This window comes from Pinus tabuliformis, chromosome X (genome assembly GCF_031772625.1).
Source record: "Pinus tabuliformis cultivar Carrire ecotype Pingquan chromosome X, CPIR1, whole genome shotgun sequence".
Classification (NCBI taxonomy): domain Eukaryota; kingdom Viridiplantae; phylum Streptophyta; class Pinopsida; order Pinales; family Pinaceae; genus Pinus; species Pinus tabuliformis.
This window is the reverse complement of record NC_142308.1, coordinates 766,130,122-766,202,210: the sequence shown is the minus strand read 5'-3', so window position 1 is coordinate 766,202,210 and position 72,089 is coordinate 766,130,122.

The following is a 72,089-nucleotide window of genomic DNA, read 5'->3' as shown; positions in this document are numbered from 1 at the left end:
TGTCAAGGAATGCTAGAGTTCCAGGGCAACATGCCAAGATGTGCCAGGTTCCAAGGTGTGACAATGTGTTCCATAGAATGTTAGGGAGTGCCACAAAAACACAAGGGAGAACTAGTTCAAAACACATGGAAATGAAGAGATAAGATTGTGTGATAGGGAGTGTCAATGAGTTCCAAGTGTTCTAAGGAGGGAGTGACAAGGTTATATGCTAGGCAGTGCCAAGGCACGCTAGAGTGTCAGGGCGCGTCAGGGAGTGCTAGGGTGTGCTAGGGAGTGCAAAGCATGCCAAGAAATGTAGGGGATGCTAACATGTGCCACATAGGGCAAAGGAATTGTTAGACATGCCATGTGTTATGGCATGCCATTATGTAAACTATGTTGCTTAGTTGTTTTATGCCCATGGTTGGACATGAGCCTTGACTTGGTAACTTATTAAGTGGGGTGAGTTGAGATTAGACATGAGTAGTGCAATACGTGTTATAGGCAGTTCTTAGGTGAACAAGGCATAGTCTATTTGTAGTAAGTATAACTTAGTTAAGTTGTTGTAGTCGAGGCATGACTTGGTTGGGTTCCCAAGTCTAAAAAACAACAAGGGTAGTTGTGAGGGCATGATAGCTAAGGAGTACCATGGCATGCCAAGGAATGAAAAGGCGTGCTAACACATGGCACACAATGTCAATGGATGTTGAGGAGTGTTAGGGAGTGCTAGGGGAACACAAGGGAGAATTAGGTCAAAATGGTTGGAAATGAACGAATAAGAGTGTGTGCCAAGGAGTGTTAGTGAATTCCAGGTGTCCCAAAGATGAAGTGTTTTAGGAGAAGTTCAGAATAGGACTTGCAGGAGGTAAGCTTATGGTTGTGATAAGGCATGGACAAAGCAACTTTAGAGAAAGGGAGACTTTGGGTTGGGCACAATATTGTTTTTCTGATGAATTGGTTGGGTTCCAAAGTTGCAAAAATAGTAAGGCTATATATGGGGGCATGACAACTAGGGAGTGCCAAGGTGGTCTAGGGAATTTAAGGTTCCCAAGTCATGGAAAAATGTAATGCTAGCTGTGAGGGCATGACTGCCAAGGTGAGTTAGGGAATGCTAACATGTGTCAGATAGTATGAAGGCATGTCAAACAAGCTAAGATGTGCCAAGTGTTAAGGCATGCCAATATGTGTAAGGGCGTGACAATGCATGCCGAGGACAGTCAAGGCAACAAAAGGGAGGCATAAGTTAAACTACGAGGAAATGAACACATAATAGGGTTAATAAGTCATCAATTTACCTTTTCCATGAGGGGCATGCTAGGCACACCAACACTAGGTGCCAATAGGTGCCAAGTTTTAGTGCATTCTAAGTGCCAAATATTCCTTCGTTGCTTCTCATCTACTTTCCAATAATTGATCTCAAATAACTTTAATATTAAACCATGCAAAAGCATACCAACTCATCTCAATGCATGCCAAACATGCTAAGACTTGCCAAGTGCAAATGTGTGTCACGGAGTGTGATGCACGCTATGAAGTGACAGAGCATGTCAAAGAGTTCTAAGTTGTGTTAGAGAGTGCCAATGCATTTTGACAAGTGTTACGGAGTACTAGGACAACACAAGGGAGCACTAGGTCAAAATGCATGGAAGTGAATGAATATGAGGGTGTGTTAGGGAGTGTCAATGAGTGCTAGTTGTAATGCCAAGGAGGGATTGACAAGGTATGTTAAGCATGGGTAATGCATGCCATGGAATATCACGGCACGTCAAGAAGTGCTAGAGTATGCTAGCTAGTTCCGAGGTGTGCTAACATGTGCCAAATAGTGCCAAGGCATGCCAAGACATGTCAAGTGCTAAGATATGCTAGGATGTGTAGGGTGTCGGAGTATGCCAATATGAGTCAAGGAGTTTCAAGGCAACAAAAGTAATAACCAAGTTAAAATGCAAGGAAATGAACACATAAGAAGGTTAATAAGTTGGGACTTTATCTTTTTCAAAAGGGGAATGTTAGGAACGCTAATAATATGTTCCAATACATTCCGGGTGCCAATGTGTGCCAAGTGTTAATGTATGTCAATGCAATATTATGCCAAGGTGTTCCAGGGCATGCCAACACATGCTAGGGGAGTGCTATGTATGCTAGGGCATGCCGGCATGTGCTTGGCCATTCTACTCATGGCAAGATGTTCTAGGTACAAATATGTTCCAAGTACAAATATGTTCCAAGACATGTGAGGTGCCAAGGAATGCTAGTGTGTTCCTAAGTAGGTTAAGGTGTGCCATGAGTGTTGAGGAGTGTTAGGTCTCTCTCATTAACATAATTGACAAAGCTTGATTATGTATTAAATAATATAGTTCCTACACACACTAGTGGAACTTTATCTAAAGGGAATTTGCTAGATAATAAACCTAATAGAGATGAATTATGAGTTGACTAATAGGAAAGCTATATTCTTATGACTTGAGGGAAATGATACACACTATTACTTCTTAAAAAATTGACTGACGCTAACCACTATGGCCTTGGAAACATAATGAAAAGGACTCTGGAACGATGGTCTTAAATCATTATCCTTTGACAAAAAATATAGTAATAGGTACATAGCGTCATCAAAAACTCATTGGACTGATCAATGATGACGATTTTTTTTACCGTCACCAAAAGTAACCAAAAAGAACATTGGTGAGGGTCAATAAAAGATCATCACTAGAAGTGTCACCAAAAAGAGAATTAGTGATGTGCCTTTAACGACCCTCACCAAAAGTGTAACCAAAAAGAGAATTAGTGACGAGCCTTTAACGACCCTCACCAAAAGTGTCATTGAAAATGGATTTGGTGACAAACCTTAAAGGACCATCACTATATACACTTACAACAATGATTTTTTAAAGACCGTCACCATATGCGACATTGGTGACAGACCTTAAAGGTCCGTCACAGACATGAAGCGTCATCAAAAACTCATTGGAATGATCAATGATGACGAACATTTATTGTCTGTCACCAAAAGTAACCAAAAAGGTGTCGGTCAATAAAATGTCGTCACTGGAAGTGTCACCAAAGAGAGAATTAGTGATTGGACTTTAACGACCCTCACCAAAAGTGTCACCAAAGAGAGAATTAGTGACGGGCTTTTAATGACCCTCACCAAAAGTGTCATTGAAAATGGCTTTGGTGACAAACCTTAAAGGACCATCACTATATACACTTACAACAACGCTTTTTTAAAGACCGTCACCATAAGTGACATTGATGACGGACCTTAAAGGTCCGTCACAAGCATGACCCTCACCAATGACCTTTTTTCTTGTAGTGCCATAAATGCAATTGGACTGTTTGCAATGGCTGCATATCAGAAGGCTGATGTTTCCCCTTCCCCAAATGCTTGTGAATCATCTTCAAGTTACCAGAGAAATATGAAAATGACATTTGCTTCTCAAGTTTTCTCTCTGAACCTGGACTTCTACCATTTTTTACTCCATTTCTTTCCCCGGATTTCTCCTGATCTCTGAACCTTATTTTCTCATTATACCTTTGTGAAATCTTAAGATAAAGAGGCTTGATCTTCTGTACATATTTTTGAACAATCTCCTTGGTTCCCTTCTTTTCCCTATCCATATTCTTACACTGTTCTTGTCCATCATCAGAATCCTCTGATTTCTTCTGAAGCCCATGATTATTGTCAACTCTCTTAGAACCATTGGAATTATCTCTAGTGAAAAGAGACACCAGCGGTGCTTCCACAACCTTTAATTCAGAGTAACGAATCTATTCTGCTTTGGCACAGGAGAGTCCATAGCAACACCATGTTCAGCAGAAGAAGACTGCAAATCCGTGCCAAGTTTAGCAGACCTTTTGAATCCCAACAAAGATATCTTCAACTTGGTAGCAGTTTTGAGCAACTTTGGAAACTGGATCTTCTGGTTGGTATTTCGAGATACTCACAGAGATTCTCCATTGGATTTGGATTAAGGCCCTGAAAAGTATTAACTAAAATCCCTAAACTTATCGAGTATATAAGAACTTCAAGACTCTGCAAGCCTGAATCATGTGAAATGTGACATGGTTTATATAAAAGGGGCAGTAAAGCGGAACGCAGAGGGATGTATACATTTAGTGCTTGGTGCTTTATTTTAGATGCTCCCAACCACCATGTGAGCACCTGATGGTCCAGATTTGGATTGTGTTCCACATTTTGCAAACACATTTCCACGCAAAGGGTGTTTTGGCGTTGTAAAATAGGATGGTTTTTCAAATCTATCTCAAGAACCAGAATGAAATTCCACATTAAATCTCATCATCTCGCTGCGACAAACATGGATCTAACAAATTTATCAAAGGGATGAAGAAAATGGGGTGATGATATTAATTTTGGATCAGGTTGGGCCTAGGAATCCATGAAATTGAGCTTTTCCTCAATCCGTTTCCGAGGACGATGAATGCACATGTCAAGGGAGCAGTTCCACTGGTAGTAAAGGCAAAGAAATGTCTAGTTCCACTGCAGAACGTGTCAAGGCTTCTACTAATCCATCATCGGTTGAGAAAGTTGTGTGTAGAAAGCTTGATTCTCCATTGAACAAAGCAATGGCTTCAAAGCTTGTATTCAGAAAGCAAAATTCAGGAGATCGTTGTTGAAAAAATAAACTGGATGAATGAACCTGCCTGTTTGTCACCTGGGTGGTGAGCTGTAGAGCTCGGGAGTGCATTTTCTGGTGTTCTGGTGAGATGCAGGGGAGTGCCGAGTCGAATTGGTCAAGGAGCAGCCCGCGATTTGCAGAAAATTCGAATTGGAACTTGCACTAACTCTCCGCGGAAAGAATGCGATGGAAATCGAGCAATCTTGTCAGACCACGAATTTAATGCAGAAAGGTGGCAGAGGGTGGCGGAGCTCATGGAGGGTGGTGGAGGGCGGAGGAATTGCCGACGGCCAGAGCTGGACGTTTTTCTGGGTTGCGACGGAAGCCGGGCAATTCCTCCGCCTTATTAGACTACTCCATTTATAATCAATCATTATAATTAATAAATTATTGATATTTAAATTCTTCAAATATCTTTCAAACTTAAACATTTAAAAAAGAAATACACATATGCACAATTAATTACATAAAAACATCAAGCCAGGGGATATCACATTCTCCTTGGCTTGAACTTGACGTTGTCCTGGTGTCTCATCACAATCTTTCTGATGTACTTACAAGCTTGCTAAAATAAAGAAGGATATTCTTCTGTAAAAGCATCCTCCATCTCCCAAGTTGCCTCTTCTAGACTGAAATGTTTCCACTTAATTTTCAACTCGGTTATATCTCTATTCTGGAGTGTGACTACTCTCCTATCTAGAATACATAATGGTTCTGCTAGGAACTCTCCCTCTAGTTCCACCTATAGAACATTCCAATTAATTCTATGAGTTGGATAATGAACATACTTTTTAATAAGGACACATAAAAACATCGTGGAATTTTGGTCCAATTCTGGCTAGAACTTCAAAAGGTCCAGAGTATCTAAGTGATAACTTAGCGCAATTTCCAAGTCCAAGTGTTCTTTTCTTTGGTTTCACTTTTAAATACACATGTTCTCCCACATTAAACTCCTTTGGAAGTATTTTCAAATATACATAATTATTTTGTCGGTCTTGTGTTATTTTTAAGTTTTGCCTAACCTATTTAACTACTTTTTATATTTCCTTTAACATATTTGGTCCTAATACTAATCAATCTTCAAGATGGTCCCAACTTAGAGGTAAATTGCTTTTTTTGCCATATAGTACTTAAAAGGGACTCCTCTTTAAAAATGTTTGGTACCCATTGTTAAAAGAAAACTGAACTAAGTGAAGGTAGTCCTCCCACTTAGTTGGGTTATCCATAACATACATTCTTAACATGTTTTCTAAAATCTGATTAGTTCTTTCTGTTTTCCAAACAGTTTGAGGGTGATAATTTGTATTGAAATTCAACTTTACTCCATTTCCTTCAAATAATCCCTTCCAAAATTTTGAAGTGAATTTGGCATCACAGTCTAAAATTACATTTTTGGGCACACTGTGCAGCCTAAATATTTCCTTCATAAAAATTTCTACTATGTTGATAGATTTAAAAATAGACTTAACAGGTATAAAGCGTGCAATTTTACTAAGCTTAGCTACCACTACCATTATCGAATCATTATGTTTCTTAGTCCTTGGAAATTCAATAATGAAATCCATGGATATGGTTTCCCATTTCTATTCTAGAATTGGAAAAGGTTGCAACAATCCCATTGGATGTTGATGAGAAGCCTTCACTTATTGTCATTCTAAACACCAAGCCACATATTCTTCTATCTTATATTTCATATTAGGCCAATAATAATCCTTCCTTAGTATCGTTATCAGTCTTTGATACCTAGGGTGACCAATTTTTGGTTTCTTATGTAACTCATGTAACAAAATGTCTTCAATTATGGATCATTAGGAAAGTAAATGATGCTTTAAAATTTTACATAGCAACAAATATGCATTATTTACTAAAAAAGCAATATCATTTTCATCTAATTCTTCAGTTTTCTAAAATTTATTTTTGATCTGCAAGTATCCTTCATCAAATTATGTTGTTGTTTTCATCCTTTTAATCAAATATGTTTGGCAATTCATTGTTGAAAGTGTGCAAACTTGATGTAATTTTCTACTTAAGGCATCAATAATTTTATTTTCCTTGCCTTTAATATGTACAATTTCAAAATCGTACTCACTAAGAAATGTTAACCATCTAGCTTGCCTAACATTTAGGTTTGGCTGGTCAAAACCATATTTAAGGCTAACATTGTATGTTTTTGTTTGAAATTTCATCCCAATCAGGGAATGTCTCCACATTTTTAAAGCATGTATTATGGCTACCAATTCCAAATTATGCATAGCATAATTCTTTTCATGGTCCTTTAACTTTTTGGACTCATAATTGATCACTTGACCCTCTTCCATTAAAACACCCCCCAATCCTTCTTTACAAGCATCTGTGCACACAACAAACTCTTTATTGGGGTCATCTAGTTTTAGGATGGGAGTAATGGTTAATAATTTCTTTAGCGTCTCAAAACTATCTTCACACTTTTTACTCCATTCAAATTTTGTCGCCTTCTTTTGCAAAGAGGTAATAGGATAGGCCCATTTAGAAAATCCCTTTATAAACCTTATATAGTAACATGTAATCCCCATAAATGACCTGAAATCATCTACATATTTAGGCACTATTCACTCAATAATATCTTAACCTTTTATGGATTCACAACAATCCCTTCTTTAGACACTACATGCCCCAAATATTGAATTTGTTCTTGACAAAATAAAAACTTGCTAAACTTAGCATAAAACTAATTCTTTCTAAGAGTTTAAGGAACAATATGAAAATGTTGATCATACTCTTCCTTACTCTTAGAGTAAACTAGAATATCATCTATAAATACTATGACAAATTTGTTAAGAAAAGGGTTCAACACAATATTCATCAAGCACATGAAAGTTGTTGGTGCAATAGTGAGTACAAATGACACCAATACAAATTCGTAGTGTCCATATCTTATTCTAAATAGTTCTAGGAATAATATCAACAATGAAATGTATATCTCTCCTTGGAGGAAGTATTGGTATCTCCTCCAAAAATACTTCCTTATATTGTTGTAAAACATGGTAGTCTTCTAAGGATGGTTTTTGTTTGTTTTCAGCTAAGTCCTCAACCTAAACAACAAGCATTTGATAGCCTTTGCAAGAACATTTATTCCTTTTTAAGGAAGAAATATTCCTCATTGAAATAACTATTTGCACCCCCTTAACCATGTAGTCCTCTCCATAATCATTAATGCAGGTGAAAGATTTCTCTATGCAGTTCAAAATCACTTTGTGATATTTTAACTAATATCAGTTGAGTGTTCATTCCATTCAAAATCAATAATGTGAGCCTAACCCTGAGGGTGTCAAGAGAATTGAACTTGTGACCTCCCAATGGAAAAATTCTTTTGCAACGGGACCTCGACCAATTGAGCTAACCCTCAAGGCTTGTTCCAATAGCTAGTTGTACTAACCAAGGCATGTTTTGTTTTTCCTTCCTATGTTCACACTTTTAAAATATAGTAGGGGAAATGTAACTTAAGGTAGATCCAGGGTTTATTAATACAAAAACATTTTGATCAAAAAATTTACCTTGGCTTCTACCATTGTAGACTGGTGGTCTGCATCTCTTCCATCTAATGCTGCACTTCTTCTCGAAATATTGCAGGTGATGTCATTAATTGTTGAAGCTTCTTGCAAATTATTCACCATACCCCTTTTTTTGCTGGAATTTTGTGGAAAGTATCTCCACATGTGATTTTCACTGCAACCCCAACATTTAATTGGTGGTTTGGTTACTTTTGCAACATTTTTATCTCTTGTTCCAATTCCTTGTCCACTTTTCTGTCCAAAATTCCTTGGCTACTTCACACTTCTACTATAATTCCCTCCTTGGTTAATGTTGGAAACTTGGAAGTATTTGGAAAACTTGGTTTCTTTAACCCCTTTTTCTTAGCATTGAACTTCTCATGCTCTTTGGCCATCCAACTTTTTGAGTTGTCACCTTTCTTCTAATTTTGAGCAAAACAAAGTTTTTCCTTTCTTATGATTTCGTCCAATTTTTTTGGGTTATTGAACTCAACTGTTTCTCTGTATGAGAAAGGTAAACAACTAACAAATATTGTATTTTAGTCTTTTCCTCCATGTACAACATGTACCTCAACAAGATAATAAATTCATTAACAAACTCATCCATAGTAGACTCTCCCAATCTTAACTCATGAAATTCTCTAGCTTTTTCAATTGGTAAGTTGTTAATTGCACCTTCAAATTACATGGATAATTATAGACCTCAAAATATTTAGACATATTGAGAAGTCGTGCTTCTGCTCCTACAAATTCACCATCAAAATTAGGAGGCCTAATCTTTTAAAATCCCCTTGCAATTGAGACATAGTCCTCTTCTTCCTAGGTGTGGAAGTATTACTCTCAAGCTTCTATTCTTCTTCCTTATCAAACTGTTGAGATTCACTTCCACTAGAAGTTATGGAATCTGTGGTGTATGTTGTCTCACTCCTAGTTCTCTTTTTATGATTTTCTGTTGATTTCTTATTAACTTTGTCTTTTTTTAATTTCCTCAAAAGATAACTATTAATATCTTCCTGTTCTTCGTTAGTTTTGGACATCATTTATTGGTTTTCCTTTATATTATCTAAGTCCGCCTTCAAGATTCGTATTACTTGCAATAACTCAAATTCTTGTTTTTCTACATCACTGGTTCCTCCACTCATCATTCCTAATTCAGTGTCAGGGTCTTCACCACCTCTAGGTGATCCTATGGAAGTTTGCCCACTAAATTCCTCAACCATACTTCAAGATTTTTACAAGAATCCTTTAAAATTTTGAACATGTCAAAATAAATAACAATGTTAGTTTTTGAGGACCCATACAAGGTCCAACGTTGTAACCTATAGCTCTGATATCACTCGTAATTTACCTTATTTCAACCTAAATAATTTGTTTTTTAGAAAATTCAACGTACGATATATATATGTATAACCTTATCTTTATAATCATTTTCTTTAATGAAATCTCTTCTATTAATATTCATTTTTATGAATCATAGAAACCTTCCTGTTACTATGTTGCTACTTTCTTTAAATTCCCTTCCTTTAGAATACAAACTCCCTTATAAAATCAAATTCTCCCATATCTCTTTTCCAATGAGCATTCTATATAAGGGAATATTAACGTTTTTATATATACATAATCTTCCTCCTCAATAGTTTTTCTCGTGTTTAATTTCTTACCTTTACACTCATGTATCCATTGTCTATTATATCCTTAGACAATGTATAACATTTTTTTTTCAAAAGTAATTCAATCCATTAACAAAATGTATAATTTCTTATCCTTCAATATATTCGATTTATATCAGGTGGTTGAGGAAAAAAATCAACGATCACTTGGGGCAACATAAAAAGAGAGCATTTGCAGGATCAAAAATTTCTCTGCATATTAATGAAAACCACTACTGCCAAACTCCTAGACCATTTGCAAACTCTATAGGAATTCCTCCCTAAAAAACATTGGGTTCTACATAGGTAAGTGGCTCAAATGAATCCACAATAAGTTGAGATTTATGAACTACAAATTCATGTTGTTCATCATGATCTTCTTATGGTTCTGGAAGCATAGCCATTACTAGATACCTCTTAGACTTGAAATCAAGAAGGGATTTATATTCAAGTAACCAAAAAAGAACATCATGCAATTGTAAATGTTGAATAAGATTGTTTAAATCTAAGCGGCATGCACTTATCATTGATAGAAAATCTTCCATGTCATCTTTGGAAATCTTGGGAATGGCATGAAGGCCCTTCCAAATGAAGAGGAATGGAGCCCAACCAAAAAGGCAATCCTCACATGTGTTTCCTCCACTTTCGTTGCACCAAAACCTGGACTCGCCTAAGGGATCACTGTGGCAACCTCCACTCACAACATCTCAATGCAAGGCACCCTCAACTTATTCCGTAGGCAAGTGCCGATATACTTTCACTATTCTGGGAAGAGGATTTTATCGGAGAGAGGAGGCCTCAACCCATATGGGATCACAATGTGATGGAAATTTCAGTTTTTTGTATTTGGTTTCCATAGAAAAATAGTTTGGAGTGTCAGATTGGGCTCCAAATGGAATGTACAGAAGTGATCTTTGGTATTTATCTATGGCTTCATGTCTGGAAGCGTGAATGGGATAGTTTTTACAGTATAAATCAAACTCTAATCTGTACCAAAATGGTAGTCTCATGCTTTTAAAGATGTCATCTCCCTTCTCAAATGAATTAGTCATGGGGTGTAGCAACACAATTTTGGCATCATTATTGGCCTAGGAGGAGGACCCCACACACAGAACTTAGGAACTATAGGCAATTAGATTTATTTCTGGCAGCTAGTGGAATGTGGAGGCCACCACATGCATAATTTGAACTTGGCCAAGGAATGCGTTGGAGGGAGTTTGAACTAGTGGAAGGGAGGGCCCACAAGAGGCTAAGGGGGTCCAAAGTCATAAAAGAGGATGGAGCTCTCATTTTGTAGGATTCTGATTATCTGGCAAACAAACTTACTTTTGTACGCTCTGTTGCTTAGCGAGTCTTCTGGTTGTTTAGCCACGAGTCTTCCGCAAGGAAGATTCAACCTCTACTTCAAGGGACTATCTGTGCCCTCCCTAGGGAGGCTGATCCACAAAGATTGCAGGAGTTTCAACATCAATGCAGAGTTCATCTAGCCACACGGAGGAAGGGATTGCGTAATTTCTAGGTGGCCAGAAATACACAGAAGAGGATTGAGCTAGTCAGGAGGTCCCTAACTTACTGGGAGTTTCGGGAGAAAGGAAGGTAGAGGGCTGAGAGTATTTTCTTAGAGTTTTGCAGCCAGCGAGTCAGTACACACAGCAATATGCATTTTTGGGCAAAGGGACTGCGCAATGACCTTTGGCAGCAAATTTGTAGGGCTTAAGTGAGCAACCATCTTGTCCAAGGGCCATCAGGGGAGCAAGGGATTAGCTACTACAGGTGAAAGCAATAACTGAGGGGTGTTTCCAGGTGGATTTATAGGTTGTTTCCTGCAAATCAAATTTGGCAGTAGTAGCCAAAGAGGGGCTCCCAAGAGGCCGAAAATCCAAATTCAAAATCAGAGAAATTCCCTTCTGGGTTTTTCTGGGTTTTTTCCACAGAGTCTAAGGCTAAAAGGACATAATTTTCTGGGTGGTTTTTGGGCACATTCCAGCAAGTCGAAATCAGCATAACAACAGTTTTCTGAGACAACGCAATGCATAATGGTGCAACAACTGAGCGACCATCTTTCTAGCTATTCCATCACCTGGGTTTGGTCCAGATTTTCCTTGAGACAAGCCCAAGTGCACCACTTCATTCATATATTGTACTCATGCTCTCATATTTCATAATATATGGCTCAACAGGTCTAGTTTTACAATGTTTGATGGGTGTTTGATACATGTTTTTAATTTTATGTTGTTGCATTGTTTGTTTATTTGAAATATCACTTAAATTCCTGATTAGGAACATTACAATGGTATCAGAGCCTAATTCTTGGCTGAAATGTGGGGGTTTATTTCCTATGAGAGGAGAAGATTGAGAGAACATCACTTACCGGAGGCAGAGGTACAGGAGCAGAGAAAGAGAGTTGGAAATTACACCAGACACGGAGGAAAGAGGGAAAACAGTGGTCAGAGAGGAGGAAATGATAGAGCCCAAGAGTAGGGAGGAGATGGCTTTCGATAGCCTCTTAAGGGCTCTGAGTAACTTGGCCAAGGGGTAGAAAGACATGCTGGAGGAGATCAAATAACAGAGGCGAGACAAAGCCACACTTAGAGGGTTTTTGTGTGGAGAGAATTCTAGGGATTTTCAACCCTTCGATCATCCCTCACCAGCAGCGCAACGCCCTTCAATGAGTGTTACCACTAGGGCCATACTACCCTCCTTCATGCCAATAACACAAATCGAACTAGCAAGGGAGGAAGACACTCCTGAGATGGGGAATTACTTCATAGAGTAGCAGGCGATGGACGAAGATTTCAAAGAAGCCCTCTCCTTCAGAGATTACTGCAAGCTCAAGTAGAGTGAGAGGAACAAGGGGTACAGAGAACAGGGGGCTCAAAATTATGAGCTGCAGAGAACTATAGGGAGGATGTACTTCCCTACATTTGATGGCACTGCCAAGTGCACAACCATGGATTGGGTTGAAAAGATGGACACATACTTTAAACTCAACCGGATGATGGAACAAGAGGCCACTAAGATGGCAACACTGCACTTGGAGGGGAAGGCCCATGACTGTTGGTTTCATGGCCTAACCACTTTGGGGCATGCCTAGTTAGCTTCATATGAGGAGTTCACCAGGAAGGTGGTGGAGGGATTTGATCATAGGGATTTGGAGGCATCCTTCAAGGAGCTGACACAACCGTGCTAGATAGGCAACCTAGAGTAGTATTTTTATGATTTTTTGCGTGTGTCAGTGATGGTCCCGATCTGTCTGAGGCTAGGAGGGTATAAACCTTCATTGAGGGTTTGCTTGAGCCTCACCACGACAGAGTTTGAGGGATTCTCCGTCTTAGTGCCAAGTGATCATACCATCTAGTGTACCAGATATGTGCCCTCCTTGATAGTAGTTATGGTAAAATACTCGATGACAACCACTTCTTTGTGGTTGATGTGCCAAACACCAACGTGGTCATTGGTGTCTAGTTGTTGTATTCCCTTGGAAGAGTTACGACAAATTGGAGGAATCTAAGATGGAGTTCAAGGGGCTAGACAGAAAACTGGTGATTTTGAGAGGCATGTAGTCTTATCCACCTCAAACAATTTCGGCCCACAAGATGGACGTAGATCTTCGACATGGGGACATTGCATGGGCAGTCAAGTTGAGGATCTCAAAGGCTGTGGGACATGCACAGTCACCACCAATAGACATACAGGCTCTTCTCGACAGGTACGCAGTGGTGTTCGGGGACATTCCACGAGGGCAACCACTAGATAGAGGGTTTGAGCACACCATTGAGCTAGACCCGGCTATACAGGCAGTCATCACTACTCCATACGGCATCCCAAAGCCTATAAGGACAAGATAGAGAAGGTTATTAAGGAGCTACTTGCTTTGGGTCACATCAGGCCTAGTTCTAGTCCTTTTTCTCCTTTCGTAGTGCTGGTGAAGAAGAAAGATGGGACCCTCAGAATGTGCATAGACTATAGAGCCTTTAACAGGAAGACCCTCAAGAACCAATACCCCATTCCCCGCATTGATGAGTTGACGGTTAAGCTTAAAGGAGCCAAGTACTTCTCTAAGATCGATCTGCATTCGGGGTACCACCAGATCAGAGTTCAGAATCAGGACATCCTAAAGACAGGATTCCGGTGCCACTATAGGCACTTTGAGTTTCTGGTCATGCCATTTCAGCTGACCAATGCTCCCGCCACATTTCCGTCTTGTATGAACCACATCTTTCGAGGGCAGCCAAGAAGGTTCGTGCTAGTGTTTTTTGATGACATCCTAATCTATATATGGACATGGGAGGAGAACCTCCAACACTTGGAGGAGGTACTGCACATTCTGGAGGAGCAGCAGTTTTATGCCAAGCTCTCCAAACGCGATTTCAGATTGACATAGATGCTTTATCTTGGGCATATAATTGCAGCAGATGCAGTGAAGGTTCATGAGGAGAAGATCCGGTCCATCCGGGATTGGCCAGTACCCTGAGACAAGACTACGTTGAGATACTTCTTGGGCATTTGCACTTACTACAGGAAGTTTGTCAAGGGGTTCTCACAGCTGGCAACACCCTTGACCGACTTGACCAAGAAAGGGGGCCTTGCATGGACTAAGGGAGCACAGGCCACTTTCGATTACCTCAAGGAGGTGATGAGCAGTTGCCCTGTTTTGGAACTCCCAGATTTTTCCCAACCATTCACGGTGGAGTGTGATGCATCAAGGATAGGAGTTGGAGCCGTATTGTCACAGGAGGGGCACCCCATAACTTTCGAGAGTCGAAAGCTCCTACCGCATGAGCTATCATATTATATATATGACAAGGAGATGTTGGCCATCATGCATGCATTGGCCAAGTTCCGCTAGTACTTGGTGGGAAACCGATTCTGAGTGAAGACTAATCACAACAGTATTCGACATTTCATGGGGCAGCAAGGCCTCAATGACAAGCAACAGAGATGGGCAGCAAGGTGTAGGCCTATGACTTCGATATTGAGTACGTGCGGAGAAAGCACAATGTGGTGGCCGATCCTCTATCCTGGAGACCGGCTGGGTTATATCTTATGAGCATCTTCCAGGATTGGAAGGCTCAACTGTTGGTTAAGTACTCCAAGGACATGAAGGCTTGCGAGGTGCTAGAGGGGACACATGCAAATGAGTGTTACCGTGTGATGGATGAGGTCATCTATTACAAGGGGCGCATTTACTTAGTGCCCAACACGCAGTTGAGGGAGAGGGTACTCCAGGCAGCTCACGATTCACCACTGTCCAGACACCAAGGGTTCCAGAAGACTTACATGGCTGTTCGGGAGAGGTTCATGTGGAGAGGCCTCAAGGAGGACATGCTGCAGCACGTAAGGGAATGTGAGGCCTACCAGTGGAACAAGGGGGAGCTGACTTACCCTACAGGGCTATTGCAGCCACTTCCCATTCCAGAGGGGAAATGGGAAAGTATCTCGATGGATTTCATCACAAGGCTCCCCACAGTACAGGGGAAGGATTGCATATATGTGTTGGTCGATAGGCTGACCAAATGTTCCCACTTCTTCACCATCCCCACTAGATTCACGGTTGCCCAGGCTGTCGAGTTGTTCTTCCGGGAGGTTTTCAGACTACATGGACTCCCCAAGAACATTGTTAGCGACAGAGATAGTAGATTCATGGGTGGATTTTGGCAGGCGCTTTTCCAGTTGGTTGGGACGAAGCTTACTCCTAGCACTAGTTACCACCCTCAAACGGATGGCTAGACAGAGAGGGTCAAAAAGTGGTTGGAGGGGTTTCTGAGGAACTATGTGATAGGTCAACAAAGGACGTGGATTCAATGGTTTCACTTGGGCGAGTTCTGCTACAACACCACATACCACATGTCTATCGGTATGACTCCTTTCCATGCTTTCTATGGTTATGATGCTCTAACTTTTGTTTATGTTATTTTCAGAGACAGCCAGGCCCCAAAGGCCAAATACTAGGTCCAAGAGAGCCAAGATATCCTCAAAGCTCTCAAGGATAATCTAGTGACTTCCCAGAATCAACAAAAACTATATGCAGATCGACACAGGTTAGAGAGGCACTTTGAGGAGGGGGACCTAGAGTACCTTCGGTTGCAACCTTACAGATAGTCTACGCTAAAACACAAGAGGGGCGAGAAGCTACAACCATGCTTCTATGGGCCCTACCAGGTGACTAGGTAGGTTGGGGAGGTGGCCTATGAGCTAGCGTTGCCTCCAGGGAGCAGGATGCATAACATATTTCATGTCTCATGCGTGAAGAAGGTGTTGGGACAACAGGTGATTGCAACAACCGATCTACGCCCATTGGATGATGAGGGCCATTTGGTGTTGGAACCAGAGGCCATACTGGAAAGCAGGGAGAGAAGACTGAGGAGCAGAACTATCAGGGAGTTCATGGTGCACTGGAAGTACTTGTCGGATGAATATGCCACCTGGGAGGGTGAGCACATACTAGATCACCCGGCTTTGAGGTTGCTTCAGGGCAAGCAACATTTGGGAGGGGAGGACTATCACGTTCCTTCTCAAATTAATTAGTCACGGGGTGCAGCAACACAATTTTGGCATCATTTCTGGCTTAGAAGGGCCCCACAGGCAGAACTTAGGAACTATAGGCAATTCGATTTATTTCTGGCAGCTAGTGGAATATGGGGGTCACCACATGCATAATTCGAACTTGGCCAAGGAATGCGTTGGAGGGAATTCGAACTAGTGGAAGGAAGGGCTCACAAGAGGCTAAGGGGGTCCAAAGTGAGAAAAAAGGATGGTGCTCTGATTTTACAGGATTCTGGTTATTTGACAAATAAACTTACTCTCGTACGCTCTGCTGCTTAGCGAGCTAACAATTATTTAGCCACGAGTCTTCTGCAGGGAAGATTCAACCTCTACTTCTGGGGACTATCCTTGTCCGCCCTAGGGAGGTTGTTCCATAGAGGTTGTAGGAGTTTCAACATCGATTCACAATTCATCCAGCCACACAGAGGAAGGGACTGCATACTTTCTGGGCAGCGAGAAATATGGAGAAGAGGATTGAGCTAGCCAAGAGGTCCCTAACTTACTGGGATTTTCGAGAGCAAGGAAGGTAGAGGGAAGAGGGTATTTTCTCATACTTTTGCAGCCAGCCAGTGAGTACACACAACAATACGCATTTATGGGTAGAGAGACTGCGTAATGGCCTCTGGCAGCAAGTTCGCAGGGCTTAGGTGAGCAACCATCTTGGCCAAGGGGGGAGCAAGGGATCAACTACTACAAGTGAAATCAACAATTAAGGGGTGTTTCTAGGTGGATTTGAAGGTTGTTTCCTGCAAATCGAATTTGGCAGCAGTAGCCGGAGAGGGGCTTCCAAGAGGCCGAAAATCTAAAGTCAAAATCAGAGAAATTCCCTTCTGGGTTTTTCTAGGTTTTATCCAAGGAGCCTAAGGTTGAAAGCATAAAATTTTCTGGGCAGTTTTTGGTCACATTCCAGTAGGTTGAAATCAGCAGAACAATAGTTTTCTGGGACAACGCAGTGCATAGTGGTGTAGCAACTGAACAACCATCTTTCCAGCTATTCCATCACCTGGGTTTGGTCTAGCTTGTCCTTGAGACAAGCCCAGGTGTACCACTTCATTCATATATTGTACTCATGCTCTCATATTTCATAATATATGTCTCAGCAGTTCCAGTTTTATAGTGTTTCATGGGTGTTCGATACATGTTTTTAATTTTATGCTGTTGCACTGTTTGTTTATTTGAAATATCACTTAAATTCTTGTTTAGGAACATTACAAAAGATGAACTAAAAGTTGGGAATGACTCACTAGGTTTTCAATATATCGAGAAGAGGACAACTGCTTTAGGAAGATAGATATTGCCAATGACAATGAGAACAGATGCCTCCGAGTTTTTAAATGATAACAGTTTCGAGCTCTGGAAACCCTACAGAGCTGCCTTGTTTCCCTAAAGAGCTCTAGAAGTTTAGTTATTTCGCACTAAACACAACCTTTTAAGTTGCCCTATAGAATTGAGACTCTCTCGTACTCTATCACATGACCCAAACTTTGGATCAAACTGCATACAACAAACACGTCCATATCGTTCTTGGATCGAACTCCGTTGTCGATTTCCGAGGCCAAAAACTGTACTCCTCTACACAGGGTTCATTGTAATTGCCTATTCCGACGATAGTTTGGCTCTGATGGTAGTTTAGAAAAAATTTGAACAATGTTTACCTGTAACCGTGATGCGGAGAAGAGAGATACTTGAGGCTAGTGGAAAGAGATATCTCACCAGCTTGGTCCATATGCTAAACTACATAATGAACAAATCTGGTCTTGAGGATCCTCGACCAGAATCACTTCCTATCCATGAAAATTCGATGGCGGCATTCAATATTGGGTCTGTCACGATCAAGGTTGAATATTTGATGGTAGCATTTGATATTAGGTCTGCAGCGATCAATCGACTGAAGATTCGATGGTGGTTGGAATTCGATATTGGGGCCGCTAGTCCTAAAACTATAATTCACAACTCTCTTAGATGTCATTTTCTGCATTATGAAAAGTTTGTTGTTGGGATGTCATTTTCTCGCACTATGAAAAGTTTGTGGTTGGGAGGGGTATTGTAAAGCAAAATTAAAGTTTAAATTTTAAAAAAGTGTTAGATTTTTCCAATGCTAAAAAAGTTAGATACAATATTTTATTTACACTTACATATTTTAATTGTATATGAGAAACTAATAGGATTTTACATGTTCTTGGTTGTGATATTAGGTGATATTTATTATAATAATAAATTTAAAAATAATTTAATTTTAAGGTTATGTTTTTATGCAATTATTTTGTTATTAAAGTTTATGGAGGCAAAATGTGAGATGTTGGAAGGAAACAGGTACTTTTAACTTGGTTGAATTGAAAACATTTAGGTGTTCTTGCATATTAGGTGGGTAAAAATAAAATAGAGTATATAGTAAATGGATTTAATAGTTAAAAACAAGTGTTGGTTTATTAAAATTCATATGTCAAATTTGGAAGGAGTAGAATACACATCTTTTTTTAGGTTAAATATATTCAAATTGTTGCGTGAATGGGGTTGTAAGACCTTATGTTTTCATCTTGTGAAAATGGAATTCTCTCCTAGTCATTCACATATTTTAGGTTGTTATAAGAAAAGTAGGTGTTTTTCCTTAAGACGTGGACATTTCATTTTAAGTAGTGTGATAATGTGGTTTCAATGAGGCATTAAAATAGGGAATGAGCATGCAAATTCGGGATGCTAGTGCTAGGTTATGCTTCAGGTATGAGTGCATGTCTAAGAAGACTCTAATAAAGGTTGAAGAGTTTGAATAGTTAGAGATGTCGGAGGGTTGTAGTCTCAATTATAGGTTTAGACTGTAGAAATTTCTGTTTTCCCACCCCGGTTTTCAGTTTCACCTTATTTCTCCCATATAGTTAAATGCCCATTCCCATATCCATACATTTAACACTGAAAAAATAAATTTTTGGTGAAAACACAAATTCTGGAAATTTTACAGAATGCTGGAAAATGTAGAAATAAAATTCAGCAGTTACAAAAACCATTAAAACACATTTAAACACAGAGATTTTTGGTCAAGGTGACCCTGGAAAAACCCCCTACAACTCTTGGGGAAAACCAGTTCGAGAGCTCTTCTTTATTTCTGGAAAATGCCTTTTTACAGTGAGAAATATTCAACAAAAAATTAGCAAGCAAATTTACAACTTATCTCTTTTCCCGTGCCTCACAGCAATCTGGGAATTACAGCAAATAGGACAGCAATAAATGTTGTACGGCCTCCTCAAATTTCGTGCCCACTTTCAGCATTAAATGTTGTTGTACGGCCAGCATTAAATGCATTGTACAGCCTGCAATAAATGCGATGTATGGCCTACAATAAATGCATTGTACGACCCTCGTTTTGTGTGCATAAAAACTAGCAAACTGCTCCTCGATTTTTGTGCAAACCACTCCTCGAAAATTGTGCCAAAATCTGCCTTTCACTGTGTGCTGAATCAGTTGTACAAATCTGCTCAACTACTACCTTGGAATGTGTGCCAAGCTGCTATCTCCTTCTCCTCCCTGCTCAGAAATCTCTCTTGCTCTCTTGCTCTCCTTCTCCCAATTTGCTCATGAAAGAATGAATGACATTTTCCTCCTTTTCCTCCCTTAATCCAACCCTAAGTAACTTTTGGGTGATCCCTAAATCCAATGGCTGAAATAGATTGAGATCTATGGCTGAGATTAAATGCTCATTTAAATCTCACTTTCTATTGTTTAATTCACTCCACTTTAATAAAGACCCAGTTAGTCATTTATTTCCAAAGTCACTTTTCCTTTCTAATTTTTCATTGACTTTATAAAAGTCACTTTAAAATTAGACTTTAGTAACTTTATCACTTAAAGTCACTTTTAAATTAGATTTGACTTTATAAAAATTATAAAGTCACTTTAGGAGAAAAATTAAATTCTTTTGGACACTTTTCCCTAGGCCAAAGATCAAAGCCTTAGGGAACCACCTGTCCTCCGGTACCAAATTTCAACACTCCCTCTTACCGAGGAAGGTGTTCCTCACCACACCCATCTTGTCTCTGAAGTAGTCATGCTTGCCCCGTGGTAAGGCTTTGGTAAGAATATCTGCAACCTGCTCATTAGTGGGAATATACTCAAGCTTCACAGCACCCTTCTGAACACAGTCTCTGATGAAATGATATTTGATCCCGATATGCTTTGACCTGTCATGAAATACTGGATTCTCTGTGAGTTTAATGCAACTTTGATTATCACAGTAAATCACTGAAGGTCTCAACGGCTGACCAAATAAGACAAACAACATCTTGCGAAGCCAGATGGCCTCACAACTAGCTAGACTGGTTGCCATATACTCTGCTTCCGCTGAACTCAATGCTACTGACTGCTGCTTCTGGCTGAACCATGACACTACTGTCGAACCCAACCCAAAACAACACCCTGAAGTGCTCTTCCTATCAGAATCACAACCTGCCCAATCAGAATCAGTGTAACCTGCCAATCTCACTCCATCCCCCTGCCTGTAGTCCAGACCATAATCCACTGTCCCCTGCAAGTACCGCAAACTGTGTTTTGCAGCCACCCAGTGAACCTTCCTAGGCTCACACATAAACTGACTCATCGTGTTGACTGCAAAACAAATATCTGGTCTAGTGTTGACTAAATACATCAAGGAACCAATCAGCTGCCTATACAATGTGGGATCCACCAACTCAAAATCCGAAGCATGAAGCTTCTTCCAGTTTGTGATTATCGGTGTCGACATGGGTCTACAATCATCCATGTGGAATCTGCCAAGGATGTCCACAATATACTTCCCCTGCCCCAGGAAGAAATGCCCCTCCTCCTACCACACCTCCAAACCCAAAAAGTAATGCATCAAGCCGATGTCCTTCATCTCAAACTCCGCAGCAAGATCTCTCTTGCAGTGCTCTATGAGTCTCTCTGCACCTGTAATGACCAAGTCATCCACATACAACACCAGAATGAGAGGCTCCTCACCTATCACAATAAAATAAAGGTTCGGATCTGCCTCATTCTTTGTGAAACCCATCCCCTGCAAATATGTATCTATCCTGGAGTACCAAGCTCTGGGAGCTTGCTTCAGGCCATAAAGGGCCTTCTTCAGTCTGCACACATGGGACTCCTTCCCATGCACCTCAAAGCCTATGGCTGCTCAATGTACACCTCCTCCTGTATGAAGCCATTGAGAAATGCAGTCTTCACATCCATCTGGTGGATCTTCCAACCCATCTTTGCTGCTATCGATATAATGGAGCGGGTCGAAGTATATCGAGCCACAGGAGCGAAGGTCTCCTCATAATCAACTCCCTCTACCTAGGAGAACCCTCTAGCCAAAAACCTCACTTTCAATTTCTCAATGCTGCCATCTGCAACATGCTTTACCTTGTAAAGCCATCTGGAAGTAACCACAGATTTGCCCTCAGGCCTCGGCACCACCTCCCAAACATCATTCTTCATGATAGAAGAATACACCTCCTGCATGGCTTCTCTCCAAACCTACTGGCTAGCTACCTCCTCATAGCTAGAAGGCTCAGAGTCAAGGATGCTGGTAACCATTTCCATATAGCTACAAAACCTCTCAGGTGGCCTACTCTCTCTGACCGACCTCTTCGGCTCAGCAACAGATGTGGCATCTCTCAACGCGTCCTGAAGCCACTTGGGCTTCCTCTTCCCTGAGTGCACTTCTCCCATAGGAGAACAAAACTCCTCCTCCCCATCATCATCAGGAGCCTGAACTCCTGACTGTCTGTCTGCTGTCCTCCTGCCTACACCTGAACCTGTAGAAGCTGAGGTACCGTGTGAACTGTCCACCAGTGGACTCCCTAGTGAACTGCTCTGCATGTTGCCCGGAGCACCACCCCTCTAGCTCGGTGAGCCACTACTCACTGATGGACCTGACATCCTCATAGATGTACCTCCAGATCCTCTTGATCCCTACGACTGACTCAACTGCTGCTGAGGGTCTGGCTGATCCAGATACTCTAACTCCGTGATCTCCTAAACGCCCTGTCCTCCTCGAACTTCACATCCCGCCTAACAACAACTCTCCTCTGTGCAGGAATATAAATCCGAAGGCCTTTGAGGTCTCACTGTAGCCCACAAAGATACCCTTCTCTACGGTGGGCTCTAGTTTGGTCCTCTTCTCCTTGGGTATGTAGGAGTATGTAATGCATCCAAAGATACGAAGATGACCAATATCAGGCTTCTTCCCAGAGAAAGCCTCCTCCGGAGTCATGTGCCCCAAGGCACGATGCAGACTCCTGTTCTGCAAGTAAACAGCTGTGTTGCAGGCCTCTGCCCACAAGAACAATGGCAACCCCTGATCATGTAACATGGCTTTGGCAGCCCCTACGATGGTTCTGTTCTTCCTCTCTGCAACCTTGTTCTGTTGGGGGTTGTAAGGAATAGTGAACTCCCTCCTAATGCCTGCCTCCGCACAATAGTCAACAAACCCTCCAAGGGTGTACTCTCCCCCATTGTCCGACCTCAAGGACTTGATCTTCCGACCTGTCTGTGTCTCCACAAGAGCTCTAAACTCCTGAAACCGCTTGAAGACCTCACTCTTGGTCTTCAAGAAATAAATCCAGGTCCTCCTGGAGTGATCATCAATGAATAAAACATAGTACTCATATCCATTCAAGGAAACATGAGACATCCGACTGCTCACATCAGAATGAATCAAATCAAGTATCCTAGTCGCTCTGCTATCACTGCTGGGAAAAGGGGATTTGGCAAACTTGCCCATCGCACATCCTCTGCAAGTATCAAAGTGATCAGTACTGAAATCTGGCACACCTGTAGTGATCTCCCGTAAGGTCCTCAAGGCTCCATGATACATGTGTCCCATCCTGCAGTGCCAAATCTCACATAGCTCAGAACTGCTAGTTCTGCTGTCGGTACTACTGCTCAATGCCACAAGGGACTGGAATGCAAACTTGTACACCTTTGCATGGCGTACACCTATCACTCTAGCTGAATCAGCTGGAGTGCCCCTGGGATACATCAACACCTGTCCTCCCCTGAACAGTATCTCATATCCTCTGTCCTCCAAGGCTGAGACGGATATGAGGTTCTTCCTCATCCCTGGAACATAAAGAACATCTGACACCTTCAAGGGAGGTTTGGACTCCCTCTGAAATGTCAGTGTCCCCACACCAACTGCTCTAACAACTCTATCATCACCGAGTACTACCTCTATATCAGTGCCACTCTCTGAAAGCTCTGAGAAGTACTCTCGGACTCCTGTCATGTGACGTGAAACCCCACTGTCCACATACCAGATACCCGAAGATGCTCAACCAATCGAGGGAAAAGCATGCTCCCTTTGAACCTGTGTGGTAGGTGATCCTGCACTAGAGGAGTCATATGCAGTGAACCCAAACTCCCGATCAAAACGAACTGCAAAGTCCTCAACCTCTGCTGAAGCTGCCACGCTCTAGTTCTTCCCCTTCTTCTTCTTCTTCTCCGGACACACAACTGCATAGTGTCCCATCTTTTGACAATTCCAACACTTCACCTTGGAATAGTCCTTCTGTGTGTTACCCTATTTACCTTTACCTTTGCCTTTGCCCCCACCATTGCTTATGGAAGACTACTTCTTCCCTTTGCCTTTCTTGCCTCCTGCTGACAGTGCTACATCCTCATCCTGCTCAACTGGCTTGGCTGCCCCAAGCTGATCTTTCCTGATCTCTGTCTGAATGCAATCATCCCAAAACCTCTCCCATGTGGGAAGGGTCTCACGTGCACAAACCCCATCAACAAAATTCATCCATGAACGGGGGAGGCCATTCACTGCAGTCCGCACCAACTCAGTGGGTTGAATGGCCTCTCTAATTGCTACCAACTCATCTCTCACATTAGTAATCTTTGTGAGATATCCAGCTGCACTATCATTACCCATCTTAATGTTCTTCAGATTCTCCTTCAGGACAATTTTCTGGTTCTCATTGGTACTCTGGTAGAGATTAGACAATGCTGTCCACATCTCATGGGCATTTCTCTTTCCTCTCACATGAGGAATGCAATGGTCTTTGACACCATCTAGAATCAGCCTCTTACCCTTGTTGTTCTTTTTATTATACTCAGCCAACTGAGTAGCATCAGTAGGCACAACAACAGGGTTCTGTGTGGTATGCACCATGATATCCCAGACTTATGCCTCCTCAAAGATACTCTACATTCTCTCCTTCCAAACGCTGTAATTTGTATGCCCATCCAGCCTATCCTCCACCCTCAATCCCAATGACATCCTGCTGTCCTAAAACTGAAAAAAAAAGCACTGCTGTAGTAAAGATAAAACTGTTGTTTGTGAAAAACTAGCTTGCTGGAATTTTCCGAGTGAAAAATCAACAGAGGTAATTTTTCCTCCTTGTTGTCCCAAACTGCACTTTAGCACTCAAGCTCTGATACCATGTAGAAATTTCTATTTTCCCACCCCGGTTTTCAGTTTCACCTTATTTCTCCCATATAGTTAAATGCCCATTCCCATATCCATACATTTAACATTTAAAAAATAAATTTTTGCTCAAAACACAAATGTGGAAATTTTACAGAATGCTGGAAAATGTAGAAATAAAATTCAGCAGTTACAAATAGTCATTAAAACACATTTAAACACAGAAATTTTTGGTCAAGGTGACCCTGGGAAAAACCCCTACAACTCTTGGGGAAAACCAGTTCGAGAGCTCTTCTTTATTTCTGGAAAATGCCTTTTTACAGTGAGAAATATTCAGCAAAAAATCAGCAAGCAAATTTACAATTTATCTCTTTTCCCGTGCCTCACAGCAATCTGGAAATTACAGCAAACAGGACAGCGATAAATGCTGTACGGCCTCCTCGACTTTTGTGCCCACTTTCAACATTAAATTTTGTTGTACGACCAACATTAAATGCACTGTACGGACTGCAATAAATGCATTGTACGACCTACAATAAATGCATTGTATGGCCCTCGTTTTGCGTGCAGGAAAACCAACAAACTGGTCCTCGATTTTTGTGCAAACCACTCTTCAAAAATCGTGCCAAAATCTGCCTTTCACTGTGCTGAATCAGCTGTACAAATCTGCTCAACTGCTACCTTGGAATGTGTGCCAAGCTGCTGTCTCCTTCTCCTCCCTGCTCAGAAATCTCTCTTGCTCTCTTTCTCTCCTTCTCCCAATCTGCTCATGAAAGAATGAATGAACTTTTCCTCCTTTTCCTCCATTAATCCAACCCTAATTGACTTTTGGGTGATCCCTAAATCCAATGGCTGAAATAGATTGAGATCTATGGCTGAGATTAAATGCCCATTTAAATCTCACTTTCTATTTTTTAATTCACCCCACTTTAATAAAGACCCACTTAGTCATTTATTTCCAAAGTCACTTTTCCTTTCTAATTTTTCATTGACTTTATAAAAGTCACTTTAAAATTAGACCTTAGTAACTTTATCATTTAAAGTCACTTTTAAATTAGATTTGACTTTATAAAAATTATAAAGTCACTTTAGGAGAAAAATTAAATTCTTTTGGACACTTTTCCCTAGGCCAAAGATCAAAGCCTTAGGGAACCACCTATCCTCCGGTACCAAATTTCAACATAGACAAGTAATTTAAGCACCATGAGAAGTTGTGAAGCAAACTTAAGACATTTGACAAGCTACACGAAGGAAACTTGGTAGTGGTACTAAGTGAACATTCCATGATCAAAGTTCATACCCTCTCCTTAGCACCACCACTTTTCAAGACAAAGAAGAAATGTGAAATAAATGTGCAACCCACTAAATAAGTTGGCAAAGTTATTGCAACATATATAGGTGGTCATGTCGTGTTGCAATTCCCTGTGAATTTGATCAAATGATATGACCCTAAAGATTCTAATAAGATCCATAACTTTAATCATCCTCTGATCCAATAAAGAAGTGTATAAGGAAGTATAACCTTTCATCCAATCTATAACAGCCTTTGAGTCCATTATGACTTGTAATATTAGATTGTTGAAGTGACGCAATTAAAATGACTAACATAAATGAATAATTCATAATATTGTAGTTCTTGTTAGTTAGTCATATTTTTGTTCCTAAACTAAAATAGTCATTCACGTTAGTAATTTTTAGTAGTATTACATATTAGCTAGTCATATATTTTAACTCCAGACTAAATTAGTCATTTATGTTAATCGTTTTTAGTTGGGTCTCTTAATATTGCTAATTTTTGGTAGTATTTCACTTGGGAAAGTTGTGGTGACTAACATTTTTAGTCACCTAGTCACTAATTTCACAATTTTCTACTAGTGACATTAGGGCTCCTAGGGCATCAATTTCTCGACAAACCAACCATAGAAAAAATTTGATCTCTTAGCCACTACTATGCTAGTGTATCTCCTAGGCCTCCTGTAAATTTGAGGGAATTCTGACTATGGGGTTGTGATATATCCCGATCCCTAGCCTCAAGTTTGGTTTTTGCTCTAAGTTTCCCTAAGGCTAGTTCCTCATAGCGATCATTTTGCAACTTTAAGTGAAAATCATTTTTTCGATCCCCGATTTATTCACCATAGATTTATTCACTAATTTTGAACTTCATTTTTACAGGATTAATTTGTAATTACCTCAAGGAATTGTTTCGTGGAGGAAATGAGGAGTTTCTCCTTGGATCACTTACCTCCAACTTTTTTCCAAGGGTTTATTTAACCAGTTTTGAATTTTTTCTTTTGTTTTTTTCTTACTTTCTTAAGCATCTCGAGAGCTCATTCGTACCTCTAACACTTCTTACAAGTGATTACTTTAAAGGATCTTGTATAATTTCCTCTCTATTCCAACTATTATGATGAATGCCAGTTGTTCATTTTTTTTACAAGTTTTCCTTTTATTAAACCCTCCACTCCTTTAATTTAGGGATTTTCCTGTGTACAGGGCATATGCCAACAATTCACTGAGTTTATCTTCGTTCCAAACATTATGTCAATGGTAAGGGTTTTATTATATAGCGACTCTTAGAGTGCATGAAAAGTTTACTCCAATTTTCTTAAGATTCACTCAGATCTTAATTCTTGTAATATTACTTGTGCACAGGGGTAGAGTTCAATGCAATGCAAGGATCATACTCGAGTAACTATGATCCCTAGCTGAAAACGAATTTCTTACTTTTGTTCAACATCATTTTATAATTTAACTCCCTTTTGTTTAACAATAGATACAAGATTACTTTCATAAACTTAAAAATAACAAAACTTAAACTTTTCGAGGGAAATAAATTTTTACTCTATGAGCCTTTTACAATCATCCCTATCTATCACATAGAAACATAAATAATATATACAACTCAATTTCTCCGTAACACATGATCAAATAATTCAAAAAACTTATCTGTATTTTTTTAAATATAATAGGAATAACCATATTACTCCCAACCAATGAATTTCTTACTTCAAGGATTTCCCCTTGAGCGTCAAGCTCTTTTCTGTTAGGAAACAAATTAATAACTTTCACGGATTTTCCTCCTCAAGCCCTAGCAACGTCCTACTATATCTGGTTTGAAAGGTTTATCTATGTAGGTCTAGTGTTTATATCCCACCGAAACCTTGACTTTATTTCTAGATTTCCTTTCTCTCCCACAATCTTGTTTTCTAAATCATATTCCATTCATGATATTTCTCTCCAGTCATGATCATTCTTGTGGTGTGGACCTCATTCCCTAGAAGATGGAGTATTTTATGCCCATTGTCATTTGTTGGACTACAACTGATTTTTAAATGCATCCTAACAATTGGGGCCTCACTGCTCCCGTGGCGTATCCTCTTGTATTTTCAAAATAACAAAAAAGTGAAATAATACTTTATTCATAACAATATATTAAGATTTACATCTACCAACAAAATTTAGTCTTGTCTCCCAAAGCCAATATTTCCACAATATTTACAAGTAAATATAAATAATAATTGACAATGTTTGTCAGGACCACATTAGCCAAAAGATACATGTAAAAAACATTTGATGATGAAATTCCAAAATGTAATATCCCTTTTTGGGAAAATGTAGTAAATAACATAGATGGGTTTGAAACAAAAAATGGTAACTAATAAATAGCCAAAATAACACAACCAACAAATCAAATATACAACATACTCTAGCAATCACTAACCCATTTTATTAATCATCAATATAAGTACATAAAATGAGATGGTACAATAGAACCTAGGCTTGCTCAACAAGTAAAGAAAAGACTCAAATGAAGTAGGGCCCATAATGAAAATGTGCATTGTCCTGTGGATAATCAACTGCAGACTAGTTGAATAAGAGGATGACCTCGTCTATAAAATTCCTATATCACCCTCGAAACACACTGACCAAATCATCCCCAGAAACCCAGAAAAAACCCAACAAGGGTTTGGCTTCAATACAGAAGATGGGAGAACACACCAAAGAAATGTTTATATGGCCCTCTATAAGAAATGTTCCTTTGACAATGCCTTCAATCCCACTACTGGAAATTAACCCAAATATCCTACCTAAAATACTTTGTAGCAAACCCCCAGCTCCTGCTCCAAATATAGAATTCGAGATAACTCATCAAAGGCATACGCAAGCCCTCCCAAAGAGAATACACATTGAAAATATGTAGAACTTGTCCCCCACAAACTCCCGCATTCTTCACCTACAATAACCTCCAAAATTGTATCTCCAAAGCGTAGGAATAAGTCCTTCGACTCTCACTGCCAAAATTACTAAAGCGACCCAACTGCAAGTCAATGCACACTGCCCCTACCCCCAGGGGATGCACACTATTGATTCATAATACAAAATACGATACTCTGTGGAATCCCTAAAATAGAAATGCCAAATTTCTAGCTAGGGAGACACTTGAAGTTCTCTGAAACTAGCTTGGAATCTCGAATGAGACTCCTCGTACTCAACAAAACTCTGGACCTTGTTCTAAACAACTCCAAGATATGTTAATTTCTAAAATGTGATGGTCAAAAGATAATCTAAAGTGCTCCCTCCTTGCCTTTAAATGAGCTTGGCCTCATATGCTCTCCTTGGTGGCTCCCACTTTGCCTCCAACTCACACTCCCTCTATAATGGTGCACATTACCTCCTTGGTGGCCCCCACTTTACCTCCAAATCACACTCCCTCTCTAATAATGTGAATTGCCTCCTTGGTGGCCTCCACTTTACCTCCAAATCACACTCCCTCTCTAATAATGTGAATTGCCTCCTTGGTGGCCCCCGCTTTTCTTCCCAAAATTACACTTCCTTATCTAGTGGTGCGCATGGCCTCCTTGTGGCCCACGCTAACATCCTCATATTGCAAATTAAAAATTAGGGACATTACATTCCTCCCTCCCTAAATTTAGTTTCCCTCGTGCAATGCTTGAACAAATGATCTCTCTATTTTCTAACCCAAACTACCTCTGCAAGCAATAATGGGGTCCCAAATGTGCCATTAAGTCACCCCAGATCTGTGTGATAGCCTTTCAAAAAAGAATCCATCGATACTAGGATTCCAACTCTTCATGCTCGACATGAAGCACCCCTTGCTCCACAAATAATCCAAAAATTTATGGGTGCAAGAGGACTCCCACATAATATCGACATGAAGAGTACCTCGATACTACCAAACCCCTGTCAACCCCTAGGGAAATTGTCATGTCGAGAAATTGATCCTAGGATCCTCAAGAGTGAACTCCTTAAGGTACAAAACAAGTCTCATAGAATAGGTCCCTTGTCCCTTTGAGCCAATGACATCCATCTCCTTCTGGTCATAAGGCCATCCATGTGAAGTGTTATGCCATCCCAACATGCCCCTTGGAAGTGTTATACCTACTCCCAAAGGGAGGCCCACCGAGATATCTGGGTGTCCTTTCTAGGTGGGAATACACTCTCCCCAATATGTGACCCAACTGTTATTCCTTGTAGCTCTAAGGTCCCATACTAATCTCAAAGTGATACCACCATGTGGATGTTGCGTCGGTCTGGTCATAAATCTGACCCTCACATGGTCTTGCAAAGTCATCCACTCTTATAATCCTTTGTCAAAACACTAATAAGGGTTAAGTCAAATACAGGGAAATATATCTTGCCAAGGCATCCCGGTAAGAATCTACCAATCCATGTCCGGTCTCTAAGAAAAACAATAGCAGGGAATGCCTTCCTCGATCCATAGTTATGATATTAACAATCCTTGACCATTCATCCCAAGGAAGATGTGGTCTTGTCTTTATCATTCCCATGGTCATATCGGAATAAGGTAGTCCACTAACCTGATGGTCCTTGGATCCCACATCCATATTTTAATCCCATCACTTCCAATTCCTACTGCTGACCACTACGTAGTGTGATGGCCAGTAGAAACCACATGTGTCAATCATCCTGCCATACTAGTCCAGTGCCCTAAGTCATCAACGAATCACTAGTGCGTGAACCGCTCTCCGTAAAACTGAAACCCAATGGAAGACTTGCATGATATTCCCCTATAGAAATCAACTCATACCTAAGGGTGGATGAATTGCCAAGTCAAGAGATGCCTAGATCCTGATCAATTCACAAAAATAATTTTTGATGTTGACGTTGTGATTCTGTAGTCATAATTGTCTCCCTGTCATGCTCATAATAGGACCTCCTTTTTGAATTTCCAAAACCCTGGTGTCTATGATAGAATCTTAAAATTGCTGACGCTAGAAACCAAGAATCTCAACAAATCTACTTTTCACAGCGGAATAAAAATCATAGTAAATCACATATGCACAAATATAGACAACTTTTTACAAAATATTGTACAACAACCCAATCTTCATTATATTAAACCAACTAAGTAATACAACAGTCTAGGGATCCCGTACCAAGGATAATGGCCTTCAAATATCCAATGGTACAAGAATACAAGATACAATGACGATCTCGTTGCTCTCTTGCACAATCGCAACCTCTATGTTGTATCTCATAATGTCTATCCTTCGCTCCTGATCTCCTCTCTTGCTGCCCCTTAGTCCATCAAGAGGCAACACATAGAGACTCTAGAAGGGCTGCCACCTATCATTGCTACAAATCACTTTTGTTACAATGAACATGAGCTGATGCAATCTTCTCCTCTAGGTTGGCCAATACCTTGATCTCTAATCTGCCAATCTAGTAGCTTCTTTCGTCTGTCAAAGAGCTACACATTAGGCTCAATCCTTCACCCAACACACAATTGTCAGTGTTCTTCTCGTCGCGCTTATCTAGGGCTACTTTGGACACTTTCTTATTACCCTCCACCGACCACTAAGTTCGCAATGCAAATGTCACAACTCCACTATGAAATTTGCTCCTAGGAAAGGCTTCCAACCACCAAGTCAAGCCTTCCAATTGGCTCCCACAAGCTACACAAATTGTCCAAACACTAGGGAAACTTTCCACCTAGCACAAATTCAACATAGATACAACTCACACATTCTTCTTGACTACTGTAACACTCCTGCAATTTAAGGTCATTGGTTAGGGCAATATAATAGTCCGCACTTTCCCCTTTAAACCACCCAAACTCCCTTCTATTGTTGTCACTTCCTCTCTCCTTCAACCTAAGCTATACTGATCCCCAAAACACGGTCTCAACCTCTTCTTATTGTTGTCCAAATAGACATGTGGCTACCTGAAAGTTACAGCCACCCTGCGGCTCCTTAAGGAAGAGATGAACCAGCCCTCAAGCCATGCTACATTACCCTAGAACTCATCTAGGAACTACGACATGCCTGCTCCTCTACTCATACCTTCATAGGGGATGAAAATAACCCAAAATAATCATATTCTCCTCCATGTCTTGTCCTTAAGTGACTTTGGCTGCTTCATAATTGTATCTCTGTGAATGTTTCACTTGTGGATGATTAAATAACCTCACACATGTGTCTAATTTATATTCTCACATTTGGCTCCAACAAATTTCATAAGGAGGTCTTGCCTCGCTGTCATGAGGTCTCCAACTATTAGGCTGACCTTAACCAAGCCCACGATATATCCTCAAAAATTAATATCTAGTCTTCTACAACTTAGATTTTGATGATTTTCATTGTGTTGGATCCTCCTCATTGTCCTCTATCATCTCCATTCATCACATGTAGAAAATTTCTCATGGTTTTTTCCCAAACATTGATGGATGAAAAATCCCAACCTTGGGTTCCAAGCCCCCAATCCCCTATTGTGGTGCTTTAACCTCCAAACCCCGAACCCTAGGGCTTGGAGTAGCTCCCAAGTTATCAAAAATCAACACTACCTCTTAGTGAGGGAGGTACTTCCAAGACTAGGAAGTAACTCATCATCATCATCATCACTACTTGCAACACACACTCACTGTTGATGCTCACAACTGCAGCAATCCCAGTAGTATGAACTATGTCTCTCTCAGAACTTTCGTTGTCACTGGAAGCATCCCGCTTCTTCTTCTTCTCCTAAAAATTCTTCCACTCTCTCAATGATTCCTTCTTGGCCGTTTTAGGAGCACACTTGCTCCCCACTAACCATGCACTCTTCTTGGGATGCCAAGTCTCCCTCTAAACTTGCCAACTCCCTCTAGAATTCGACTCTCCCTGAGTCTCTGAAACCTGTACTTTCTTCTCTAGAACTTGTACCTTCTCCTCTAAAGCCTGCACCTACACCTACTTCTTTGGAACCTACACCTATTCCTCTTACTTCTTCTTCCCAGGATCCATAGGCTTGCTCGCTATCCTATATAGGCCATGCTCTCTAACTCCAAGCACAATACTTGTGGAGCTAGAGCCTTTGGGTCTAAATCCTTCCTTCCCATCCCAAAATAGGACCTCAAACTCCTTCTTCTTGACCATCGAGAAAGACATCACGCTATATCTGATTCCTAGTACAAATAGTACATCCTGGAACCTCATCAACCCATCATGTCTCCATCCTAAATGGTACAACTCTCGATCCTCGAATCTCCTTTTGAGTCCCATTCAGCTAGAGTCTCAGAAACCTCTTGTGACCCTGTCATATGCTTTGATGCACCACTATCCACATACCATCCATACTCATTGATAGCACCCTACAAGAAATATGAGATCATAGCAATGTCCTCCTCCTCCAACCTCCTGGTGAGAGCATTTATCTAAAAAAAGTGGCAACACTAGTGACCTACTTTCCTTTCTTCTTCCCATCATCTCCCGTCTTCTTCTTTATCGAACATATCGATGAAAAATGACCCAACTCGCCACAATTAAAACATTTGACGTTACTCAAGTGCTTCTTCTATTTACCCATCATTTGTGTTGTGAGTTCCATGTCATCATCTTCCCTCTTCTTCGGATGAAGATCCTCGTCTCGCAACTCTTCTTGAATAAATTTGTCCCACAACCTATTCTAGTCTAGCAACTTGTCCCTAGCAACGATCCCCTTGATGAATGGACTCCATCTGGAGTAAACCCTTTCAAGAAAATCCTCACCATATCAGTATCTGAAATAGTCACATTGACTGTAGCAAGTTCATCTTTGACATGAGACAACCTCGTCAAATACCAAGTCACTCCTTCACCCTGTAACATCTTGGTGGACTTCAACTTGTCCTCTAATACCAATACCTAGTTCTCATTTTTATTTTGGAAAAAATTCTGAAGAGCCATCCACATCTCATGAGTGGAGTTCTTCTCGGACAAATGTGGAATTGGGGAGTCCTTCACACCATCTAGGATGATCAATCTCACCTTCGTATCCAATTCTTCATACACTTCCAGATCCTTAGGGTCAGTCGACTTCTTGATGGATTTTTTGGCAAACTCTCAAATCTTGTTGACCTGTAAGACCAACTTTATCATTTCTGTTAGGCCCCTATACTACTAGTGTAACCCCTTATTGTTATTAGTACAACCCCCTTATTATATTGATGTACCCATGTAGCGCCCATATTGTTACTATTGTGCCCCATAGAAGCCCACTATTTTTATTATTGTGCCCTTACATTATTATTGTTATGTCGGCTCTGATTATATTATGACCCCTTAGACTCCTATATATAGAAAGGAGGTCTTTTCATTTGTATCATCCAAGAATTATTCATTTGTGTAATGTAAAGGAGGTTGCCCCCATGAAGAGGCTAAATTCTAAGGCGTTAAACTATCTTTTCTATCATTTTGTGAGTTGGTTTCATAACATTTGGTATCAGAGCTTTGGATTCTAGGATTTCGCTGCTCCAAATAGGTCATCGTGGCATTTTTGCTATAACTTTTTTCTGCGACGTTTCAGAAGCGAAAAAAAAAATCCATTTGACACTAAATCACACTAAACCTCGGGTCCGAATTTCAGAGCTTTTTGCGCTATATTTGAAGAGATATGATCTGAGGAAATTGGTCTTTTTGCAGAATCCTGAATTACATTCCAAATAGGTGACTTGGGGAAAATCGTCATAACTTTCTCTCTGAGCATCGGATTGAAATTTTGTAAGAAGGTACAGAAAGAGGACAGATTGTAGTTTCCTGTATATATTTTTCAGAGCCAAAGGTCGAAACAGTGACATGTGGCACGTCATACAATTTCGCTCTATTGAACTAGTCTATAATCAGGTCATTGTGGGAGGTTTGGCATAACTCTTCCTTGGAGAATCCAATTTGCATCAGACTAGTGGCATTGGAAAGAGGACACAGAGGGCTACTGCAGGTCACAATTTCAAAACTTAAAGATCCGAAAGTACAGAGTTACAGTCATTTCAAAATCGAGCTCCTAAAATCAAGAAAAAGCAAGATGAGGAAGTTTGATGGCAAGGATCCGGTAAATTGGATATTTCAGATGGAGCAATATTTTTATCTACATGGTGTACCACTGTTACAAAAGGTACGTATTGCATCTTCATATTTAGAACCGAATCAATTTTTATGGTATAAAGGGTTTTGTTCTCGTAAACAACTTGTTACGTGGTCAATTTTCATGGAGGAAATGATAGCACATTATGAGGATACAAAGAGCAACACCTTCTTTAGAGCAACACCACAACAATTGGAAAGAGTAAAGGGGCTTTATTACATAGTGGAAAGTAAAATTATGGCAACAAGGAAGTCTACCCCTCACAACTATAAAGATGGAAGTGTTGTAATTCATTGGTCGGAATTACCACTCCTCAAACTATCAAGATAGAAGGGCATATCAAGAAGAAAAATGTTCAAGAAGTGAAAGATCACATCGAGAATCAAGAAATGAATCCGACCATATCTTGTAAAGGATTGGAAGAAATTACCACTCCACAAACTCTAAAGATAGAAGGACATATCAAGAAGAAAAAGGTTCAAGCAGTGAAAGATCACATCGAGCATCAACAAGAAGTTCTCCAACTTTTAAAGGATAACGCCACTTTGGTGCAAAATCGAATGAAACAACAGGTAGATCAACATCGTAATGAAAAATGTTTTGATGTAGGTGATTGGGTACTTTCACTGCTACATCTCAAGCAAGCTATTTATGATAAGGAAATGTTGGCAATACTATATGCACTTCAGAAATGGCGACCTTACCGAATGGGAAGACACTTCAAGGTAAAAATGATCATGATAGTCTTAAATACTTTTTAGAACAACTATTATCTTTAGAAGAACAAAAAAAAAATGGGTCACAAATATGTTGGGTTATGACTTTGACATCATCTATAGAAAAGGGAAGCAAAATTTTGTTGCAGATGCACTCTCAAGAAAGGATGAGGATGTGGAAGCATTGTTTTATGCTATTTCTATTATCCATCCAGATTGGGTAAGCGAAGCAAGGGATGAATAGAAGGATGAAGAAGTATGGCCACACATTCAAAAGTTGCAAAATATCCCTATTCAAACAATATTGCCAAAACTTTAAGAGGAAGGAAAAATCATATTGGAACCTGGAGCAGTCACAGAAACAAGAACCCGACAGCTATGAAATTGATCAATTTCAGAGTATCTCATCAAGTGGAAGAACTTACCCGTTGAAGATTCCACATGGGAGGACAAGAATTTTATACAGAAGCATCAAGAACTACTCAAGCGTTGAGGACAACACTTTTTGAAGGAGAGGGGCATGTTAGGCCCCTATACTACTAGTGTAACCCCTTATTGTTATTAGTACAACCCCCTTATTATATTGATGTACCCATGTAGTGCCCATATTGTTACTATTATGCCCCATAGAAGCCCACTATTGTTATTATTGTGCCCTTACATTATTATTGTTATGTCGGCTCTGATTATATTATGACCCCTTAAACTCCTATATATAGAAAGGAGGTCTTTTCATTTGTATCATCCAAGAATTATTCATTTGTGTAATGTAAAGCAGGTTGCCTCCTCGAAGAGGCTGAATTCTAAGGCATTAAACTGTCTTTTCTATCTTTTTGTGAGCCGGTTTCATAACAATTTCCTTCCATGGACTATAGTTGGACAACCCTTCCAACTTGTCCTCCTATCGAAGACCAACCTGCAACGTATACATTGTAGTGAACCCTTCACCTACAATGTGACCAACTCCCTCTTAAGTTGTACATCGCTTGTGCACTCTTGATTCAATGTCTCTCAGAGTATCTGATCCAGGGATCTTTCGCTTATAGATGTATGAAAAGAATCACATGTGAAAATTGCAACTTAACAGAGAATTTTAATGTGCACACAAGAAAAGAAGAAGAAACACACAAACGCATGACAAGAAGACACCAAGACTTGATAACAGAGTTCGTCCAACTTGGACTACGTCTCTGAGCCCTACTCAATCAATGGGGAGGCCTTCATATATTAAATGGCATGGAAAGAAGAGAATGCATTCATCAGTTTACATAAAAAGAGGTTATACCTCCACTATGGACAATGGCTGTGAAATGGAGACCTCAGATGGAGAAATGGATAGCACCAATGCATCTGTGGCGACGAAAGGGGATGAAAACATATAATATTTGTCCAAATCAGACAAAGTACACTATCGGCCCTCCTGAAAACTCTCCTGCCTCAAACTGCGTGCTGAAAATCCCTCTCCCCTGCTTTCTTCATACATCGGGCCTTTATATGTTTCATTTAGGACAAGGCCGCTTAAAAATCGGAGGTCCGATTTGTTAGAATGGAAACCGTTCAGGTGGAAGGGTCGGCAGGCACAACAAACCCTTAAAAATAGCCTTTTATCGTTTAAAAGCAATAATACAAAAGACCCAAAAAACACTGAAAATCTGACCAAAAACTTTAAAACTAGACTTCAAATATATCAAATCGGCCCTATAAATCCATTGGGTCCCATCCTAATCGAAAATCGTTGTTGCTGAGGTCCATGGCCCCGTATATCGGGGAATCGTCGATCGCCGATTGCCGATTTGCCCATTCGTCGATCGCCGATTCGCTGATTGCAGATTAGATCCTGGCCGTCGATCTACATCCCTATCCGACAGTTGAGATTGCACATCGCTGATCAGCGATCATAATCGCAATGGCCCAAAGGTCTTGGTCTTGTGCCTTGGGGTTTCACCAACCTAAGCCGCCGATGCCGACCGCTTTATGTCCCCGATATCGCCGATTGCCTGCCCCCAACTGCGATTAGTCAGAGATCGCTAATCAGGGGTTCTGTTGCCCTTGCTTCTCCGTCTTTGACTTCTCCGACCTGATATACTAGAAATCGTTGATTGGGGGTATTAAATTCTGCCCTTTGCACGATTTCTGATGTGATTCCCTTTAAAAGCTAACAACCCATTTTTTAAGGGAAAAATCCTCATTTTCCAAAGGAACAAGGTGGCCTTCTTTCTGCCATAAATTCATCATCCGGACTCGGATTGGAGTGCCGTTCACACCGTTGGAATTAGGGTGACGAGCACTTCGATCTGATGTCAAAATACCTGCTTTTTTGCTACTTTGAATTTTGAGATTTTCCATGCCATTGTATCTGAAGATCCACCTGGATCAATCCTTCCCATTGAGGATATTTTGGACTGCCAAATGCTTTCATTAGTCAATTGGCGAGTGAGGGAATTGTTCCCTCACCCTTTCCTTCTGCAACCATTTGGCCTTGCTGGGGTGCATTCCCTTGAAACCAACTTGAAGGTATTCCACATCTCCTTTTCGTGAAGTCCTGGTCCTTCTGTCAAGGATGATGTCTTCATGTAACTCATCGAGATATTTTGGAGCAAAATCATCAACTGTAGGAACTGTGCCCATTTCATCAGTGTCCATGATCAATGGAGGTTCATACAACTTTAGGTTCTCTAAATTCACTACTGAGTACATCTACATATAGATCGGAAAATCAAGACGAAAGGCATTGTTTCCAATCTTCTCCAATATGGTGAATGGACCATACCAGATGGGTCGCAACTTCTTCCCTTCTCCCTTCATCCTGTCTTTGCTGATGTGGAACCACACTTTGTCGCCCACTTGGAATTGGTGGTCGACTCGGTGTTTCTCAGTCGAGCCTTGTAATGGGCTTGACTTTTCTCCAACTGATCTTGTACTACTTGGTGAATCAATCGGATTCGTTGAATGAACTGTTGAGCTTTGTCCTTATCATTATGCCCACTGGAGCCATCTTCCCTTCCAAAGACCATATCAGAAGGGTCCCTTGGCAAGTAACCAAACCATGTCTCAAAAGGTGAATGTTACGTAGATGAATGCACTGCTTGGCTGTACGAATGTTGTACATATGGGAGATGTTCATCCCATAAATTGGGATGTTTCCCATAATAGCCTCATAGCAAGTGTACCACGGTACAGTTGACAACCTCTGTCTGTCTGTCAGTCTGTGGATGGAATGTCGTGCTTCTTTTTAGTTTGGAGTCCATCATCTTCCATAAACTAGTCCAAAACTCTCCGAGAAAGCGAGAGTCTCGATCTGACACAATTGATGTGGGTAATCCAAAATGGAACCAAACATGCTGAAAGAAAAGAGAAGCATTCTGCTCTGCAGTGATTTGCTTTTTACAAGGCATCAGAATACACATTTTGCTAAAACGGTCAACGACCACATACAAATAGTCGTGACTCTTCCTAGACAAAGGAAAACCTCCTACAAATTCCATTGACACACTTTCCCATGGACGACTCGGAATAGGGAGTGGTGTGTAGAGCCCGAGTTTTCTATTAGAAGGCTTTGAAACAGAACACATAACACAACCCTTTACATAGAAAGTCACAATGTTTTTCATATGAGGCCAAAAACAAAATTTTTGTACATGACATGAAGTCTTTTCGACACCAAAGTGTCCAGACACAAGAGAGGTGTGGGCCTCTCGAATTACATGTACTCTTTCCCCTATGGGAATACACAATTTATAAAGGTGATACAACAGTTTCCCCTAAAAATGATAGTTTTCCACCTGTGAACCATGGGTTAGTTTTGCATAAGTCTCTTTAAAGTTATCATCATTAGCATATTGTTCAGCATAACTCTCAAAAGACAACGAAGCATTATGCAAAATAACAAAAGCAGAAATAGGAGGGTGAGATAGCATATCGGTCACTTTATTGCTAGTTCCCTTCTTATACTTTATTACTAGATGAAATTGTTAAAGAAAACCCATCCACTTGAAATGATGAGATTGCTGCAACTTGGTTTGTGACTGAAGGTACTGCAAGGGCTGATGATCCGTATGGATGATGGTCTCCTTGCCGATCAGGTAGTGTTTCCACTTCTTCACACTTTGCACCAAGGCATAAAGCTCCTTGTCATAAGTTGGATAGTTTATCACAGCTTGAGAAAACTTCTCAGAATGGTAACAAATCGGCTTCTTTTTTTCCATCAGTACAACTCCCATGGCATAACCACTGGCATTGGTTTCGATCTCAAATCTCTGTTGGATATCGAGTAAGGTTAAGACTAGCACAGTGCTGATCTTTTCCTTCAATGTTTCAAAGGACTTCTGCTATCTTCCTCCCCACTTTCACACTTATCAATGTGTGCAAAGGTGCTGCAATAACAGAGAAATTAGCAATAAATATCCTCCAATACTGGACTGCACCTAAAAAGCTGCGGAACGTGGTTACACTAGTAGGCTTAGGCCAATTTATAATTGCTTCAACTTAAGAAAGATCAATCTTTAACTGACCATGACCAACAATATGACCTAGGTAACCCAAAGAGGTTTTCCCGAACTCACACTTTGACAATTTTACAAAGAGTTTTTATTTTTTTTCAGTACATCAAGCACTTTCTTTACATGACACACATGTTCAACCCAACTCTTACTAATGACAAGTATATCATTTAAATATACAAGAACAAATTCATCAATGAAAGGCCGAAAGAGATCATACATAACCCTCATAAAAGTGTCTGGAGCGTTGCAAAGTCCAAATGGCATCACCATCCATTCAAACAGCCCCTGTTTGGTCTTGAAGGCGGTCTTCCACACGTCCTGCTCTGCAATTCGGACCTGGTGATAACCACTGCACAAATCCAATTTGGTGAAATAAACATCAGCCTTTGACTAATCCAATAAGTCATCAATGCGTGGAAGAGGGTAGCGATTTTTCACCGTGATCTTGTTTAGTGCGCGGTAATCCACGCACATCCTCCAGGTGTTGTCTTTCTTTGGCACTAAGACAATCGGTAAACCACACGAAGAAGTGCTCGGCCTAATGACCCATTGGTCTAGCAATTCCTGCACCTGTTTCTTGATTTCCTCCATCTCAATGGCCGACATCTTGTACATGCCAATATTTGGTAAAGGAAAGTCATGCTGCAAATGGATCTCGTGTTGGATTTCCCTCTTCGGAGGTAATCCCTTCAGTTCTTGAAACATCTCATCATAATTAGAAATTAACTCAAATAATCCCTGTTTATGCTCCTAATCACAACCCTGGAAAGCGTCAGCTAATTCTGCCTCTTTTTCCCTTACAACCATAAGCATGTAACCCTTACTGGAATTCACTAGTCTTTTCATTTGCCCAGCGCTTACAAGGCTGGCATTGATTTTATTTTGATGAGCCCTTACTATACATTCTACCCCATATTTTGTGACTTGGTATTTATTTTCATGACGGAAAAAAATTTCCTTTCTATCATATAGATACGGACTCCCCAACACCATGCCACAGATATCCAGTGGGATTACATCCAGTTCTACTTCATCTACTAGCTTAGAAGCGATCACAAATTTTACTTTACACTACTTAGTTACATGCAGTTTTGCTTTATCATGTATCCATCCAAGCGGGTAAGATTTCGGGTGTGGTTTTGTTTCTAAGTCGAGTTTCTTTACCAGGGATTCTGCGATTAAATTTGCTTGGGATCCAGTATCAAACAGAGTTTCAACTTTAGTATGACTTACAACAACTCTGATATGAAACAACTCAATTCTCTTTCGGTCATTAAGAAGGGACTCATTTACATAACTAGTGCCTTCATGCGATTCAGAATTGACATGACATGTAAGAGTACCTTTTGTTCCCGCGACTGTGATCAACGCTTCATCTCCCATATCCGATCCAAGGTCTTGCTGCGCAGTCGCCACTATCTTCTACTTCCCTTTTCCTCCATACTTTGGACGCTTTTCTGGGTGTTGTTTCCAATAGTCATTGTCATCGTGGCCTTCTTTTCTGTAGTGATTGCAATAAGGCCATTCACCTTCTTTGGCTGTTGCCATCTTCTTCTCCTTTCCTTTCCATTTCACTTTGGATTTGCCATTGGGAGGTTTGAACGGTGGCTTCTTGGAATGATCATCTCTTTCATTTTTTCCCCTGTTCTCAAAATGAATTGCCTTTACATTGGCTGAGTCAATAGTGGTTGGTTCAAACAACAACAATGAATGCCTAATATAGCTATGTAGTGAGCCAATATACTTAGTTACAACTTCAGGTGTATCAAGTGCAATACCCATATTCAGTGCTTGCTTTCTAAACTCCTCTGTAAAACTATGAACATCCTGACCCTTGCCTTGTCTTAAATACTGCTAATTCATTAATTCTTTTTTCTTGTATCCTAAAGGAAAAATGTTCCTTTAATGCAGAAATAAAATCAGGCCATGAGGAAAAGAGGTTACCCACATTCTTACTGCATTGCAATTTGCTCTCCCACCAAATGAGAGCGGTGTTGCTCAGCCGTAGAGAGGCCAGCTGAATCTTTGCCTCATCCTCCACGATCTGCTGAATCCTGCAGTAGACCTCAATCTACCTAATCCAATTATTAAGTTTTTTTGCATTGCTTTCACCATTAAACATGGGAAGATCAAATTTAACATCTAGTTTAAAGAAAGGCTTCTTAGATGCATCCTTTGAATTCCTACAACTATGGGGGTGAGAGGAAGGAGAACCTTCACTCCCAGAAGGAGGAGGGATTATTCTCCACCATTCCCATGCGCTGAACCTTGTCCTTCTGGGTTTCTCTCCTCGACTTTCTCCAGCCTTAAAAACAGCTGACTGATATTCTCTGCCATTGAATAGAAGGCCTTGCATGCCCTACTTCGGGATCGAAAGGATCTAATTCCTCTTCACCTCTTCGGAGTCTGTCTCTTGTTAGCATACAAACATGCAATTCACATCTAGAAAGACCTACTAAATTACCACTTGATCTAAGGATCTTTCGCTTATAGATGTATGAAAAGAATCACATGTGAAAATTGCAGCTTAACATAGAATTTTAAAGTGCACATAAGAAAAGAAGAAAAAACACACGAAAGCATGACAAGAGGACACCAAGACTTGATAATGGAGTTCGTCCAACTCGGACTACATCTGCGGGCCCTGCTGGATTAATGGGGAAGCCTTCATATATTAAATGGCATCAAAAGAAGAGAATGAATTTGTTGACACCTAATCCGAAACGGATGGGTGAACTGGACAATCATCTAGAAGATGAACTGATCCATCATATGTATGTATATAAATAATATGTTAGCTAATGAATAAAATCATCAGTTCTTTCCTCCGCTCATTCTGGAGTTACCCTGGCCTGACATGGTATCAGAGCACAGGTCCCAGAAATAGTCGTAACTCCTGCTGTTCTGAGAGCTGCTCATACCTAAGCGCTGCTCTGCTCTGACATCCTGAGCGATTCCCTGACTGCACTATAAGCATTTTTCAAGGCGATATTGCGCTCTCTGACTGCCAGAGACTGCGCATTGTTTTTTTTTTACAAACGTTTGCCTGACATTGTCAGGCATAACCGATACATTCAGGTATGCGCAGGGAGGGGAAATGACAGTCTTTCCATATCCTCATTAATCAGTCAGTTTGTCTTTCCATACCCTAACATGTTATTTGCCTGTGCAAATTGCAAAAGAGCTTTCTTCCTGGAGAACTGGGTTCACGCCTCTGTGGATAAGGATACGACCCTTATTCCTTCTTTGTTTTCTGATTGCATCTGATTTTCTTTTGTTTCTCCACTGGTGAATTAATGGGACTGCTTTCATTGAGGTTACCCGCATTCATCCAAGATTTCTCACGGTTGGTGATTCCAGATAGCTCTGCGTATATACATTGTTTCTGTTGCTTTGGGTTTCAAAATTTCCGACTGTCCAGTTCACCGATTAAACGCCACGATGGACCATACAGATGTCTTGACATGCTCAGTTCGGCACTTGATGTTATGACCCTTCGACCCATCCCCGTCAGCTACCAAACCTCCCTCCTTGCTAGTTCCACAGGTAAAACTGATGACACAGACAAAGGTAAAGCACCTGAATCCGCTCACTATATTGAGGCACAATGTAACATTGGAGTAAATGAAGATTTGTTTAATGCTTCACTTGCTTCTTCGAAAAATGACTGGTTGCTTTATTCAGGAGCAACCTGTCATATGACTCATAGGAAAGATTTTTTTGAAGATTTCACTGATAATGTTGATGGAGCAGTATACTTTGCAGATCAGTCAAAAATCAAGCCATCAGGGCTTGGCACAATCAGGCTTAAACTGCCTGGTCTTCCAAACTTTCTTCTGGATCATGTTCTATATCTCCCATAGCTCAAGAGAAACTTGTTGTCCCTGGTCCACATCCGCCAACAAGGTCACTCCATTCATATGTTTGATGGAAAGCTTGAGGTAAGAAAGGCATCTGACCATTCACTTGTCATGAGGGGTATAGAAGAAGAAAGACTTCTTAAACTGCAAGGAACCTCTGGTCATGCACAACATTTTTCATATATTTCTCATCATGAAGAAGGTACACTTCCATCAAGTTTATTATGGCATGCTAGATTTGGACATTTAAACTATGATAGTCTCCGCTTGTTGAAGAAAAATGGTGTTGCTGGTTTGCCTACAATTCCTAGAAAACATAAGCAATGTGATGCTTGCATTCTAGGAAAGCATAGCAAACAGTCTTTTCATGATTCAAATTCAAGAGCACATAGGAAGCTTGAACTTATTCATTCAGATTTATGTGGTCCAATGCCTGTTCCTTCTGCAAATGGAAATAAATATATCATGACATTTATTGATGATTACACCAGAATGTGTTGGGTTTACTTATTGAAGAACAAATCTGATGCTTTTCAAACATTCAAGAATTTTCATAAATGGATTGAAAATGATGCACAATCTCATATTGGGTCTATTCGCACTGATAATGGAAAAGAATATACATCAAATGAATTTGAACACTATCTTTTCCAACATGGGATTAAACATCAAACAACTGTGCCTTATAATCCTCAACAGAATGGTGTAGCTGAAAGAATGAACAGAACAATTCTGAATATGGTACGATCCATGCTTTTCTTCAAAAATGTAAAGACAATGTTTTGGGCTGATGCTGTTCTATGTGCTGCATATATAAAGAATAGATGTCCATCTAGTGCTATAAGAAACAAGACTCCTTATGAAATGTGGTATGGACATGTTCCTTCGGTAAAACATCTCAGGATATTTGGTTCCACCTGTTATGCTTTAATACCAAAGGTACATAGAAACAAACTTGGTGCTAGAAGTCGTAAGTGTATCTTCCTGGGGTATTCAAACACATCTAAAGCATACCGCCTCTATGATGAAGTAAATAAAAAGTTTGTTTTATCTAGAGATGTCATTTTTCTTGAATCATCCAAATCTGACAGTGTTGTTGAGCGGCAACTTGATCGCTTGGATAGATTCACAAAACCGAAATCATTCCAAGAGTTTGATAATCAGATTCCACATCTTGAAGGGGGGATTCCTATACTAGATCAACATGTGGAATCTCCTTCTGAAGAACAATCTCCCCTGCATGACACTCCAACAACGGATGATGCTTTAAGTGATGTAATTGATAGAATTGGGAGACTTAATATTGATTCAGTCCCAACTCAATCAACAGAACAGCCTGGACCATCTCAGAAAGGTCCCCCAAAGTGGCTGACAAAGACACTTGAAAGTGTTCATCCCGATGAAATTGGAAAAACAGGAACCAGAAATACAAATCGACAAGATGGAGGTGATGTAGATAACTCTAATTCACCTGTTGATATGGATGTTACTTATGATTATGAATTGAACTTGTCTACAGATTTTGAACCAACTTCCTTCAAAGAAGCTGCTTCTCATGATGAATGGAAAGAAGCGATGCAGAAGGAGTATGATGCCCTCATAAAGAATGGCACTTGGAAGCTGGTTGATCCTCCATTTGGAACCAAACCAATTGGCTGCAAGTGGGTCTACAAGAACAAGTACAAAGCTGATGGCTCACTTGACAAGCACAAAGCTAGGCTTGTGGCAAAAGGTTTTGCACAGAAGGAAGGGGTCGATTATGAGGAAACTTTTTCCCCCACAACAAAATGGGCAACCATCCGGACACTCTTTGCACTAGCTGCTCAAAACGGTTGGAAAGTCCATCAAATGGATGTAAAAACTGCATTCTTGAATGGAGATCTAAAAGAGAATGTTTTTATGTCCCAGCCTAAAGGATTTGCTATGAAAGGACATGAACACAAAGTATGCAAACTTGTGAATTCCTTGTATGGCCTCAAACAAGCACCACGAGCCTGGTATGAAAAACTAACTGAGCATCTTCTGAAACTCAACTTCAATCATTTTGATCTTGATGATGCAACTTTATTTGTCAAGAAAGTTGGCAAAACAGTTGTATATCTAGTGGTATATGTAGATGATCTTTTAATGACAGGGAACAATGAAAGCTATATTGCATCCATAAAGAAAGAATTAGGAAAAATTTTTGAAATGACTGATTTGGGCTATGTTCATTACTATCTTGGCATTGAAGTAACCCAACATCCAAAGTCCATATTTCTTTCTCAAAAGAAATACATTGGAGATTTGTTAAATAGATTTGGCATGACAGAGTGCAATCCCCTTTGTACTCCAATGGAACAAAACTTGAAGCTCACATCTATTGAAGGAAAGGAATTTGAGGATTAAACAAAGTATAGACAGCTTGTAGGAAGTCTCATCTACCTCACTACTACCAGACCAGACATTTCCTTTGTTGTTGGAATCCTCTCCAGGTTTATGCAAAAGCCTTGTGAGGGACATTGGTCTGCTGCAAAAAGAGTTCTAAGGTACTTGAAGGGAACTCAAGACCTTGGAATCAAGTATACACAGGTGGACGACTTCAACTTGATTGGATACTCTGATTCAGACTTCGATGGAGACAAAGAAACTGGGGTATCTACTTCAGGATATGCTATGAGTCTTGGATCAGGAGCTGTCTCATGGAGATCACGCAAACAATCAGTACCAGCAGATTCCACAACAGAAGCAGAATATGTGGCAGCAGCTGAAGCAACGAAAGAAATTGTGTGGCTCAGGAAAATTCTTGAAGATTTGCAGGTAAAACAAATACAATCAACTCCACTCATGATTGATAACACATCTGCAATAAAGTTGGCCAAGAACCCAAAGTTCCATGATCGTACTAATCACATCAATACTAAATATCATCTGATCTGACATCATGTTGAGGCCAAAACAATCCATCTCCGTCATTGTTCCACAAACGAGCAAATTGCAGACATCTTCACCAAAGCGCTTGGAAGAGAAAAGCTTGAAATATTTAGAATGATGCTTGGACTCACCAACATCCCTTCAGATTAAGGGGGGGAATGTTGACACCTAATCCGAAACGGATGGGTGAACTGGACAGTCATCTAGAAGATGAACTGATCCATCATATGTATGTATATAAATAATATGTTAGCTAATGAATAAAATCATCAGTTCTTTCCTCTGCTCATTCTGGAGTTACCCTGGCCTGACAGAATTCATCAGTTTACATAAAAAGAGGCTATACCTCCACTCTAGACAATGGTTGTGAAATGGAGTCCTCAGATGGAGAAATGGACAACACCAATGCATCCGTGGCGATGAAAGGGGCTAAAAACATATAAGATTTGTATAAATTAGACAAAGTACACTATCGTCCCTCCTGAAAACTCTCCTACCTCAAACTGCATGTTGAAAATCCCTCTCCCTTGCTTTCTTCATACATCAGGCCTTTATATGTTTCATTTAGGACAAGGCCGCTTAACAATCGGAGGTCATTTTTGTTACAATGGAAACCGTTTAGGTGGAAGGGTCGGCGGGCACAACAAACCCTTAAAAATAGCCTTTTTATCGTTTAAAATCGATAATACAAAAAGCCCGAAAAACACTGAAAATCTGACCAAAACCTTTAAAACCAGACTTCAAATATATAAAATCGGCCCTATAAATCCATCGGGTCCGATCCCGATCACAAATCATTATTTCTGAGGTCCATGGCCCATATATCGGGGAATCGTCGATCATCGATCGCCAATTTGCCGGTTCGTCGATCGCCGATTTGTCGATTCGCCGATCACCGATTAGATCCTAGTCGTTGATCTGTTTCCCGATCCGACGGCTGAGATTGCACGTCGTTGATCAGCGATCACAATCGCAACGGCCCAAAGGTCCGAGTCTTGTGCCTTGGGTTGCGCTGACTCGATCCGCCGATGCCGACCGCTTTATGTCCTCGATATCGCCGATTGCCTGCCCCTGATTGTGATTAGTCAAAGATCGCTAATCGGGGGTTCCACTGCCCTTGCTTCTCCGCCTTTGACTTCTCCGACCCGATATATAGGCAATCACTGATCGAGGGTCTTAAAGTCCGCCCTTTGCATGATTTCCGATGTGATTCCCTTTTAAAGCTAACAACCCATTTTTTTAGGGAAAAAACCTTCATGCACGTTTTCTGATTTATGCCTACCTACTTGTTAATTTTCCTTTAAAAATTTATTTACAAAGTAAATAATGAAAATAAACAACAGTGCATGTTCAACATATTACAGATGAGCAACTAAAAAGAAACAAGAACAAACACACCACATGACAACATTATTTTTGGACAAATGTCCCTGGAAAAACCCAATGCGGGAAAATCGGTGCAACTATCTGATAGTTTTCTTATTAAGCAATATCAGAGTACAATCTCGGTGCCGAAACTGGCCTACCCAAGAGAGAATTTCCTTAACAGCTATGCCTCATAGTTTGAGAGAAATCTCCTGCATGAAACCCCAAAAAATCCTTCCGACAGTTCCTGAGCACAAAATTGCTCTGCAACACCAACGTCTGCCCAATTCGGACTGCATCAGCCCCTCTTTGTCTCACCCTGGCCCTACGTTAGCCTTTCTAGGCCTGCGTCAGCCCCAGTAGGCCCTGCGTCAGCTGCGCTGGCCCCTCTGGTGCTCTACGCAACACTTGGCTGCCTCTACGTGAGCCCTTGTTGGCTCTGCATCACCCTCCTTGGTTGTTGCGCTGCTCTCTCGGCACAATCTCTTCCTATTCTGTTTCTCTGTACTCAATGTCCCTCAGTTGCTCTCCCGATCACTAATTCTATCTCTCCTAGCAAACCCCGCTCTAGAGAATAGAATGACTGATCATCTGGTGTACCCTCCAAGTGACCCGCAAGCCTCCTCTTATACTTTTCCTATTGACATCTCAACAGCCAAGATTAAGTCCCTAATCAACGACTAAGATTAGATCTGGCTTCATCCATGTCTTTTGGACCACTCTAACACAAATTCATATTAATACACATTAATATTTTATTTTCCCTAAGTTTAGACTTAGGGACTCCATTAAAAATATTAATTATTTTAATATCTCCTTATCTGTTTAGAATCTGGCCAAACCCTTTCTGGGTATTGGAGATCTCATGTGCCCCAACCTCTCCACCAAATTTCGTGGCTAGAGCACATCCAATGATACCCCAAATCAACACTCCCTCTTACCGAGGATTGTGCTCTAACAATACTCCTCACTAACTACTACTCTGATCATTCGGCATTGGTACCTGTGATGATGCTAGGCCTTCCTGCCCAACATCCTCTGCACCGCTGCCATCTATACTGTTGCCCATGGTTCTGCCACTGCCACTGTTGCATCTGTACGACAACTCCCTCTGCATCTGTGCTGTTGCTGGTCCTTTCTCTCAGCACTGCACCCCCTCTCATCATGTTGCATCATGCTGCCCACTTCTGCACTACAACTCAGTTACTAAGAAGTAAGTAACTAATCTCCCAACTGACCTCCTTATTGTGCTAGAAACGCCTGCTGATGCTAAAGCTCCCTCTACCGCTGACAAGTGCTCCCTCTCTCTGACCTCTACATTGTTGCAACAACTCCCTGCATCTTGCACCGTTGCACACCTCTCTGTGCCTTCCTGCACTGGTGCAACACTCCTGTGCCTCTCGCACTGCTGTAGCCTGCTAACTCTGCACTGTCTTGGGACTCCTACACTGTAGCTATCTCTGTCGCTCCATCCGCATCCGTCTCTACCCACTCAGCCAGTCCTGCTATTCCTCGTCGGGGCTCCCATAGCAAAGTCTAATCCAAGAGGCTGGGTACCTCAAGGATCCTTCCCCTCATCGCCTATAGTCCATCTAACTACAGCTCGATGTCTCCCCACTTCCGCTCAAGTGGTGCGTGTGCACTCATGACACAATCATCGTCTGTCAAAACTTCCTTCTCTGCCATGTTGGCACTGCCTTAGTCTCGGAAGACTCTCCCTTACTCTTCTTCCTTGGGCACTGGGTCACATAATGACCCATCTCCTCATAGTGGAAGCACTTGATCTTGGAGAGATCTTTCTTCTTCCGCTTCTCCTGCTTTCCCTTAGATGCTAGGGCCACATCCTTCTCCTCCAGCTTGACCTTGATCCCTTTGCTGCTGCTACCTGTCTTTGACTGTCATCTGATCTCTTCCTAGCGAAGAGCTTCTCACATCTCGTCCCAAGGTAGGAGAGTCCCTCTGCAGAGGATTCTCTTGACAAACACTTCCCACTCTTCTGAGACAGCATTCAAGGTTGTCCTCACCATAAGCTCCTGATCTGGTGTCACTCCTATAGTAGTCAACTGATCTCATTCAGACCTCTGAGGAAGGAGTCAATCGTTTGACCCTTCTTCATTTGATACGACCTCATCTGGTTCTCGAGAAACATTCTTCTCTGAACAGAAGTATGTTGGTACAGGTTCTTGAGAGCCTCCCACATCTCAACTGCCGTTTCCTTCTCAGCTATATGTGGTACCACATGATCCTTGACCCCGTCAAAGATAATGCACTTGGCCCTCGCCATCGCCTCTTCGTACTTGTCATTATTATTTAGATCGACTTGGACCGCTATTGTATTCAAGGCGAAGTTCTTGTCATGATTCCTGTTAAGCACTGATAAGATTCTGGCCTTCCAGACTGCGAAGTTCGATACTCCGTTCAGTCTATCCTGGTCTGTTACCCTGTGTAGTACCATGATGCTCCTCTACTTCCCTCCTGGAAGTTCTCTGTTCAACTCCTCTGAGTCTCTACTTCCCGTCTGGAAGTTCTCTTCTGGACTCCCTTTGAGTCCTGATTTCCCTCCTGGAAATCCTCCTGCCGCTTCTCAAGATGCCCCCTACTCTGACGTCTTGTGCAACTGCACTTCTGATCCAGGTTCCGCGTCTAGAAACCCTCGGTAACAACTTCTTTGTCCCTACTCTGTCAGGTACTTTTCTGACTACAATACCTCACCAGCTCCACTCTGCATTATTTCTATAGCCTTCTAGACTCCAGCAACTGCCTCTCTGTGAAAAGCGTCAGCCCCTCTTTGCCTCACATTGGTTCTGCGTCAGCCCTGGGATGCCCTGCATCAGCCCTCTGTGTCAACAACGCTGGCCTCTCTGAGGCTCTGCGTGGCTCTGGTTGGCTCTGCGTCACACTTCTTGGCTTCTACGCTGCTAGAAACAGCTCTGTCACCTCGGGACAGCTATTTTCTACTGCGATTGCTCCGCTCAGCTGATGTCTTTTAGTCCTCCTATGATCTGCAATCACGCTCTGATACCATGTTGAAGTTTCTAAGTTTACTTAGTTTAGAAACCCTTATGCACTTTTTCTGATTTATTCCTACCTACTTGTTAATTTTCCTTTAACAAGTTATTTACAAAGTAAATACTGAAAGTAAACACCAGTGCATGTTCAACATATTACAGATCAACAACTAAAATAAACAAGAACAAACACACCACATGACACCATTATTTCTAGACAAATGTCCCCAGAAAAAACCAATGCGGGAAAACCGATGCAGCTATCTGAGAGTTTTCTTATTAAGTAATATCAGAGTACAATCTGGGTGTCGAAACTGGCCTACCCAATAGAGAATTTCCTTAACATCTATACCTCACAATTTGAGAGAAATATCCTGGCTGAAACCCGAGAAAATCCTTCCGGTAGTTCCTCAGCACAAAACTGCTCTGCAACACCAATGTCTGCCCAATCTGCACTGCATCAGCCCCTCTCTGTCTCACGTTGGCCCAGCGTCATCCTTTTAGGCCTGTGTCAGCCCGAGGAGGCTTTTTGTCACCTCTAGGAGCCTCTACATCAACTGCGCTGGCCCCTCTGGTGCTCTGCGCAGCGCTTGGCTGCCTCTGTGTGGCCCTGCATGAGCCCTTGCTGGCTTTGCGTCACCCTCCTTGGCTGCTGCGCTGCTCTCCCAGCGCAATCTCTGCCTTCTCTATTTCTCTGTCAACATTCCCTTTGAAGATTAACTTCGGAAAAGAAATAAGGAATTTTGGCATAAAGGATATTTAACCAAGTGAGTATTATATCTAATTGGAGAATATATGTTGAGTAACGACGTTGGTGCACTGTAAGTTCATCTTGGACAATGTGGGTTGTCTAACAATTCAAGCCCATGAATGTAGAGCACGTAACTAGATAATTTATCTCTTGACTGTTGATTTGTGATAGCATCGAATGTGCTCTATCCATGAAAATCAGTGGAGGCTAAAGCACATGAGATTTCCAAATGGTTTGGGGAAATTCAACCCGGTTAGAGAGATATTAAAATAATTAATATTTTTAATGGGTTCCTAGGTCTAAAGTTAGGAAAATTAAAATATTAAGGGTATTAATATAAAAGTGGGTGAGAATGTTCTAAAATACATGGATCAAACCAAATCTAATCTTAGTCGTTGATTAGTGATTTAACCTCGATAGTTGAAGACTCAACAGAAAAAGTAAAAGAGGAGGCTTGAGGGTCAATTGGAGATACACAAAGATTGATTAGTCAGTTCGATTTTCTGGAGAGGGATTTGCTGAGAGAAATTGAACCAGTGATCAAAGTTGCAGTGAGGGGCAGTGAGTGCATCACAGAGAGGCAAAGAAGGCTATGCAAAGCCAATAGGAGCCACGCGAGGGCCAAAGAGTCTGCGTGGGCGACACAGACGGCCAGACGACTAGCACAGAGCATCAGTAGGATGACGTAGAGGGTTCCAGGCTGATGCAGAGGGTTCGAGGTTGACGCAGAGGTCATGAGAGATGACACGGAGCCTCAGAGAGGCGTTGGAAGGTTTTTCGTGGAGTAGACTTGCCGAATATCTGCTTCCGAAGAGAGATATCACTGCCAGATTGATTTCTCTGTCGAGTGAGTCAGTTTAGCACCCAGTTGTACTCAAGAAAGATTCTTAATAATAAAACCCTCAGAACTGTTGCACCAGTTTTCCCAAGTTGGGTTTTTCCGGGGATGATGGTCCAAAAATAATGATGTCCCTTGTGTGTTTGTCTATTTCTTTCAATTGTTGATCTGTAGATAGTTGAGACTGCACATCTCTTTATTTTCAATATTTATATGGTTAAGTAACCTGTTAAAGAATAAAACAAGTAGGTGAAATAAACCAGATAGTGCAAGAAAATTTCTAATGGGTTAGACTTATAAATTTCAACATGGTATCAGAGCGTTGCAGATCACAGGAGAGCTGAAGGCACTAGTTAAATCAGAAAATTTGCAGTAGAAACAGTTGTCCCAAGAGACAGAAGTTGTTCCTAAGCAGAAAGCAGCAGAGAAGGAGTGACGCAGAGGGCCTGTGTTATCAGTTCGAGCCAGAAGAGGGCCAATGCAGAAGCAATGAGAGGCAGAAGAGGCTCACAAAGAGCCATGTCATCCTGCTCAACCAAGTAGGAGTGACGCAGTTGGCAAGAGGAGCGATTCAACCTTGCCGAGATTGCGTAGAGCTAAGAAGCTCAGTTTCTTCAGATGTTGGGGCCTAGGGAGTTGTGGGCAGATTGTGGATTGTGACGCTGGTGGGGTGTTGTTGCTGTCGAAACAGAACAGTACCTAACAGGACGGAACCAAGGTAGAGGGAGTCGCTACCTAGGCAAATTTCTAGCCAAGAAATCCAGATCAGTGTTGCAGGAGCAAAAGGGATCGGAGAGGCGCGATACGACTGTTGGCAGAAGGATTTGTAGGAGGAAAATCGAGACTCAAAGGGAGTTAAAGAGAAGAGCGGGGATGGTAATGAATGGACTGAGGGATCAGGACAGGTTGGATGGGGCATCCAACTTTGTCATCTGAAAGGCCAGGATCTTGTCTGTTCTGGATAGACATCGCAACAAGGCCTCACCTTGAGAACCGTGGCTATCCCTGTCGACCCAACTGATAACGAAAAGTATAAGGATGCAATGGCCAACGCAAAGTGCATAATCCTTGATAGGGTAAAGGATCATGTAGTTCAGCATATTACCGACAAGAATACGACAAAGGAGATGTGGGATACCTTGACGACATTGTATCAGGGCACTTCTGTGCAGAGGAAGATGCTACTGGAGAATTAGCTGCAGTCGTATCAGTTGTAGAAGGGGGAGCAAATAGATCAGTTCCATAGCAGGTTGCAGGAGATTCAGGACTAACTTACTTCCATAGGGGCCAGGTCGGATCAAGAGTTAATGGTGAGGACCACCCTGAACGTAGTCTCCTTGGAGTAGGAGACATTCATCCAAATCATTTTGGGCAGAGCGAATCTTCCAGATTGGGAAGAATTGTCCGCAGCTCTTCGCCAAGAAGAGATTAGACGGCTGACCAACGCGGGAAGTAGCAAAAAAGGAGGTTGAATCAAGAAAGAGGAGGACGAGGATGCCGCTCTGGCATTTGTGGGACAACAAGGTAAGAGAAAGAAGAACAACATCTCCAAGACAGCGTCGGCTAAGGCGTGTTGTGGGGAAAAATGCCTACGCAGGACGATCCTATCCACCTAAGGTGTGACAGCGCCTTAGCAACAAACGAATACAGCTATTATGATTTCTTCCTTTATGAAATGTGAAAGAGGAGAGATTGGCAGACTTACCGTTGTCTTCCGGTTGTCCCTCGATCTAGATCCTCTTCCCTTTGTGTGTTCACAGCTACTCGTCTCCTCGCTTGCTCAAGAGAACAGCTACTTGAATCCCACGAGATCAGCAGAGAACAGCTACCTATGACAAGAGAATAGCTACTTGCGACAAGAGAAGAACACAATACAAAGGCAAATATACATATTCATAAATGATTCAGGATTAGAAGTAAATCAAATATACTAATGCAATCATACAAAATACACCAGCATATAGGAAAGAATCAAGATAGCTTTATTGAAAGTAATAGGGTTCAGGAAGAGATACAACCCATGGGGCTCCAATCCAGCATCTCCTTCCCAGCAGAATGGAATTCCTTCTTCAGCTCCCTTCAAAGCATAAACACCCAATGTATCCAACCACAAACCAACAGCAATTCTTTGCATTCACAAAATTCCAGCCTCCAGATCCCATGGAGGAGAGATCTATATATAGTTATTTGGAGAGAGGATGAGTAAGCCTGAGATCTGACTAGTGTCCTCTCCCTCTATCAGTTCTTGAGTCCACTTGGAGGTTCTTGCTTCCACTTGGAGATTTGGAACCTCTTACTCATCACCAGTCGAATTCCCTAATACAAGTGTCATTTTGGAAGCTTCCTGGGCATTGACACCTTGAGAAATGAGCCTGCCACTTGTCCAGTTACGCTCAGCGCAGGTAGCCTTTGTTGCAGTTGACATTCAACACAGGTAGATAGTGGAGCAGTTGACATTCAGCGCAGATGCTCAGTGGAGCAGTTGACATGATCCAGAATTGGCTTGTTTTTGAGTGTTTTCAAGTGGAGAACTTCTGTCAATTGCTGTGGTTAGTTGGCCTTGTTCCTCTAGGGGTAGGAACAACATGTTTAGGGACTTTGGATCCCTTGATTATCGACATTTCATGCTTAGTGATGCAAGGCACAAAAATGTCTATAACAGTTGCCCCCTAAAGTATGAGGCCGTTTATCGAGTGAAATGCTTTATCCAGGAGGGTCCGAAGTTCATTCGTCTGCTGGGAGGAGACCTGTAATAAAATACAATACAATACATTATGATTCATTCTGCTTTCATGATCTAGCTGAGGCGGGCATTCCCATGCTCAGCTTTATAAATTCATTTTTGTACATAGAACAGACGATCGTCTGATGGTAGACTGATAATTTTGGCGAAATTATCATCCTTTGAGTAGGATGATCATCTGCTGTAATGATGTACATGTCAAATGTCTTTATCTTTCCTGAATATATATCGCAGCCCGGATGGATGAAACTAGATCCGGGGTCTTCAACCTCGTTCGATCTTCACTCTAAGTACAAGTCGATCCATGTGAGAATTGTGCTGAAGTCGAACATGGAAAGACATCGCTTGATTACCGGTCAATGATGTAAACCGTTAACAAGCGCGAGAGGAATCACCGATAATGATAATGACCCTCAAGGTATTGCAGTACAATTCACGTGGTGTGAATAAAGGTCTTGGCGTCGAACACCACGCAAAATCTTCTGGTCGAAGGTCATTGATGTATACCTGTCGCCGGAAGTGAGAAACTTGCCATTGAGGCATGCAAGCTTCAAAGTACTGAAGGGGTTGTTCCTAGATCAACTTCTTGGATAATGAGCTGATGTCGACAAGAAGCGATCTGTCACAGGAGGGCCTTAATGAATCCCACATCAGTGACACGGAACGGATCTAATGACTTTAATGGAGGTGAAAACGATCTGTGACATATGATTCAGGGTGGCGGTCATGAATGGAAGAAGGATAATGTATGGCAGTGGATGGGACCCGGTTGACTTTTTCTGAATGACTTCTCTTGAACATATGGCGACACTGATGCGATGGATTGGTAGCATTACCCCAAATATGGATGGTATGGCAAGACCATGGTGATGTGGCCGGTGAATGAAACAACCCAACCCGACTGTGGTACGGAGGAAAAGTGTCATGTTCAAGAGCGACCTGCTACCATCAAAGTTTTCTTGATTTTTCCCAATTTTTCCCCAGTCATTTCTGACCAGTACCTCTTTATTTTTCTCAAGCTTGAGGAGGATAACATATGATTTTTCTATAACCTGCCCTTCGGGCAAGCCCATCGCTATGTTTTAACGAGCCTAGCGATAGGGAAACTCGTTCTCGTCTAAAGACAAGTTTGTCGCTATTTAATCATTTTAACGAGTCTAACGACAAGGATAACTCGGTCCTTTTCATTTTTAGAGAGTCTGAAAAGGTACATAAAGTCAACTCCAAAATTCCTTTTTCGTCATCTAATCCCTTAAGTTCGAAAAAGTATAAAACAATACAGAAGGGATGAATTTTCGATAATTTTAACGAGCCGAATAAAACAAGCGCTCGACCTTTTTGTGCAATAATCCCTCAGGTCCAAAAAGATTAAAATCTAGAGGAGGGATAGCTCTTCCTGTCCTTTAACGAGCTGGAAGGCCAAAACTCGGCAATCTTTTCATATTTTACGAGTCAGTTGAAAAGAGCTTAAATAAGACTCGTCTTTTGAGGAACGCGTGATAAACAGGGATAGCAACTGATTCCAGGTACAGGTTGGAATTTTCCAATCACGGCAGTGTCACAAGGATGGCTAGGTGAAATCACTCTTCGCAGCTGTTCCTCAAAATGGGTAAACAATCATATGGAGGTGAACGATCGGCCAAACGAAAAGTGGAGGTGGCAGGTGCAAACACGACCAAGGCTTTTATGGCTGATAAATTTACGATCACAGTGGTTATTTACCGGGATAGGTTCATTTTTTAATTAAAAATGAGCTTAAACTCTGGAGGAAACATTGCTCACTCCTTATATTTATTTTTTAATGAGCATGAAGACCGCGTTAAAATTGCTCGGATCTTGCGTTTGTTTTTTAACGAGCATGAACTTTATGCTAAAACTGCTCGATTATATAGTCAAATTTTGATTTTTTACCATAACTAGCTTTTCTCTTTTCAATGATAGTACTGCATTCTCAATTGCTGCATCAAACTTAGTTAGAAATGAATAATATTTGCATGAAAATGAGATTATAAACCTAATATTTCGCTTTGAACTACGTAAAAAGCCATTAAAAGGTGTTTTTACCTCTCATTTTACCATTTCATTTGATCTTGGTTTGTTGGAGCTCTAGAGGTGCCTCTTCCCCCTTGATTTTCACCAGCTGATTCCGGGAGATTCTGCGGACGATTTTCAGCGCCGTCTGGACCAGGTAGGAGCTAAACCCTAGCTCTTTCTTTTCATGGTTTCCTTTTTCAGTTTTGTGCCTGTTTTCCTGTCCCCATGAGCCCCTGGGGTTTTTGCTAGGGCGCTCTGGCATCAGCGCAGGCAGTCCATTCGAAACCTGCGCTGAATGTCAAGCTGCCCTAAGGCAGTTTGACCTTCAACGCAGGTAGGACACTTGCCAACTGCGCTGATCTCAAAAAAGCAGTTCTATGCACAATTTTGGATGAAATTTTGCCAGTTTCTCATCAAATTCAGGAACTTACTCTTTCTCTTGTTTGTTTTGCATGGATCTTTGAGCAAAATGTCCCTTACATGGCGAGAACGAGAATATGAAGAGGAGGACATGATTTCCCTCCATGACCCTGTCACGGTGAACGCGCTGCGGAACTGCGGCCTGCTGAAGTTTTTCTGTATCTCTAGCATGAGAGCACAAATCTCTTTACTGCAGTATATGCTTGATGCTTGGGATCCTATCAACCAAGTATTCTAGATTAGGGGAAAATCCATCCCCTTGACCATAGAGGACATTTACTTCTTGACTGGGTTGTCAAGGCGGGGTGCCCCCATTTCTTTGTCAGGTCCGGCCCAGGGGAATGACTCCGTGAGAGATTATGTCCGTCAGTATTGCAGGGAAGGTTCCCAGCCGAGCAGAGACGACAAGGTTGTTATCCGTGAGATCACTGACAAGTCTCTCAGGTCCATTCTGTATACTGTTGGTAGGATGGCCGGTAGTGCATCTCTACATGTTGCCAACAGGTCTTATGTGTAGCACGCCTTGGAGTGTCTCCAACCGAAAGTATTCAACTGGTGTGATGCAGTACTTGTTCAGATGAAAAGTCAATTGACCAAGGTAAAGGACGGGAAGCTGAAGAACTTTGGATATGGTTCTATTCTGACTGCCTTTGCCTTGGAGAAAATACCACTGATGCAGCCTCAGTATATCGCACTCAACTTGCCTTCTCCCACCGAGCCACGCATGCAGAGATGGGTTGATCACATGTCTAGGCATGCCGGTCAATCTCGGATTACTTTCACTGATACCTTCTTCAGGTGGTTCGAGCGCCAGGAGATGGTCTATTCCGAGTACCCGTATGTTGGCATGGATTTCCGAGGTGATCCAAACTTGGTACTACCGGATGGCGAACAGTGGGGCGCTATAGGTAAAATCTTTGACCATATTACTGTTTACTGTTTTTATTCATAATGTTGCTGTGCTTTATTCTATCAAGACTTATAATCAAACTCACGTGTGCATGTAGATGTTGGTCCTGTTCATCTAGCAGCTCGCCCGAAAGCGCCAGTTGCCGTTATTCTCCGCGACCCTGATGTGGCAGAGATTCTTCCAGCTGTGCAGGAGCAGGTTGAGAGCCTTACTCTCGGCATTCCTGATGTGAGGATTGATGAGATCCCTTTACAGTTGCAGCGCCATACCACTGGTGTGCCTAGACGATGGACTCGTCTCTTGCGCATGATTGCACAGGCCGTGACGTGTTATCATGAGCATCACTAGGCTAGGGTGCCCCCTAGCATTTTTGAGTTTTGGGTCATATGACCAATTTTTGTCTTGGTTACAGAACATTATGTATGAACGATAAACATCTTATATATATTTTGATTTTCGAGTTTTATTCTGGTTGAGTTATATGATCCATATGTACAATCATTGATGATGTGTCCCCTTTTTTATAAATGTTGCAAATGTCTATCTAACACATAGTTTGCTAATGAGTCGGTTAATGTGTTTAAGTTTCTGGAAATATGCTGGTATTGAATTGAATCAAATTGTCTTTCCAAAATCTTAACCCTTAGGAACATGCGATAAATAGCTGGATTGCGAACGGAATATATACCATTGAGTTGTAGTATTATGAGTTGTGAGTCTAGCCTGAAAATTAGTCGGCGTATGTCACGGGTGATGGCATCAGAGAGTAGTTCTATCAACGCGCTATACTCAACGATGTTATTCGTTGATTGCCCAATACATACACCTCTGAAACTTACTAACTCGCTGCTTGGATCAAAAATGGCCCAGGCTGCGGAGGATAGGTTCCGCAAACTACGACTCGCTCCGTCGGCATATCCAACACATGTCTCCAGGAGGTTTGACATCTGCAATAAATGAAAAAAGGTGGATCACTCGACCAGAACAAATACTTTAGCGAAAACAAAATACAACAAAAGCATACAGGTTACTATTTAAGCATAGTAACGATTGAGGTACAACCCATTACAGGGTTGCGCCAGTGGAATTCCGTCATAATCCATTAACTCGTAGGCTCCTTTTGCTAACACCCTTTTAACAATATAGGGGCCCATCCATAAGGAATTGAATTTACCTGCTCCCAATTTATCGGATTCTTGATCATAAAGCAAGACCAAGTCACCTTCTGAGAAGACACGGGGTTTGACATTTTTGTCGAACTGCGCCTTGACTCGTTTCTTATGGGCTTCGTTAGCCAAAGCGGCATCACGACGGGTTTCATCCAATTGGATTAATTCTAAGAAACGAGCCTCTTCTTCTGAAGTTCCGGGGAGGAGGTCAATTGCGAGTTTAAGCGACGAAATTTCGCACTGGATTGGCAAGACTGCTTCTAGGCCATACACCAGTTGAAAAGGTGTGAACCCGGTCGCGTTCTTTACCGATGTTCGGTAAGCCCACAAAGCTGAGTACAGGATTAGGTGCCACCTTCTTTTATGAACCCTGATCATCCTTTGCAACATACGCTTCAGGACCTTGTTGATTGCTTCAACTTGTCCGTTGGCTTTCGGATAATACGGGGTAGAGCTGTCGTGAGATAGCCCTAGCTTGGCAGCTAATTCGACCATCATGTGATTGCGAAAATGCGATCCATGATCTATCACTATAGCCTGTGGTACACCGAACATGGTGACTACATGATTGAAAAAGAAAAGGGCAGTTGTTTCACCAGTGTTATCCAATGTAGGCATCGCCTCGGCCCATTTGGTAAAATAGTCAACAACGACTATAATATACCCATGCCCCCCGGACGAGGTGGGGTTACATTGCATGAAATCGATGCCCCACTTGGCGAAAGGCCCAACGGCAACTATTGGCTGTAAAGGTGCGGGCGGTCTTCTGGTTTTGCTATCAAAAATTTGACAAGCATGGCAACTTCTGACTGCGGTTATGCAATCTTTAAACATGGTTGGCCAGAAGTATCCTGCTCGCAAGATTTTTTGTGCTGTTGCATATCCAGATTGATGCCCCCCACACGCGCCTGAATTACACTCATTCAGGGCTTTTTCGGCTTCCTCATGGGTAAGGCACCTCCTCAAAACCGTATCGATACCACGACGGTAAAGTGTATCACCGACGATCATGTAGTCTTTTGCTTGGTATCGTATACATTTTTGTTCTGAGTGAGAGGTGTTAGGCCTGAATTTTTGGGTTTGGAGATAAATTATGATATCTCCATACCACTCATTGCTTGTAGATATCAGAAACAAACTTTCGTCCACGATTGACTCTTCGGAGGTTTCATCGTTGGACGACGATGGGAGATCGCACAATAATTCTGCGAAAACTAGAGCTTTCTTTGATTTGGATTTTACAAATTCCAGATCAAACTCTTGAAGGATCGCTATCCATTTTAAATATTTGCCCCCCAGCAACTGTCGCGACAGTATATAAGTCATGGGGTTGCAATCTGATAAAATGGTAGTTTTCCGAAAGATGACATAATGTCGAAATCTTTGAATCGCTTGAACAGCTGCAAGCGCTAGTTTTTCAACATAAGAATATTTGCTTTCTGTATCATTCAAGTTTTTACTTAAATAATATATAGGATGTTCAATTCCATCGACTTCTTGAACTAAAACCATTGCAATGGTCGTATCTGCTGCAGCTAGATACAGGTTAAAATCTTTTTGATAGTCTGGGGCATACATTAATGATGCTTTTACTAGAGAATCTTTCAGAGCATCAAAGGAAGCTTGCGCCACCTGGTCCCAGACGAAAGGTACATCCTTTTTCAAAAGATGAGTATAACCTTTAGCAAGTTCTGCGTAATTTGGAATGAACCTCCGCAGAAAGTTTGCTTTCCCTTGGAGTTTCTCAATCTGAAGCAAATTTGAAGGTGGAGGCAAATTAATGATTGCCTGAACCTTGCAAGGATCGAGACGAATCCCATATTTAGAGACTACAAAGCCAAGTAAACGACCAGAACCGACGCAAAACACACATTTGTGCGGATTGAGTCTTATCTTGTAGTGTCGGCAACGTAGAAATATCGCTCTTAAATGCTGCGGATGATCAGTCCGCTTCCGCAAATGAGCCGGAAGGTCGTCGAGGTAAGGTTGAACGATGTTCTTGATGTCATGGAAGGCATAATTCATTTCCCTCTGAAATGTTTCCCCTGCGTTCTTTAAACCAAAGGGTAATTTTCGATAAGCGAATGTGCCCCACAGACAAATAAATGCAGTCTTTGACTGGTCCTGCGGGCGGATATTTATTTGATTATACCCGGAAAATCCCTCCATAAATGAAAAGATTTCACATCCGGCGCATTCATCAATTATCTGGTCGATGAAGGGTGTAGGGTAGTTGTCTTTCGGACAAGCTTGGTTTACATCCCTATAGTCGACACACACTCTAATTGTTCCTTGTTTCTTCATAACAGGGACAATATTCGATACCCAATCGGTTAGAGGAATCGGGTAGATGAAACCAGCATGGAGGAGCTTTTCAACTTCCGCCTTAATGGCAGCGCCTTTCTTAGGGTGCACCTGCCGAAGCCGTTGTCTTACTGGTTTGACATCAGGATACATTTTAATTTCATGTTCAACAATACTCGAGTCTATGCCTGGCATTTCATCATATGACCAAGCAAAGACATCTCTAAATTCGCGAAAAAGAGCGTTATATATTTCCAGTTCTGAAGGGGAACAACCTTTGCCGACATAAATATTCTCTACAATATTTGTTTTAGTCGAGATATTTATGGCTATAGTCTCTTCAATATTGGATAAGTTTTGCTCGGAATCCACCGTATTTACAATATTTGATAGGAATTCAAAAACTAAAGGGTGATAAAGATCTTGTTGAGTATCTTCTTCATATTCCGGAAGAAGGGAACGATGGTGGTGATCATTCCATGGTGCCCCCTCAATCAACATTGATTGTAAGATTCCTTCGTCAGTCCCATGTACTTTCGACCAAGGATCTAATGGGGTACCATATTCTCTAGACCTATCTACCCAAACGCTTGATGAGCGTTGATTTGGGTTTGCCTCCCATGCCCGAAACATTGATTGCTACAATATTTCTATAGGGCTTGGGGGCAAGACCATTGCATGATCCATGTTGACTTTGTCTTCTGTGACCTTCGTTGAAGATATCATGTTGCAGGTTGCTACAAACGGTATATTTCCTATGTAGATAGGAGGTGGTAGCGCGAAAGTTCCCATCATTGTGGGGTCTTTCAATAGGCCTACTCCGATATCTTGAATTGAATGGTCGCTTCCATGGATCATGGGAATGCTTCCTGTAACTTGTGAACCGTTAGGGAGGAAGTTCTGTTGGTCGACGACCGTAATCCCTCCTTCAAATGGGAATGCGATCTTCCTAAAATAAGTCGACACCACAGCTGCCATGGCATAGATCCATGGTCTACCCAGTAGGATGTTGTAGTCAAGATTCCCATCAATGACTTCGACATCTATTTCTACTGTTTTTCCTCCCAGTTCAACCTTCAAGTTATTAAGGATACCGTACGGGGTATAAGTCCTTCCGTCGAATGCTTTTAGTGTCGTCGAAGATCGCGACAAGGTTGGAGATCCTAAAGTTTTCCAACAAATCATCGACATAATACATGTAGATTCCCCCTCATCAATAATTGTTCGGTGAACAGTTTTGTTGAGGGCTTTCACCTGAATAAGGAAAGCTAGTTGAGCTGGTAACCGAGGATCGTATCCTTTGCGATCAAAGGATACAAGATTGGAATCCTTGGGATCAACCCCACCAATAGCCGATAACAAAGCCTGCCTTTGGGATGGGCAATTTTGTAATACTTCAAGAGTCAACATAGCGGATGGCGATTAGGCCAAATCTTCCACTATGTTATAATGCTGCGCCGCTCTGGTGCGAGGATTAAATGTCGACTTGTGTACTACTCCCTTTGGCGGTTTTATTGTTAATTCAGGAATGATGGGCGGTACAACTTCTGTCAAAGTTGTTGTCGAACTACTTGGTTGATCTTTACCTTTGTCGTTCGACAGCTGCGGATTCCCGTAATCTTTGTTCCTTGTCGAAATCAAAGCATCATTCTGCTGTTTTGAAACCGACAACATAAGAACTTGCGACGGGGAAGCATTTCCACTATCAACCAGATTTTGACCTGGGTTGGGAAATGGATCAGTTAATACAGCTGAGGTTTGGGAACTTTTAACGAACCTATTCAACTCAGCTTTGAATGGACAATTCTTTGTATAATGATCCTCTTCATCACATATTTGACATGGATAAATTGGTTTCCCTTTCCCAGGAGGGTTTGAAGAATCTTTTCCGGGGGATGATTCACCTTGTTTCTTCTTCTTCCCTTTGTTTTTCTTCTTCTTGCTTCCTGGTTGATTGGTTTCTTTGCCTTTATCTGCTGATACGACATTTACTTCCGAAGCAAGAATTTCTTCTTTTGCATTTTGATCTGAATTCTTACGGGCTTTCTTAGACGAAGCCTTTATCGATTTCGTGTTTGCCGTGCCAATCACGCCATCACCAGCATGAGAGTCACTATTGGATTTAGGAGGAGGAGGAATTGAAAATTCCGGTCTAGGGGCGTCAGGTATTTTGTTGTGGGGAAAAATGCCTACGCAGGACGATCCTATCCACCTAAGGTGTGACAGCACCTTAGCAACAAACGAATACAGCTATTATGATTTCTTCCTTTATGAAATGTGAAAGAGGAGAGATTGGCAGACTTACCGTTGTCTTCCGATTGTCCCTCGATCTAGATCCTCTTCCCTTTGTGCATTCACAGCTACTCGTCTCCTCGCTTGCTCAAGAGAACAGCTACTTGAATCCCATGAGATCACAAGAGAACAGCTACCTGTGACAAGAGAACAGCTACTTGCGACAAGAGAAGAACACAATACAAAGGCAAATATACATATTCATAAATGATTCAGGATTAGAAGTAAATCAAATATACTAATGCAATCATACAAAATACACCAGCATATAGGAAAGAATCAAGATAGCTTTATTGAAAGTAACAGGGTTCAGGAAGAGAAACAACCCATGGGGCTCCAATCCAGCATCTCCTTCCCAGCAGAATGGAATTCCTTCTTCAGCTCCCTTCAAAGCATAAACACCCAATGTATCCAACCACAAACCAACAACAATTCTTTGCATTCACAAAATTCCAGCCTCCAGATCCCATGGAGGAGAGATCTATATATAGTTATTTGGAGAGAGGATGAGTCAGCTTGAGATCTGACTAGTGTCCTCTCCCTCTATCAGTTCTTGAGTCCACTTGGAGGTTCTTGCTTCCACTTGGAGATTTGGAACCTCTTACTCATCACCAGTCGAATTCCCTGATACAAGTGTCATTTTGGAAGCTTCCTGGGCATTGACACCTTGAGAAATGAGCCTGCCACTTGTCCAGTTACGCTCAGTGCAGGTAGCCTTTGTTGCAGTTGAAATTCAACGCAGGTAGACAGTGGAGCAGTTGACATTCAGCGTAGATGCTCAGTGGAGCAGTTGACATGATCCAGAATTGGCTTGTTTTTGAGTGTTTTCAGGTGGAGAACTTCTGTGAATTGCTGTGGTTAGTTGGCCTTGTTCCTCTAGGGGTAGGAACAACATGTTTAGGGACTTTGGATCCCTGATTATCGACATTTCATGCTCAGTGATGCAAGGCACAAAAATGTCTATAACAAGGCGGAGAAGGAAGTGGAGACTCCATTTATGACGATTGTGCCATGAGTGCTCATACACCTCTAAAGAAGAGGTGGGGTGACATCGAGATGTAGTCAGGAGGACTACAGGAGATGTGGGGCCGAATCCTTGAGGTACCCAAACTCTTGGATCATATACGGCTACAGGAGCCGCGAGAGACAACAGCAGGATGACGGATGTCGGTATAAGCAAGATGCGGATGGAGCAGCAAAACAGTTCTAGAGTGCAGCTATCTATAGCAGCATGGTGGGGGTTGCAGCAGTGCGAGAGGCACAAAGGAGGTTGTAGTAGTGGAGGAAGGCACAAAGGTGTTTGCAGCAATGTGAGACGCACAAATTTGTTGCAGTAGCACAGAGGCAGAAGAGGGAGCACACGACAGAAGTAGAGAGAACATCAGCACCATGAGGGCTTCTAGCCTGACAAGGATGTCAGTAGTTGGGTAGATCAGTTACCATCGTCTTAGTAAATGAGTTTCAGTGCAGTAGTAGCAGTGATAGTGCTATGGGCAACAAAATGCAACATAATGAGAGAGGGCTACAGTGCAGATGCAGAGTTGGGAGGAAGGACCAACAACAACATGGATGTAGAGGGAGCTAAAGTACGGATGTTACAATTGCCAGTGGTAGTGGTAGAGCCATGGGCAACAGTATAGGAGGCAGCAGTGTAGAGGACGTTGGGAAGCAAGGCCAAGCATCAGCACAAGTACCGGTGCTGGATGATCAAAGTGATGTTCAATGGTGGAAGATTACAAGAGAACATTCCTCGCTAAGAGGGAGTGTTGATTCGGGGTAGCATCAGATGTGCTCTAGCCATGAAAATTGCTGGAGAGGCTAAAGCACATGAGATCTCCAAGACCCATAAATGGTTTGGAGAAATTCCACCCGGTTAAAGAGTTATTAAAATAATTAATATTTTTAATGGTTTCCTAAGTCTAAACTTAGGAAAATTAAAATATTAATTGGTATCAATATAAAACTGGGTGAGAATGTTCTAAAATACATGGATCAATCCAAATCTAATCTTAGTGTTGATTAGAGATTTAATCACGGTCATTGAAGACTCAACAGAAAAAGTATAAGAGTAGGCTTGAGGCTAAGTTGAAGATAAACCAAGATTGATCAGTCAGTTCGATTTTCTCGAGTGGGGTTTGCTGAGAGAAATCGAATCAGTGATCAGATTTGCAGCGAGGGGCAGTGAGTGCATAGAAGAGAGGCAGAGATAGTGTCGGAAGACCAGCGCAAAGGCTGAGAAGGCTACGCAGAGCCAGCATGAGCCACGCAGAGGGCCAAAGTGATTGCACAGAGGGCCAGAGGGCCTGCGTGGGTGACGAAGAGGGCGAGAGCGCTTGAGTGGGTGATATAGAGGGCCAGAGAGCCAGCGCAGAGCATCAATAGGTTGACGCAGAGGCTTCTAGGTTGACGCAGAGGCCAGGAGGGCTGACGCAGAGCCTCAGAGAGGTGTTGGAAGGTTTTTCGTGGAGCAGACTTGCCAAATATCTGCTTCCGAAGAGAGGTATTACTGCTAGATTGATTTCTTTGTCGGGTGAGCTAGTTTGGCACCCAGTTGTACTCAAGAAAGTTGCTTAATAATAAAACCATCATAACTGTTGCACCTGTTTTCCCAAGTTGCGTTTTTCCAGGGGCAATTGTCCAAAAATAATGGTGTCCCATGTGTGTTTGTCTATTTCTTTTAGTTGTTGATCTGTGGATGGGTGAGACTGCACATGTGTTTATTTTTAGTATTTATATGGTTAAATAACTTGTTAAAGAATAAAACAAGTAGGTGAAATAAACTAGATAGTGCAAGAAAATTTCTAACGAGTTAGACTTAGAAATTTCAACATTGACATGTCTACAACTTGGAAAGTGAGCACCTAAATTGGAAACCTTATCTTGTAGATTAGGCGGATGACTGAAGAAATTAACGAATATTTAAAAAAATTAGCAAACATTTCGATTTACTCCCTCTACACCAATCAAATCTACCTGTAACTATGTTTTGTAATTGTCTTCATTCATACGAACCTCCCCAATACACCTCTACTAACACTAATTTGTTCCATAGCCTTAAACTAAGGGTGTCTAATGAATGACATCCAAGAGCCATAGAAGCCCTATGTGAAGCTTAGACAACCCCTCTCCAAAGGGTAGTAAGGTGGAAACAATTAGCATATCTCCATTATAATCATATGTTAGGAAAAGCCAACAACTCAACAACATCCACCTTAAGATTTCTTTATCAACAAAAATAAAAATTGGCCAGAACATCAACAACATTCCCCTTGAAGAATAATTTGGGAAACAAAATAAGGAATTTTGGCATAAACGATATTTTACCAAGTGATTATTATATCTGATTGAAGAATATATGTTGAGTAATGACATTGGTGCACTGTAAGTTCATCTTGGACAATGTGCGCTGTCTAAAAATTCAAGCACATGAATGTAGAGTGCATCACTAGATAATTTATCTTTGACATGTGTACAACTTGGAAAGTGAGTGCCTGAATTGGATACCTTATCTTGTAGATTAAGCAAATGATTCAAGAAATTAATGAATATTTAAAAAAATTGGCAAACATTTCGATTTACTCCCCTACACCAATAAAATCTCCCTGTAACAAATTTTTGTAATTATCTTCATTTATACGAGCCTCCCCAATGCACCTCTACTTCATTAAAAGTTAACTTCTTGTACTAATTATGTTTTCTTAGCTCACATTAGACACCAACTTGCTCGCTTGACTTCTCCTAAGCACTTTGTATGGCATAGCACGTAATCTTCTTTAAGATACAATAGAACTCATCTTTTAAGCTTCCAACTGGCTACATGTCATGTCCCCAATTTTATCCTTCTTCATAGTGTAGCTAGGGTGGATTTCCAGGGCAGGAGATGGCCAGGTCAGTGGAGCAGGTTTATGTCATTAGGGTTTCCGATGGAGTTTTGCGCAGTTTTTATGGGATTTGATAGCATTTGCTTGGCATATTCCACCGTCTGCACAATTTTCCTTTCATTCTATCACATTCCGACAACTTTCAGAAATCAACATTATTATTGGGCATAACTTAATTAATTATGCTCGGGGTGGCATTATGAGGAGATTAATTGGTGGAACACCTCAGTGTAATAGCTCTTTGGAACCAGAATGGGAAGATCTATAGGACGGGATAGTTAGATATGAGTTTCAGTGGCCTGAGGAAACATGGTGGCCAATTGACCCTTTTCCCGCATTAAAAGAATATTCTAATTGAAATAAAAGAGGGAAAAGTGCTCCTTGATTAAAATAATAATAAAATAGAAGGTTTTAGAGGAGTCCATGAAATCTATAAAAGAGGAGGAGGAGACCATTGGAGAACATCTTGGATTGAGTATTGTTTCTGGTATGAGAGGTTGAGAACCTTGTTCTCTACTCCATTGGTAGCCCCAGGACGAAAACCCTCGAGTGATTCAGAGAGTTTGGGCAAGCACCCATCTCCCCTTGGTGGATTCATTCAAAATCCATAGGTGTAGAGATTGTTTCTTTGTTTCAATTTGGGGACAGGAGGGTCATTCCCAGCTACTGTATTCGCATCTATCTATATATAATAAAGCTAGATTTTGGTTGCTGCATTTCTCATTATTTCTCATGTTGTGATCTTTAAATGAGATTTTGTGCATTGTTGGGAGGAACATCAAAGGTCTACAGCCAGTTGGAAGCTTAACATATAAGTTCCAATGTATCTTAAAAAAGACTACATGCAATGCCATGCACGTATTTTAGGGGAAGTCATCCAAGCCAATTAGTGTCCAATATGAGTTAAGAAAACATAATTAATTACAAAAAGTCTTTCGGTAGAAATACAATAACATAATTTTTTGGTCGTAATTTCTGAATTCAAGCTTCTGTGATCCATAATGAATTACGAAAAGTATTTCGGTAGAAATCACATAACATAATTTTTTGGCTGATGCATTTTGAACCAACTAGTGTGATTCATCATCAAGACCAGATGAAGAGGCAGGCCATGGCAGTAGATTAAATAGAGAGCAATGTAGAGACCAAAATTTCAAATAACGACTATTTTTGAAAAATAATATTTAATTAGTACAAAAATTTACCTTTTAATGAAGTAGAGGTGCATAGGGGAGGCTTGTATGATTGAAGACGATTAACAAACATCGTTACATGTAGATTTTATTAGCGTAGGGGAGTAACTCGAAATGTTTGCCAATTTTTTCGAATATTCATTAATTTCACAAGTCATTCACCTAATCTACAGGACAAGGTTTCCAATTCAGGCGCTCACTTTCCAAGTTGTACATACGTCAAAGGATAAATTCTCTAGTGATGCACTCTACATTCATGGGCTTGAATTGTTAGATAGTCCACATTGTCCAAGATGAACTTATAGTGCACCAATATTGTTACTCAACATATATGCTCCAATCGGTTATAATACTTACTTGGTCAAATATCCTTGATGCCAAAATTCCTTATTTGGTTTCCAAAGTTAATCTACAGAGGGAATGTTGTTGATGTGTTGGACATTTTTTTATTTTTTTTGCCAATGAAATCTTAAGGTGGATGTTGTTGAGTTGTTGGCTCTGCCTAATATATGATCATAATGGAGATATGCTAATTGTCTCCACGTTATTACCTTTTGGAAAGGTGTTGGCTAAGCTTTGCGTAAGGCTATGGAACACATTAGTGTTAGTGGGCACGCACTAACACTAATGTGGTCCATAGCCTTAAACTAAGGGTGTCTAATGAACGACATCCAGGATCCTTAACAACCCTTGCCAACTAACACCAATGTCGTCCACAACCTTAAATTGAGGGTGTCTAAGTAATGACATCCAATGGTCATTCCGATATGCAAGATAAAGTCAAGTGCTCACTCCCCAAGGTGTACACATGTTAACAGATCAATCCTCAAGTGTTACACTCTCCAAACATTGGTTCCAAGTGTCTAGCATTGATCATTGCAAGAATCCTGGAAATGTCCCTTAGACAAAAAATTAATTATTGGGGATATGACATCAAAGCCTAGAACATTATGTCTTTTGTAGGGTTTTATTGTAAAATCCCTAACCCCATCCACCCTTGCAACGACACAATTATAAAATGTAACACCACTACTCGAACCCCATATTTTAAATTCGATGCACCCTCTAAACTTAGGTTGGCGAGCCGAAACATAGTAATTAGGCTGGTGAGTTCAGAATTACTTTTTGGAGCGGTGTGCCTGTGTGTATGTGTGTATATGCTTTGGGGCCAATGTGCCCAAGTGTATATTTTCTTATATGCTATGAGGCTAGAAAACCTGATGTTGTATATGTCTTTAACTTTTGTCTATTAATTAACACGTAACAGTTGCAGACCAAATTCAACAAAAAGAGAAGATGAATATAAATGGGGTTGAAATGATTCCATAGCCCGAGAGACTGTGGGTGCGGAGAAGGGTGCTCACTGCTTGGGTGTAGGCATATTGGGGATGTGAAACTAGAGGTTCGAGGCTTCTATGGTTTGGTATTAGGCCCTGGAGGATACCTGTAAGGCTCAGAAATTAGCTAGAAGTCCTGAAGTCACGGGAATCTGAGAACATCAATGTTCAAAGGAGTAACACGCCCTAGAGGTGTTGGCATAACTTGAGGCTCTGCAATTGTAGAGAAAGACGTGGACTGCTTGGGTGCATTTTGATGGGGGGCATGATCCTATGGAGTTGTTACCTGATGGAGTCGAAGCCGAATTGGAAGCTTAAAAGATAAGTTCTACTATATCTTAAAGAAGACTACATGTCAGCAAAGAAAACAAAATTAGTACAAGAAGTTAACTTTTAAATAGTGTAGGGGAGTAAATCGAAATGTTTGCCAAGTTTTTCGAATATTTTTAATTTCTTGAGTCATCCACCTAATCTAAAAGATAAGGTATCCAATTTAGGCACTCACTTTCCAACTTGTACACATGTCAAGATATAAATTCTCCAGTGATGCGCTCTACATTCATGGGCTTGAATTCTTAGATAGTCCACATTTTCCATGATGAACTTACAGTGTGCCAATGTTGTTACTCAACATATATGCTCCAATCGTATATAATACTTGGTCAAATATCCTTTATGCCAAAATTACTTATTTGGTTTCCCAAGTTAATCTACAAGGGGAATGTTGTTGTTGTGTTGGCCATTTTTTGTTTTTGTTCCCAAGGAAATAT